General features: G+C 48.1%; 2 protein-coding genes across 4 annotated transcripts in view; one reads left to right on the top strand and one right to left on the bottom strand.

Moving 5' to 3' along the window:
- The window catches only part of fam78ab (family with sequence similarity 78 member Ab), a 37,652-nt gene extending 21,661 nt beyond the window's left edge, over positions 1-15,991 (bottom strand). The window contains exon 1 of one of the 3 annotated variants that reach the window (XM_067969928.1): positions 15,924-15,991. Coding sequence is in view for 2 of the 3 variants with exons in the window: in XM_067969926.1 (XP_067826027.1) it covers positions 14,718-15,043 (326 nt within the window). In the remaining variant the exon portion in view is untranslated. The other 2 variants (XM_067969926.1, XM_067969927.1) reach the window with 2 other exon arrangements.
- A 14,079-nt stretch (positions 15,992-30,070) lies between these two features.
- Positions 30,071-66,148, top strand: plpp7 (phospholipid phosphatase 7 (inactive)). Its single transcript, XM_067969925.1, has 2 exons — positions 30,071-30,704; positions 64,467-66,148. Exons 1-2 carry the CDS (start codon positions 30,242-30,244, stop codon positions 64,835-64,837), a joined length of 834 nt encoding a protein of 277 aa, XP_067826026.1. The 5' UTR covers positions 30,071-30,241; the 3' UTR covers positions 64,838-66,148.
- The last annotated feature ends 5,941 nt before the right edge of the window (positions 66,149-72,089 follow it).

The raw sequence follows: 72,089 nt of genomic DNA, 5'->3' as shown, positions 1-72,089 counted from the left end.
ATTGGGATCTGCAGTACACCAGCCTCTTCTTCAACCCGCCTTCTGCATAGGAATCACTCATTTTTAAAATTTTGTTAGTTTCTCATTTGGTATCTTGTCCAACTAGACTGCATCACAAGGAGTTCGACTATCTACTTAATTAGTAACGTCCCTATCACCTACTGTTCCACTGTACTCTTTTAGGGCAGTGCAGATACTGGAGCACCCTATTTAAATTACTACCATTCAGGATTCCTTTACTCTCTACCGAATAGTGACATCACTGTCAGTCCACCACACCTACGTTCAAACATTTGGCAGGATAATCATTGTAGAGAATATAGTATATTTCCCATAAACATCTCCGACAGGGACCCAGGCAATACCACACTGTGATGTGGGAGTTGATTATCTATGGCCCCATACACTACGTTGCTGGCCCCTTTACCATTCCTCCATTTACATCAGGCTGCTCCAGCCATAACACTGGTTTATCATAGAATCTTACAGCACAGAAGGAGGCCATTTGGCCCATTGTGCCTGTGCCGGCTCTTTGAAAGAGCTATCCAATTAGTCCCACTCCCCTGCTTTTTTCCCATAGCCCTGAAAATTTTTCCTTTTCAAGTATTTATCCAATTCCCTTTTGTACATGTTGGCCAGGGGCTGCTGAAAGTAACCTGAGGCAAAAGTAACTTTTGAACTGAAGTAACCTGAGTTCAGTCGCTGGCCTGAGCTGGCTGGAACCGGTTTGAATTAGCTAAGTTTTGTGAAAGACAAAGGAGACGTGAGGGGGTGACTAGGTGTGTGGATGAGGGTAACGCAGTGGATGTGGTATACATGGATTTCAGTAAGGCCTTCGATAAAGTCCCCCACAGGAGACTGGTCAAGAAGGTACGAGCGCATGGAATCCAGGGTGCCTTGGCACTTTGGATACAAAACTGGCTTAGTGGCAGAAGGCAGAGGGTGATGGTCGAAGGTTGTTTTTGTGACTGGAAGCCTGTGGCCAGTGGGGTACCACAGGGATCGGTGCTGGGTCCCTTGCTGTTTGTGGTCTACATTAATGACTTGGATATGAATGTAAAAGGTATGATCAGTAAGTTCGCTGATGATACAAAGATTGGTAGGGTGGTAAATAGCGAGGAGGATAGCCTCAGTCTGCAGGACGATATAGATGGGTTGGTCAGATGGGCGGAACAGTGGCAAATGGAATTTAACCCGGAAAAGTGCGAGGTGATGCACTTTGGAGGGACTAACAAGGCAAGGGAATACACAATGAATGGGAGGACCCTAGGCAAGACAGAGGGTCAGAGGGATCTTGGTGTGCAAGTTCACAGATCCCTGAAGGCGGCGGAACAGGTAGATAAGGTGGTAAAGAAGGCATATGGGATACTTGCCTTTATTAGCCGAGGCATAGAATATAAGAGCAAGGAGGTTATGATGGAGCTGTATAAAACACTGGTTAGGCCACAGCTGGAGTACTGTGTGCAGTTCTGGTCGCCACACTACAGGAAGGATGTGATCGCTTTGGAGAGGGTGCAGAGGAGATTCACCAGGATGTTACCAGGGCTGGAGCGCTTCAGCTATGAAGAGAGACTGGGAAGATTGGGTTTGTTTTCCTTGGAGCAGAGGAGGCTGAGGGGGGACATGATTGAGGTGTACAAAATTATGAGGGGCACAGATAGGATGGATACTAAGGAGCTTTTTCCCTTCGTTAAGGGTTCTATAACAAGGGGACATAGATTCAAGGTAAAAGGCGGGAGGTTTAGAGGGGATTTGAGAAAGAACTTTTTCACCCAGAGGGTGGTTGGAGTCTGGAACTCACTGTCTGAAAGGGTTGTGGAGGCAGGAACCCTCACAACATTCAAGAAGCATTTGGATGAGCACTTGAAATGCCATAGCATACAAGGCTACGGACCAAATGCTGGAATATGGGATTAGAGTAGACAGGGCTGATGGCCGGCGCGGACACGATGGGCCGAAGGGCCTCTATCCGTGCTGTATAACTCTATGACTCTATGACTCTATGTGATAAGACACAAGTCCTTATTTAGAAAAGGAGTAATGAGGTAATGCTACCTAAGTCCTTGGGACAGAGCCAATGAGGAGAAGATACAGACTAGGCGAGCAAGCCTAAACCAACGGGAGAGAGAGACAGCACAGCTTGAAGAGACAAGATTCGGAATAAGAATGAAGAATCTGGGGTGTGGAGCCAGAGCGAAGACTCCGGAGACCAACCATCGCGGAATGGAAGAACCTACGTCAGAGACGTAGAGACGACGTCGAGAGAGAGAGAGAGAACGGAACGCCTGGCCAGCGTCAGCTCTCCTTTTCGGGTATTATCCTTTATATTCTGTGACCACTCAGGGAGTGTCAGAGAAACCTGGTGGGTGTGCATTTAGATCCTAGTTTGGGTATAAAACTGTATAACCTGGTGCAAACTGCATGTCTATATCTAACCAGACGTATAAGCTATATGTATATGATCTAACAGCGTGAATAAAGTGAATTGAGAGTTAAGAGAGAATTGACTCTTCTCCTCCTTGTATTAAGCCAGTAACCGTAACCGGTGACCTCCGGTCAACATACAGCACAGAAACTGGCCATTCGGCCCAACTGGTCTATGCTGGTGTTTATGCTCCACACGAGCCTCCTCCCACCCCTCTTTATCTCACCCTATCAGCATAACCTTCTATTCATTTCTCCCTCATGTTTATCAAGTTTCTGCTTAAATGCATCTACACTATTTGTCTCAACTACTCCTTGTGGTAACGAGTTCCACATTCTCACCACTCTCTGGGTAAAGAAGTTTTTCCTTAATTCCCTATTGGATTTATTCGTGACTCTCTTATATTTATGGCCCCTACTATTGAATCTGCTTCCACCGCCCTTTCAGGCAGCACATTCCAGATCATAATAGCTTGCTGCGTTTAAAAAAAAATTCTTATCTGCCCTCTGGTTCTTTTGCCAATTATCTTAAATCTGTGTCCTCTGGTATACTGACCCTCCCATCACTGGAAACAGTTTCTCCTTTACTCTATCAAAACCCTTCGTAATTTAAAAAAATATGAGGATGAAATCTTTACAGGTGATAATGAGATACAACCTTGCAATTGTGATATTAATAAATTAGCGAGGATTACTCATCATTTATATCATTGCAATTATTTGACTGAATAACGGCCAGTCGTTGGATATGCGGTCATGTTATTTAATCTCCTGGTGTTTTCGAGGAGCTTGCTTTCTAACATTGTATGCGTTGTGCTCGTGACATTGCATGGTCCATGCTGGAGAATATTAACACTCTCCAGTAACCGTGACACATGTTCTCAGGCCAGGGTCAGGTACAGCGTAAAGCTCTTGTTCCACTCCCCAATCTCACCATTGCGTCCCACACCAGCTCTCATTCCCTGAATTAAGTTAATTTTCTCCCGCGGCCTTGAAACAGCTCATGCTTTCTTTGTTTAAGACTTTTACAGACACCTGAGTGGCAGTGGCCTACAGTCCCGTCACTTGGCGATGATTTGAATTTTATATTAGGTGTCAGCTGTGGCTCAGTCGGCAGCATTCTCGCCTCTGAGTCAGAAGGTTGTGGGTTCAAACCCCACTCCAGACACCTGAGTATATAATCTAGGCTGGTACTTCAATGCAGTACTGAGGGAGTGCTACACTGTCAGAGGTGCCGACTCTCAGATGAGATGTTAAACCAAGGCCCTGTCTGCCCTCTCAGGTGGATGCAAAAGATCCCATGGTGCTTTCTGAAGAAGAGCAGGGAGTTCTACCTGGTGTCCTGGTCAATATTTATCCCTCAACCAACATCACTAAAAAACAAATTATCTGGTCATTATCATATTGCTGTTCGTGGGATCTTGCTGTGCGCAAATTGGCTGCCGCGTTTCCCTTCATTACAATAGTGACTACACTTCATTGGCTGTAAAGTGCTTTGGGACGTCCAGAGGTTGTGAAAGGCGCCATATAAATGCAAGTCTTTCTTTACAGTACTGGTACACATTAACGATTTGGACTTAAACGTGTGGGGAAATGATTAAGAAATGTGCAGATGACACAAAGATAGGCCGTGCAGTTGATAGTGAGGAGGAAAGCTGTAGACCACAGGAAGCTATCAATGGACTGGTCAGGTGGGCAGAAAAGTGGCAAATGGAGTTCAATCCGGAGAAGTGTGAGGTGATGCATTTGGGGAGAGCAAACAAGGCAAGGGAACACACAATAAATGGGAGGATACTGAGAGGTGTAGAGGAAGTGAGGGACCTTGGAGTGCATGTCCACAGATCCCTGAAGGTAGCAGAACAGGTAAATAAGGTGGTTAAGAAGGCATATGGAATGCTTTCCTTTATAAGCCGAAGCAGAGAATATAAAAGCAGGGATGTTACGCTGGAACTGTATAAAACACTAGTTAGGCCGCAGCTTGAGTACTGTGTACAGTTCTGGTCACCACGTTACAGGAAGGATGTAATTGCACTAGAGAGGGTGCAGAGGAGGTTTACAAGGATGTTGCCAGGACTGGAGAATTTTAGCTATGATGACAGATTGGATAGGCTGGGGTTGTTTTCCTATGAACAGAGGAAGCCGAGGGTGATTTGATTGAGGTGTACAAAATTATGAGGGGCCCAGATAGAGTGGATAGGAAGGACCTATTTCCCTTAGCGGAGGGGTCAATAACCAGGGGGCATAGATTTAAAGTGATTGGTAGAAAGATCAGAGCGGAAATGATGAAAATTTTTTTTCACCCAGAGGGTGGTGGGGGTCTGGAACTCACAGCCCAAGAGGGTGGTAGAGGCAGAAACCCTCAACTCATTTAAAAAGTACTTGGATGTGCACCTGAAGAGCCATGACCTGCAGGGCAACGGACCAAATGCGGGTAAGTGGGATTAGGCTGGGTGGCTCGTTCCTCAGCCGGCGCGGACACGATGGGCTGAATGGCCTCCTTCTGTGCCGTAAATTCTCTATGATTCTACTAGGAGCGCTGCACTGTCGGAGGGTCAGTACTGAGGGAGCGCTGCACTGTCGGAGGGTCAGTACTGAGGGAGTGCTGCACTGTCGGAGGGTCAGGACTGAGGGAGTGCTGCACTGTCGGAGGGTCAGTACTGAGGGAGTGCTGCACTGTCGGAGGGTCAGTACTGAGGGAGCGCTGCACTGTCGGAGGGGCAGTACTGAGGGAGCGCTGCACTGTCGGAGGGTCAGTACTGAGGGAGCGCTGCACTGTCGGAGGGTCAGGACTGAGGGAGCGCTGCACTGTCGGAGGGTCAGGACTGAGGGAGCGTTGCACTGTCGGAGGGTCAGGACTGAGGGAGCGCTGCACTGTCGGAGGGTCAGGACTGAGGGAGCGTTGCACTGTCGGAGGGTCAGGACTGAGGGAGCGCTGCACTGTCGGAGGGTCAGTACTGAGGGAGCGCTGCACTGTCGGAGGGTCAGGACTGAGGGAGCGCTGCACTGTCGGAGGGGCAGGACTGAGGGAGCGCTGCACTGTCGGAGGGTCAGGACAGAGGGAGCGCTGCACTGTCGGAGGGTCAGTACTGAGGGAGCGCTGCACTGTCGGAGGGTCAGTACTGAGGGAGCGCTGCACTGTCGGAGGGTCAGGACTGAGGGAGCGCTGCACTGTCGGAGGGTCAGTACTGAGGGAGCGCCGCACTGTCGGAGGGTCAGGACTGAGGGAGCGCTGCACTGTCGGAGGGTCAGGACTGAGGGAGCGTTGCACTGTCGGAGGGTCGGGACTGAGGGAGCGCTGCATTGTCGGAGGGTCAGGACTGAGGGAGTGCTGCACTGTCGGAGGGTCAGGACTGAGGGAGCGCTGCACTGTCGGAGGGTCAGGACTGAGGGAGCGCTGCACTGTCGGAGGGTCAGGACTGAGGGAGCGCTGCACTGTCGGAGGGTCAGGACTGAGGGAGCGCTGCACTGTCGGAGGGTCAGGACTGAGGGAGCGCTGCACTGTCGGAGGGTCAGGACTGAGGGAGCGCTGCACTGTCGGAGGGGCAGGACTGAGGGAGCGTTGCACTGTCGGAGGGTCAGTACTGAGGGAGCGTTGCACTGTCGGAGGGTCAGTACTGAGGGAGCGCTGCACTGTCGGAGGGTCAGTACTGAGGGAGCGCTGCACTGTCGGAGGGTCAGGACTGAGGGAGCGCTGCACTGTCGGAGGGTCAGTACTGAGGGAGCTTTGCACTGTCGGAGGGTCAGTACTGAGGGAGCGCTGCACTGTCGGAGGGTCAGTACTGAGGGAGCGCTGCACTGTCGGAGGGTCAGGACTGAGGGAGCGCTGCACTGTCGGAGGGTCAGGACTGAGGGAGCGCTGCACTGTCGGAGGGGCAGGACAGAGGGAGCGCTGCACTGTCGGAGGGTCAGTACTGAGGGAGCGCCGCACTGTCGGAGGGTCAGGACTGAGGGAGCGCTGCACTGTCGGAGGGGCAGGACTGAGGGAGCGCTGCACTGTCGGAGGGTCAGGACTGAGGGAGCGCTGCACTGTCGGAGGGGCAGGACTGAGGGAGCGCTGCACTGTCGGAGGGGCAGGACTGAGGGAGCGCTGCACTGTCGGAGGGGCAGGACTGAGGGAGCGCTGCACTGTCTTTCAAATGAGACTTTACCCTGATGCTCTGTCTACCTGTTCAGTGGATGTAAAAGATCACCTGGAACTAGTCAAAAAACGGGGACCCTCCCGTTGTCCTGGCCAAAATTTATTCTTCAAACAACACCACTAAAAACAGATTAATTGGACATTCTTTCCTTTGCTGTTTGTGGGACCTTGCTATGTGCAAATTGGCTGTCGCATCTCCCTACAAAACAACTGCACTTCAAAAGTACTTTGTTTGCTTCAAAGCACTTTGGGACATCCCGAGGACATGAAAGGTGCTGTATAAATAAAAGTTTGTTCATTCTTCTGGGTCTCAGGGAATTTAAAATTCAGGACAATGCTGTCCCGTTCACCCATCACCCCCTGTGCTCGCTGACCCACACTGGCTCCCGGTCCAGGAACGCCTCGATTTTAAAATTCTCATCCTTGTATTCAATCTCTCCATGGCCTTGCCCCTCCCTATCTCTGTAACCTCCTCCAGCCCTTCAACCCTCCGAGATCTCTGCGCTCCTCCAATTCTGGCCTCTTGCCCATCCCCCGATTTTAATCGCTCCACCATTGGCGGCCGTGCCTTCAGCTGCCCGGGCCCTGAGCTCTGGAATTCCCTCCCTAAACCTCTCCGCCTCTCTCTCCTCCTTTAAGACGCTCCTTAAAACCTCCCTCTTGTGGTCACCTGAACTAATATCTCCTTATGTGGCTCGGTGTCAATTTGTTGTCTGATTACCTGCCTGGGGATGTTTTAACTAGTTAAAGGCGCTATATAAATGCAAGTTGTTGTTGCAACGGATTTATAGCATGGGGCTGTTCAGCCATGGGTGGGGGAGGTGAGGGGATTAGGGGGTTAGGACACTCAGATCTCCAAGTCTGTCTCACTTTTTTTTAAATCCAAGTTTCCCATTGAAAATTCCAAATATATCAACACACCTGCTGCCCCCCCTCACCCCACACTTGTCCCTTTTGTTCGGGTTACACCATTTCAATGTTACTGCAGTGAGGGAGTGGGGACGGTCACACACATACTTTTGCTGCCCTGTTTCAGACCAGTTTGGCTGGATTGGGTGATGGAGTTGGGTTCTCAGCCGTGCAGGGAGCCGCACTGGGCTGTGTGTTTACTGGACCGGAATCTCCCTGCCTCTTGTATAGACCACACTGGCTCGATCAGAAAGTGAGGCCAGGGACTCACAGAGTCAGGGACTTGCTATCTGATCAGGCTCCAGCGGATGTGGCTGCAGGAAGCCTGCGTCTTTACTGCTCGAGAACAATTCCGCTGAGTCGAGTTTCTGACCAAGTAGAGATATCACATTGCGTTGTACAGCCTTGCAGCAATGCCTGTCCATGATAGCGGTAAAAAAACATGTATATCAGGGGTGGGGGGCGTGAAGATATACACGATCGGGGGTGGGGGGGGAGCTGGGCATTAATGATCTACATCAAGTCAATTACATATACAGGGATCGTATATGTGTCACACTGGTTATACAGGGACTGTACTGTAACTGTATATACCACACTGGTTATACAGGGACTGTACTGTAACTGTATATATCACGCTGGTTATAGAGGGACTGTACTGTAACTGTATATACCACACTGGTTATACAGGGACTGTACTGTAACTGTATATACCACACTGGTTATACAGGGACTGTACTGTAACTGTATATACCACGCTGGTTATAGAGGGACTGTACTGTAACTGTATATACTACACCGATTATAGAGGGACTGTACTGTAACTGTATATACCACACTGATTATACAGGGACTGTACTGTAACTGTATATACCACACTGATTATAGAGGGACTGTACTGTAACTGTATATACCACACTGGTTATAGAGGGACTGTACTGTAACTGTATATATCACACTGATTATAGAGGGACTGTACTGTAACTGTATATATCACACTGGTTATACAGGGACTGTACAGTAACTGTATATACCACACTGATTATACAGGGACTGTACTGTAACTGTATATACCACACTGGTTATACAGGGACTGTACAGTAACTGTATATACCACACTGGTTATACAGGGACTGTACTGTAACTGTATATACCACACTGATTATAGAGGGACTGTACTGTAACTGTATATACCACACTGATTATAGAGCGACTGTACTGTAACTGTATATATCACACTGGTTATAGAGGGACTGTACTGTAACTGTATATACCACACTGATTATAGAGGGACTGTACTGTAACTGTATATACCACACTGATTATAGAGGGACTGTACTGTAACTGTATATACCACCCTGATTATACAGGGACTGTACTGTAACTGTATATACCACACTGATTATACAGGGACTACTGTAACTGTATATACCACCCTGATTATACAGGGACTGTACTGTAACTGTATATACCACACTGGTTATAGAGGGACTGTACTGTAACTGTATATACCACACTGGTTATAGAGGGACTGTACTGTAACTGTATATATCACGCTGGTTATACAGGGACTGTACTGTAACTGTATATATCACACTGATTATAGAGGGACTGTACTGTAACTGTATATACCACCCTGATTATACAGGGACTGTACTGTAACTGTATATACCACACTGATTATAGAGGGACTGTACTGTAACTGTATATACCACCCTGATTATACAGGGACTGTACTGTAACTGTATATACCACACTGGTTATAGAGGGACTGTACTGTAACTGTATATACCACACTGGTTATAGAGGGACTGTACTGTAACTGTATATATCACACTGGTTATACAGGGACTGTACTGTAACTGTATATACCACCCTGATTATACAGGGACTGTACTGTAACTGTATATACCACACTGGTTATAGAGGGACTGTACTGTAACTGTATATATCACACTGGTTATACAGGGACTGTACTGTAACTGTATATACCACCCTGATTATACAGGGACTGTACTGTAACTGTATATATCACACTGGTTATACAGGGACTGTACTGTAACTGTATATACCACCCTGATTATACAGGGACTGTACTGTAACTGTATATATCACACTGGTTATACAGGGACTGTACTGTAACTGTATATACCACCCTGATTATACAGGGACTGTACTGTAACTGTATATACCACACTGGTTATAGAGGGACTGTACTGTAACTGTATATACCACACTGATTATAGAGGGACTGTACTGTAACTGTATATACCACACTGGTTATAGAGGGACTGTACTGTAACTGTATATACCACCCTGATTATACAGGGACTGTACTGTAACTGTATATACCACACTGGTTATAGAGGGACTGTACTGTAACTGTATATATCACACTGATTATAGAGGGACTGTACTGTAACTGTATATACCACACTGATTATAGAGGGACTGTACTGTAACTGTATATACCACACTGGTTATAGAGGGACTGTACTGTAACTGTATATACCACCCTGATTATACAGGGACTGTACTGTAACTGTACATATCACACTGGTTATAGAGGGACTGTACTGTAACTGTATATACCACACTGGTTATAGGGGGACTGTACTGTAACTGTATATACCACACTGGTTATAGAGGGACTGTACTGTAACTGTATATACCACACTGGTTATAGAGGGACTGTACTGTAACTGTATATACCACACTGGTTATAGAGGGACTGTACTGTAACTGTATATATCACACTGGTTATAGAGGGACTGTACTGTAACTGTATATACCACACTGATTATAGAGGGACTGTACTGTAACTATATACCACACTGGTTATACAGGGACTGTACTGTAACTGTATATACCACACTGGTTATAGAGGGACTGTACTGTAACTGTATATACCACCCTGATTATACAGGGACTGTACTGTAACTGTATATACCACACTGGTTATAGAGGGACTGTACTGTAACTGTATATACCACACTGGTTATAGAGGGACTGTACTGTAACTGTATATATCACACTGGTTATAGAGGGACTGTACTGTAACTGTATATACCACCCTGATCATACAGGGACTGTACTGAAACTGTATATACCACACTGGTTATAGAGGGACTGTACTGTAACTGTATATATCACACTGGTTATAGAGGGACTGTACTGTAACTGTATATACTACACTGATTATAGAGGGACTGTACTGTAACTGTATATACCACACTGGTTATACAAGGACTGTACTGTAACTGTATATACCACACTGGTTATACAAGGACTGTACTGTAACTGTATATACCACACTGGTTAAAGAGGGACTGTACTGTAACTGTATATACCACACTGGTTATAGAGGGACTGTACTGTAACTGTATATACCACACTGGTTATACAAGGACTGTACTGTAACTGTATATATCACACTGGTTATACAAGGACTGTACTGTAACTGTATATACCACCCTGGTTATAGAGGGACTGTACTGTAACTGTATATACCACACTGGTTATAGAGGGACTGTACTGTAACTGTATATACCACATTGGTTATGGAGGGACTGTACTGTAACTCTATATACCACACTGGTTATAGAGGGACTGTACTGTAACTGTATATACCACACTGGTTATAGAGGGACTGTACTGTAACTGTATATATCACACTGGTTATACAGGGACTGTACTGTAACTGTATATATCACACTGATTATAGAGGGACTGTACTGTAACTGTATATATCACGCTGGTTATACAGGGACTGTACTGTAACTGTATATACCACACTGATTATAGAGGGACTGTACTGTAACTGTATATACCACACTGATTATAGAGGGACTGTACTGTAACTGTATATACCACACTGGTTATAGAGGGACTGTACTGTAACTGTATATATCACACTGGTTATAGAGGGACTGTACTGTAACTGTATATACCACACTGATTATAGAGGGACTGTACTGTAACTATATACCACACTGGTTATACAGGGACTGTACTGTAACTGTATATACCACACTGGTTATAGAGGGACTGTACTGTAACTGTATATACCACACTGGTTATAGAGGGACTGTACTGTAACTGTATATACCACCCTGATTATACAGGGACTGTACTGTAACTGTATATACCACACTGGTTATAGAGGGACTGTACTGTAACTGTATATACCACACTGGTTATAGAGGGACTGTACTGTAACTGTATATACCACCCTGATCATACAGGGACTGTACTGTAACTGTATATACCACACTGGTTATAGAGGGACTGTACTGTAACTGTATATACCACGCTGATTAAAGAGAGACTGTACTGTAACTGTATATATCACACTGGTTATACAAGGACTGTACTGTAACTGTATATACCACACTGGTTATAGAGGGACTGTACTGTAACTGTATATATCACACTGGTTATAGAGGGACTGTACTGTAACTGTATATATCACACTGGTTATACAAGGACTGTACTGTAACTGTATATACCACACTGGTTATAGAGGGACTGTACTGTAACTGTATATATCACACTGGTTATAGAGGGACTGTACTGTAACTGTATATACCACACTGATTATAGAGGGACTGTACTGTAACTGTATATATCACACTGGTTATACAAGGACTGTACTGTAACTGTATATACCACACTGGTTATAGAGGGACTGTACTGTAACTGTATATATCACGCTGGTTATACAAGGACTGTACTGTAACTGTATATACCACACTGATTATAGAGGGACTGTACTGTAACTGTATATACCACACTGGTTAAAGAGGGACTGTACTGTAACTGTATATACCACACTGGTTATACAAGGACTGTACTGTAACTGTATATACCACACTGGTTATAGAGGGACTGTACTGTAACTGTATATACCACACTGGTTATACAAGGACTGTACTGTAACTGTATATATCACACTGGTTATACAAGGACTGTACTGTAACTGTATATACCACCCTGGTTATAGAGGGACTGTACTGTAACTGTATATACCACACTGGTTATAGAGGGACTGTACTGTAACTGTATATACCACATTGGTTATGGAGGGACTGTACTGTAACTGTATATACCACACTGATTATAGAGGGACTGTACTGTAACTGTATATACCACACTGGTTATAGAGGGACTGTACTGTAACTGTATATATCACACTGGTTATACAGGGACTGTACTGTGACTGTGTATATCACACTGATTATACAGGGACAGTGGTGTGACTGTATACATCAAACTGGATTTGCAGGGCCTGTATTGTGACTGTACATAATATTCTGGTTACACAGAATGTGTTGTGACTGTAACACATTGGTTATACAGGGAGTGTGTTGTGACTGAGATTCAGATCGATTACTCAGGGTTTGTAGTGTAACTGTCACCTGTATAATCGATAAGTAAAACCTAGCAGTAAAAACCTGCTTCAATATATATTCTGACACTTAGCACTCTCTGTACGGGAAGATGTAATATAATCTCGCCTCTGATCACTCTACATGATCATTAAGCAGGGATAGATTTTGAGAGGCACTATCTGCCTGAATTCTTTCTTTAATTATACCTTTATGTACTCATAAATCATTCAGAGTAACAGGACGCACGTCCATGGATGGTAAGGTGGGTCGATATAAGTTTGAGAATAGCAATGAAATTAGACACATTCCAACCAACTATCCTTTCCACCCTCACACGAGGACTGGAGTGATCAAATAATGTGATGTCAGCCCAGCACCAGAGTGTGTTTAAACAGCCAGGGCTGAGGAAATAGTCCCAGGCAGCAGATCCAAATCCAGCTCCTGTGAGAGGGGTGTGGGGAGTCTCACTCTGAGTCTGGGCACCGAGATACATTTCATTTCAGTTAAATTAAATCCCACCCTTTGATGCCCAGTTAATGGTGCAGGGTGGCAGCTGCTGGCTTTTTTTTTAAAAGCACAGCCTGGTCTTCCGTGCCAGTCCCTGACATGGGCTCAGCTTCCTGCCAATTACCACCCCTCTCCCCCCATACACAGATACATTGACACACTCACACAGGTGCTCAGAGACACATTCTCTCCTCTCCCGTGTCAGTCCCTGACATTGGCTGAGCTCCCTGCCAATTGCCCCCAAATATACAGACTCACTCACACGCACTCACACACACACACACACACACATGCACACTCACACACACACGCTCACACACGCACTCACACACACACACACACACGCTCACACACGCATACGCTCACACACACATACTCACACACACATACTCACACACACACACACTCACACACACACATACTCACACACACACATACTCACACACATACACATACACACACACATACACACACACACGCATACTCACACACATACACACGCATACTCACACGCACACACACACGCATACACACACACATACTCACACATACACACGCATACTCACACGCACACATACACACACACGCATACTCACACACATACACACGCATACTCACACGCACACACACACGCATACACACACACATACTCACACACATACTCACACACATACTCACACACATACTCACACATACACACGCATACTCACACGCACACATACACACACACACGCATACTCACACACATACACACACATACTCACACGCATACTCACACACGCACACACACTCACACACATACACACATACTCACACACACACACACGCATACACACACACGCATACACACACACGCATACACACACGCATACACACACACACATACACACACACGCATACACACACACGCATACTCACACGCATACTCACACACGCACGCACACACACGCACACGCACACACACGCACACTCACACACACGCATACTCACACACACGCATACTCACACACACGCATACTCACACACACGCATACTCACACACACGCATACTCACACACGCACTCACACACACACACACACGCATACTCACACACACGCATACTCACACACGCACTCACACACACACACACACACACGCATACTCACACACACATGCATACTCGCTCACATTCATGCTCACTCACTCACACTCACTCACTCACACGCACACATGCCCAGGTCTCCTGTGCCAGTCTCTAGCATGGGTTGAGCTTCCTGCCAATTGCCCTCCCCCCACCCCCCCTGTACACACTCACACACACACACACGTACACACTCACATGTACACACTCACACACACATATACTCACATGCCCAGGTCCCCGTACGTGTTGTAAAACTCCATGTGGTTGCAGGCTTGGATCCAGCCGACCACCCAGGTGTCCGCCTTGAGGATGGGGGGCACGCAGACCTGGGCTGAGGCTCGGAAGTAGGGGGTCCGGTAGCGCAGCACGATGTCCGACGTCTCGTCGATGCTGGTGGGGCTGCTGTCGATGCTGGCGGAGACCTCCTGCAGGGAGATGGCATCTCGGCAGAGCCTGGGCTTGCAGACGAGGCTGTTGATACAACCCATTGCACTTTGTAGGAAGACGAGGAGAGCGAGAGAGAGGAGCCCCCAGGTCACCAGGCGAACCATTGAAATCAGCACCGAGGAAAGGACTCCCACAACTTGGTGCTCACTGAGGCTCCTCCTGAGACCCGATTGCAGACATTCATCCAACACTGTCCCAGCCCAGGAACCTCCAGTCTCCTGACAGCCCTGTAAGCTTTTGGGGTTTTTTTTTAAACACACACACACACACTGTAAATAAATAAATTTTAAAAAAAATCTTCAATCTTGGTTGTTTTTTTTTGTTTTAAAAGTTAAAGTTTTCTGTTCTGATTCCTTGGTCTGGAGGAGATTGATCCCAGTCTCTCTCCTGTTGAATCCCAAATGAGGAGCAAACTTTCTCCTTCTTCAAGTAACAGGGTTCAAACCCCTTTTCCTACTGCACGATTGCTGGGCTGGATCGCCCTCTGCTCCGGGCTGCTTTCTCCGGGGCATGTCCCAGATAGAGAGAGGGAGAGGGAGGGAGGGGGGAGAGGGAGGGTGGGCGAGGAGTCTCCCAGTCCTGGTGGTCCTTTGAAGCTGCGAGGTGGGGATGAAAGGCGTAAGAAACTCCTCTCTCTCTCTCTCTGTGTGGTGTGTGTGTGTGTCTTGGGGCTGTCGGTGACAGTCTGGAGGATGTTGCTGGCTTCCTATCTCTCTCTCTCTCTCTCTCTGCTCCCCACCCTCTCTGCGGCTGCTGACTGCACTCATCAGCCAGCTCCACACTGTCGCTACCGCTCACAATACTTCACATTATTAGCCCAGCACTGGGTCACTGCACCCAAAAAAAAAATAAAATCCCGAGCTCCACCCCGCCCCTTTTTCCTATTTAAAAAAATAAATAAATTATTATTAAATCATATTTTTCTTCCCTCCCCCACTTCTCCCTCCAGCCCTGTTGTCCCTCTCTGACATGGAGTGAACTGACCTCCGGCGCCTTTAGTGTCCTGGGTTGAAGGTGCTTTGAAGTGGGATCTCCCTCTGTGTCTGTGTCTCATCCTCTCACTGGGATGGAACCCTTTTATCCTCATTCAGGGCCATTTCCGGGGTTTACCATCTTCAAGCATTGTGGGAGTTGTAGTTTCAATCCTTATCTCACCCTGCCCTCCTCCCTTTTTCTCTGTCTTCTTGTTTATTCCTCCTCCTGCTCCTGCCAAGTGTGGAAGGTGACCCATGTCCTGCTCCCGGGCTGGCTCAGGAGATGTCACTCTGGGCAAGTCAGAGCTGGTAGTGGGTTTCTTTACATATAAATCCCAATCCGGTGCTTTTCAAACTTGTTATTTCCCTGTCTGGGAACCTTGTAAATATCGACTCAGTCTCCCGGGACCCCCTGTAAATATCGACTCAGTCTCCCGGGACCCCCTGTAAATATCGACCCCCTGTAAATATCGACCCCCTGTAAATATCGACCCCCTGTAAATATCGACCCCCTGTAAATATCGACTCAGTCTCCCGGGACCCCCTGTAAATATCGACTCACTCTCCCGGGACCCCCTGTAAATATCGACCCCCTGTAAATATCGACCCCCTGTAAATATCGACTCAGTCTCCCGGGACCCCCTGTAAATATCGACTCAGTCTCCCGGGACCCCCTGTAAATATCGACTCACTCTCCCGGGACCCCCTGTAAATATCGACCCCCTGTAAATATCGACCCCCTGTAAATATCGACCCCCTGTAAATATCGACCCCCTGTAAATATCGACTCAGTCTCCCGGGACCCCCTGTAAATATCGACTCACTCCCCCGGGACCCCTTGTAAATATCGACTCACTCTCCCGGGACCCCCTGTAAATATCGACCCCCTGTAAATATCGACCCCCTGTAAATATCGACTCAGTCTCCCGGGACCCCCTGTAAATATCGACTCACTCTCCCGGGACCCCCTGTAAATATCGACCCCCTGTAAATATCGACTCAGTCTCCCGGGACCCCCTGTAAATATCGACCCCCTGTAAATATCGACCCCCTGTAAATATCGACCCCCTGTAAATATCGACCCCCTGTAAATATCGACCCCCTGTAAATATCGACTCAGTCTCCCGGGACCCCCTGTAAATATCGACCCCCTGTAAATATCGACTCAGTCTCCCAGGACCCCCTGTAAATATCGACCCCCTGTAAATATCGTCTCAGTCTCCCGGGACCCCCTGTAAATATCGACCCCCTGTAAATATCGACTCAGTCTCCCAGGACCCCCTGTAAATATCGACCCCCTGTAAATATCGACTCACTCTCCCGGGACCCCCTGTAAATATCGACTCAGTCTCCCGGGACCCCCTGTAAATATTGACTCACTCTCCCGGGACCCCCTGTAAATATCGACTCAGTCTCCCGGGACCCCCTGTAAATATCGACTCACTCTCCCCGGGACCCCTTGTAAATATCGATTCACTCCCCCGGGACCCCCTGTAAATATCGACTCACTCTCCCGGGACCCCCTGTAAATATCGACTCACTCTCCCGGGACCCCCTGTAAATATCGACTCAGTCTCCCGGGACCCCCTGTAAATATCGACTCACTCTCCTGGGACCCCCTGTAAATATCGATTCACTCCCCCGGGACCCCCTGTAAATATCGACTCACTCTCCCGGGACCCCCTGTAAATATCGACTCACTCTCCCGGGACCCCCTGTAAATATCGACTCACTCTCCCGGGACCCCCTGTAAATATCGACTCACTCTCCCGGGACCCCCTGTAAATATCGACTCACTCTCCCAGGACCCCCTGTAAATATCGACTCACTCTCCCCGGGACCCCCTGTAAATATCGACTCACTCTCCCAGGACCCCCTGTAAGTATCAGCTTAATCTTCCGGGAACCCCTGTTAATATCGACTCAGTCTCCCGGGACCCCCTGTAAATATCGACTCAGTCTCCCGGGACCCCCTGTAAATATCGACTCAGTCTCCCGGGACCCCCTGTAAATATCGACTCACTCTCCCAGGACCCCCTGTGAATATTGACACACTCCCGGGGATCACCTTGCAAATATTGAAACAATCAGCTGGCCAAAGTAAAACAGTGCTGTCATGGAAGCAGATGTTTGAGTGTGCTGCTACAAAACTAACCTGCTAATAAATGCAGAAAAATGTAGAGTACAGAGCCTTGAAAATGTTGCAATCACTGCACGGTACCACAGCCCTCAGACAGACAGAAATCATAAGATCGTGTTCCCTAAGGTCCATGGACTCCATCTATGTTCCAATCTATTTGTCAGTGTAGTTTGCGGCTGAACAGATCCTACAGCTGCCATCGTGATTGCGAAGCAGTTTAGTTTCCTGTCACCGTGAACTGTCGTAGTGTCAGTGCAGGATCACTGCCCAACATAATTCAGGAATTGTGCCTTTGGATTGGAAAATTGCAAATGTCACTGTGTTGCATAAGAAGGGAGGGAGAGAGAAACCAGTTAACTGCAGACTAACATCAATTGTAGGGGAGATACACAGGGACAGGGTGACTGAGCACCTGGACAGGTATCACCTGATCATTGAGTCAGCATGGATTTGTGACGGTCTGACCAATCTAGTTGGTTTTTTTTGAGGAGGTCACTAGCATGGCGGAAAGGGGAGTGTCTATGGATGTTGTCTTTATGGACTTCCAGAAGGCATCGGATTAAGTTCCACACAGTAGATTATTAGCAAAAATGAGAACGCACGGAATTGGAGGTGACCTTATTTTGTGGGTTGGTAATTGGTTGGGAGGCAGGAGATAGAGAGTAGGGATAAAGGGAATGTTCTCTGATTGGTGGGATGTGACGAGTGGTGTTCCCCCGGGGATCTGTACTGGGGCCTCAGCTTTTCACCATATACATTAGTGACCTGGTGATGGAATAGAGAGTTATATATCCAAGTTTGCTGATGATACTAAGTTAGGAGACACAGTGAGTTGTGTAGATGGGAGCAGGAAGTTACAAAGGGACAGAGAGACTAAGTGAATGGGCAAAACTATGGCAGATGGAGTTTAATCTGGGTCATCCACTTTGGATCTGAGAAAGACAAATTGGAATATTTTCTGAATGATGAGACTAGGAACTGTGGAGGAGTAAAGGGATTTAGGTATCCATATAGACAAATCACTAAAAGCTAGTGCACAGGTACAAAAAGTAATCAAAAAGGCAAATGGAATGTTGGCCTTTCTCTCCAAGGAATTGGAATTCAAAAGTGAGGAAGTGATGTCCCAGTTATACAGAGCATTGGTCAGACGCCATCTGGAGAACTGGGTTCAGTTTGGGCACTGAATCTCTGGAAGGGATATATCGGCCTTGGAGGGGGTACAGCGCAGATTCACCAGAATAATACTGGGGCCTAAAGAGTTAAATTCCGAGGACAGGTTGCATAAACTTAGCTTGTATTCCCTTGAGTTTAGAAGGTCGCGGGATGATCCAATCGAGGTATTTAAAACAAAATTATTTTGAGTCACTGAAGATTGATACGTCTTTTTCAACAATTAACCCAAATTCACTCCGTTTTACCTTAAAATTTCTAAATAAGATTCTTGTTTTTTTTAATATATTGCCTTTTAAATTGGGTTTCAGTGAAAACAGATGTTATCCACCAGGATCTATTCATTGGCTCTGCCCAGTTAGCCCAGTTATTTAGACCCTTTGGAATCTACAGACATTCAGCCATGGACTCCCAAAGCCAAAAGTCCCAATTACTCATGAACGCAACCATCAGCAGAAACTGCTGGCATGATCCTTCTGTTAATTACGCTGTAAATTTAATACAAGGCCCCTCTCTATCCAAATACCCAGGTTAAGATTTGTAAGTTGTCAGTGATAACCCCATCGCTGCTGAGATATGGAAACTGAGATTGATAGATTTTTGTTAGGCCGGGTTACGGAGCCAGGGCGGGCAAATGGAGCTAGAGATACAGATCAGCCATGATCTAATTGAATGGCGGAACAGGCTCGAGGGGCTGAATGGCCTACTCCTGTTCTAATATTCCTATGAAAGAGCAGGAGAATTAAGGAGTGAAAATATATAAATGTATTTGAACATAAAACCGAGGTTAATGAGGCATCCAAAATATATTTTAGATGAGACCTATCTATCTTATGAACAAGATTATCATTGCTCAAAAGTCCATCAGAATGATCATTTCTGCTCTGATTAATTGTCCCACTTGACATTGGAAATCTCCATCACTCTCCAGGGGCTCCAATGATTTGCCCCAAGCTGCTGCTGCCTTCGATTAACAAGCCATTAATTCCTCCAGAACATTGTTTTCTCTCTTCCAAAGGCTGCCAGCTCCACAAAAGTTGGCAACTGGCTGACCCTGCCTCCCCTATGTAGGGTTGCCAACTCCTCCAGGCTTGCCCTGGAGTCTCCAGGAATTAAAGACTAATTTCCAGGACACTACAGCGAGCAAAGACCCAAGAGATAAATCATAGGGGCGTTAAAAAAATTGTGTTTTTAAAATATTTTCTTTGAACATTTTTGTTTATTTGTTATAAAAATATCACACACGGGAATAAAGGCTGTTGACTGACAGTGAAGAATCATCCAACCAGGCAATGAAGAGTCTTACTCACTTTCCGATTGGTGTAGGAAGGTCGTGCACCGCGAAGATGGACATGTCGGGTGACCAATGGCAGGAGTGTGGGGGCAGGGCGGCTGGAGACAGTAAGTCATGTGATGAAACCTCCAGGAATACGTCCAACCAGAGTTGGCAACCCTACGCCTGAGCCATGTTTAGCAAACAGGAACAATCTTTAATATGCAGATCATCCAATAAAACGAGAGCAATGATTGCCGACATTGAACACAATTATTCTTGTCAAACAAAAAGGAGAAACTACACTCCCCAAAATGTTGAAAAAGGAAGAATGAACTTGCATTTATATAGCACCTTTCACGGCCTTGGGACGATCCAAAGCGCTTTACAACCAACAAAGTACTTTTGAAGTGTAGTCACTGTTGTTATGTAGGAAAACGCGGCAGCCAATTTGCGCACAGCAAGATCCCACAAACAGCAATGTGATAATGGCCAGATAATTTTTTTTTGGTGATGTTGGTTGAGGGATCAATATTGGCCCAGGACACCGGGGAGAACTCCCCTGCTCTTCTTCGAAATAGTGCCGTGTGATCTTTTACGTCCACCTGAGAGGGCAGACGGGGCCTCAGTTCTCCGAGCTGGTTTCCCACAATTACACAGCTAAATCCATCTCCCTTATCAGACTCGAAAGACCCAGTTTCTCATGGATCTATGATTCTGCTGCTGGGATAAAGGAGACGGATTTAGCACTGTAACTCCTAAGAGTCGGCTAATTGACACCATTCATCCAAACTGAAGCAACACCGGTATAAAAGCAACTGAAGACTTTCCAAACTCATTTAGCAGAAGAGGGAGGCCCCTGCCCAATTCAAAACCAAATCCCCAGAGGTGAAGGAAGAGTCTTTTAGACTTACTGTGACACCCAGTTCCCCTCCCAATTATATTTGAACCAAATGGAACATTCTTAAATTAATTTGAATTCCCTGGGACATGAAATATATATAAAGTAAGTACATCTGGGCTCTGGAGATACTTCTCATCAGGACCAGCCAAGTTACTGCACATTGAAGGACAGCACAGGGCATCAACTTGGCTCGCTGAATTTATTTTTACTTTTAGTGCTTATTTTTGGAGAAACGTAAACTCAATAAAATGACGAAACCAAACCTTTGAGTAATATTCATGTGCCCAAGTATTAAAATTGAAATACATGATGTCACTACTTTCTCGCTGTTAGAGCAGAGAAGGTTAACGGGAGATTTAATCGAGGTGTTCAAATTTATGAAGGGGTTTTGATAGAGTAAATAAGGAGAAACTGTTTCCAGTGGTGGGAGGGTCGGTGACCAGAGGACACAGATTTAAGGTAATTGGTAAAAGAACCAGAGGGGGAGATGAGGAGAATTTTTCTAACATAGTGAGTTGTTACGATCTGGAATGCGCTGCCTGAAAGGGCGGTGGAAGCAGATTCAATAATAACTTTCAAAAGGGAATTGGATAAATACTTGAAAAAGAAAAATTTGCAGAATCATAGCGCACAGAAGGAGGCCATTCTGCCCATTGTGCCTGTGCCGACTCTTTGAAAGTGCTATCCAATTAGTCCCACTCCCCCCTGCTCTTTCCCCAGAGCCACAGAAATTCATGGTGAAGATTGGAAAGGGAGAAGGCAGAATCTCGCACTGGAAGGATTTACAGTGCTCATCAGCTCTTCATCTGCACAAGATCCAGGGCTGACAGGGATAAACGAAACCAATTTATTCTGCTAAGTGCTCTTTCTATACACCCCATAATTACAAAAAGGGCTGTTGGAATGAAATAGGAGAACAGCTGCTATTTTAGTAATATCTAGAGTTAAATATGTTTGGTCTAATTGCATAAGTTGTTTTTAATCTCCAGTCGTGTCCTATTTATAGAAGAGATCATTGCAGAGTGCAGTCTCCAGACCCTGTACCTGACTGTGACTCTGTAATTTAAATGTAATTCTTTTTTTTTTGTTTTCGAGCCAAAGGCAGACAGAACCTGGCATCAGTGCTGCCGAGGAATTACCGTCTTGCTTGTGCTTGCAGTAGTTACACAGTTTTGTTACAAGTTTAGAATAGGGCTGAGGGGGAGTGGGACTAATTGGATAGCTCTTTCAAAGAGCTGGCACAGGCAGGAATGGCCTCCTTCTGTGCTGAATGATTCTATGATTCTAGGTGTCAGCCGAGGCTCAGTGGGTAACACTCTCTCCTGGAGATTATGGGTTCGAGCCCCACTCCACGAGACTTGAGCCCATAACCTTGGCTGACACTTCAGTGCAGTGCTGAGGGAATCTTTCGGTTGAGATGTAAAACCAAGGCCCCGCCTTCCCTCTGAGGGTTCCAGAGATAGGGAGGGGCGAAGCCAGGGAGGGATACGAACACAAAGATGAGAATTTTAAATGATCAACCCACCATGAACATGTAAGGAATCTGACAACACCAGGTTATAGTCCAACAGTTTTATTTGAAAATCACAAGCTTTTGGAGGCTTTCTCCTTCGTCAGGTGACGAAGGAGAAAGCCTCCGAAAGCTTGTGATTTTCAAATAAAACTGTTGGACTATAACCTGGTGTTGTAAGATTCCTTACATTTGTCCACCCCAGTCCACCACCGGCATCTCCACATCATGGCCACCATGAACATGACACATACTCTCTCCTCCCCACCTCAAGCCCCCCAGCACAGATTCTTGTATATCAACTCTCAGATGGGTCTACTGTGAGCAATTACAGTTTGGAATTGTTGGCTTTGTTTTTCCTCCAGTATAAACTAGTAGAACCTCCTCCCCCAACTGCAGAGAGAGATCTGAGTGAAAGCCAGAATGGCCCTTAGGGTTTGAATCCTTACCTTACACATTGGGAAACCAATGCTGTAATCACCTGATGTTCTCGCCTTGTGATCTTCGATTTCTAATGTTAAATAGTTAGGAATGCAGCAAGCTGTGACACATTCCAACATTTCTCAGTGTCGTTATCTTGTGTGCTAATCCTGGATGGAAGAAACGTCAGTGTTCATCCGTTACGTTGGGAGCACAGTGAGAGTTCCCTGAATGCGAACCTGTTTCTAGTGGATTTGGGTATGTAAACTCCCAACGTGACCTCTCTCATTCCATTACTGCAGCCCGAACGCACTGGGAACGGTGTGATCCAATTACATGTACATTTACATGAAACCAACCAAGATGGTCTTCACGCAAAGATTTGTAGTTTCCGTAATGTGGGCTGAGAATTTCCTCACAGCTGTCCCCGCTCCGCCAGCGTTATCTTGCTGGAAGTGTGGCAGGAACCTCGTTCACACTATCGCTGAGATTGGAAACCCGCTGAATAGAGAATTGTGGGTTTGAACACTTTGTTGCTCAGAGTCTCACCCATCAATCCTGTCCTTGCTGACTTACGTTGGTTCCCCCAATGCCTCAAGTTTAAAATTCTAATCCTTGTTTTCAAATCCCCCCATAGCCTCGCCCCTCCCTATCGCTGTAACCTCCTCCAGCCCTACAGCCCCCTCCCCTGAGCTCTGCTTTCCTCCGACTCTGGTCACTTATGCAGCCCTCCCTCCCTTCGCCCCACCATTGGCGGCCGTGTCTTCAGCTGCCTAGACCCCCACACTCTGGAATTATCTCCCTGAATCCCTCCTCCTCTCCATCTCCCTCTCCTTCTTTAAGGCCAACCTTAAAACCCATTGCCTGAATTTTCAGTACTTACTCTTCACTGGTGGAATAGCAGATACCTGGTGTGAGAGTTCATCCCTCCTGTCAGCCTTTGGTAAACCTCTCTCCAACTCACCTGGAATCACTGAGATCCATTGACACATTTCTAAAAAACAGAACCACAGCACAGAAAGGGACTTGAGTAGGGCTGAGCCCAAAGCTTATACTTGGCTCAATTTGGGATTGATTTTTCTTTTGTGGCAAACTGAAGGGTTGGAATGAGATCAGTCATTATTCGCTTGAGACAGTCCATATATCATCAATGGGTAAGCACTGCAACACGAGGAAACATTTTTTTATGCAGCGAGTTGTGATGATCTGGAATGCGCTGCGGGAAAGGGCGGTGGAAGCAGATTCAATAATAATTTTCAAAAGGGAATTGGATAAATACTTGAAAGGGGAAAATTTACAGGGCTATGGGGAAAGAGCAGGGGAGTGGGACTAATTGGATAGCTCTTTGAAAGAGCCAGCACAGGCGCGATGGGCCGAATGGCCTCTTTCTGAGCTGTACCTACCATGAAACAGCCAGTGAGTTCCTGGGATTTTGTTCGATTGCTCTGCAGATTGGCTGATCACGTTCAGTATCGTTCGAATCGGATCAACAAATGTTACAGATAGCCTTTAAAACTGAAGTATTCCCAGGGGACAGGTAAAAAGAATTTACTGAACTCTTTTAAGAAAAACTAGCAGAGCATGCATCTTACACCGGCGATGGTGATGAACACTAAGATCCCCCGGTTAAGAACACCTCTCACTCAGCCGACAGAGTACAGCGAATCCTAACCTTTTCTGGCACACCTTAAATCTGTCTCCTTCTGTCAGTGGAAAGTTTCTCCTTATTTAATCTATCAAAACCCTTCATGATTTTGAACACCTCTATTAATTCTCCCCTCCTAAGGAGAACAATCCCAGCTTCTCCAGTCTCTCCACACAACTGAAGTCCAGCATCCCTGGTACCATTCTAGTCAATCTCCTCTGCACCCTTTCTAAGGCCTTGACATCCTTCCTAAAGTGCGGTGCCCAGAATTGGTCACAATACTCCAGCTGAGGCCCAATTACTGTTTTATAAAGGTTTAACATAACTTCCTTGCTTTTGTACTCTATGCCTCTGTTTATAAAGCCAAGGATCCCATATGTTTTTTTTAACATCCTTCTCAGCTTGCCCTGCCACTTTCAAAGATTTGTGTACATACGCCCCCAGGTCTCTCTGTTCCTGCACTCCCTTTAATATTGTACCATTTAGTTTATATTGCCTCTCCTCATTCTTCCTACCAAAATGTATCACTTCACACTTCTCTGCGTTAAATTTCATCTGCCATGTGTCCGCCCGTTCCACCAGTCTGTCTTTGTCCCCCTACTATATTCCTCGCTGTTGACTACATTTCCGAGTTTTGTGTCATCTGCAAACTTTGAAATTATACCCTCTATACCCAAGTCCAGGTCATTAATATATATCAAAGAGAGCAGTGGTCCTAATACTGACCCCTGGGGATCACCACTGTATTCTTCCCTCCAGCCTGAAAAACAACCGTTCACCACTGCTCTCTGCTTTCTGTCTCATAGTCAATTTTGTATCTACGCTGTCACTGTCCCTTTAATCGAATGGGCTTCAATTTTGCTAACAAGCCTATTGTGTGGTACTTTATCAAACGTCTTAATGTAGGAAAGGCGGCAGCCAATTTGTGCACAGCAAGGTCCCACAAACAGCAATGTGATAATGAGCAGATCAGATGTTTTTTTAGTGATGTTGATTGAGGGATAAATATTGGCCCCAGGACACCGGGGAGAACTCCCCTGCTCTTTTTCGAAATAGTGCCATGGGATCTTTTATGCCCACCTGAGAGGGCAGATGGGGCCTCGGTTTAAAGTCTCATCTGAAAGACGGCGCCTCTGACAGTGCTGCACACCCTCAGTATTGGCACTGGGAGTGTCAGCCTAGATTATGTTGCTCAAGTCTCTGGAGCGGGGGCCTTATGGACATAGATGCATCTCGGTGACTTTAGTTTAAGATCATGCCATGTTCTACTGGTGGCCAGATGGCTACAGAAATGCCTGGTATTAAAGGAGTAGGTTTTCGACTTGCCGCCTCTGTGGTGGATCAGCTGCCCTTTAAAATGAAAGGAAAGGAAAGTCGAGCGGTTTCTAGAACGGGCCGATCCACAACGCCAGTTCCACGCAACAGGAGGCAAATCGAAAATCTACCTCGTGACCTCAGTGAGGCAGCCGATGGTGATAAATCACAACCACAGCCCCATGGTGTAAATTCACACTTTTGTTATTAGGTGTCATTAAACAAACGTCAAACAATTCAATCATTCAGCCGAGTATATCCCAGGATTAGTATTCATCTTGCTTATTTCATAATATCATAGTAGGATACAGCACCGAAGGAGGCCATTCAGCCCATCGTGCCTGTGCCAGCTCTTTGGTAGAGCTATCCAATTAGTCCCACTCGTCTGCTCTTTCTCCATAACCCGTTTGCAAAAGGCGTTAACAAGAAACCTCAACAATTACTGTGAAACCCACATCTTTATTCATGTGCTTCATTCAACTGCAGGGGTGGGACTTACAAAGCAATATGATCGATAGGACTTTCTTAAGTGGTAAACACAACCGTAAAATTGGGGTGTGACTAATACACCAGATATTATGGTATTGTATTTTGATCTGATGGTCACCTGCCAGACCTGGTCATTTTTAGGCTATTTCCCCCTGTCCTAGATTCCCCAACCAGCGGAAATAGTTTCTCTCTATCTACCCTATCAGTTCCCCTTAATATCTTGAAAACTTCAATCAAATCACCCCTTAAACTTCTAAATTCCAGGGTCTACAGCCCTAGTTTGTGTAATCTCTCCTTGTAATTTAGCCCTTGGAGTCCAGGTATCATTCTAGTAAATCTACACTGCACTCCCTCCAAGGCCAGGTGCAGTGCCCAGAACTGAACACAATACTCCAGGTGTGGTCGAACCAGGGCTTTGTATAGCTGTAGCTTAACTTCTAGCCCCTTGTACTCTAGTCCTCTAGATATAAAGGCCAGCATTCCATTAGCCTTTTTGATTATTTTCTGTACCTGTCCATGACATTTTAATGATCTATGTACATGGACCCCTAAGTCTCTCTGGACCTCCACTGTTTCGAGCGTTTCACCATTTAGAAAGTACTCTGATCTATCCTTTTTAGGTCCAAAGTGGATGACCTCACACTTGCCTACATTGAAATCCATTTGCCACAGTTTTGCCCATTCACTTAATCTATTAATATCACTCTGTAATTTCATGCTTCCATCCACACTGCTTACAATGCTGCCTATCTTTGTGTCATCGGCAAACTTGGATATGTGGCCAGTGAGAATCGTTAAAACTACGGGGTAGAAATTCCACTTCTGTGCTCACACGCTGGCGATTTTCCATCCGTTCACTTTAACAGAGGGGAAATTATGGGCTGGCGGAGCACAGAAGTGGAAGTTCCATTTGATAACGTAATAACATTTCCTGCAGTTAAATCAGAAAGTTGAAGCAAATCTGATTTTTTTGTCTGTGTGCACAGAAACTGAAAGATCTATTTAACACAGGAACATGAGGAGGCCATTCAGCTCCTCGAGACTGTTCCACCATTTAATTAGATCATGGCTGATCTGTACCTTAACTCCATCTACCCACCTTGGTTCTGTAACCCTTAATACCCTCACCCAACAAAAATCTATCAATCTCAGTTTTGAAATTTCCAATTGACTCCCAGCCTCAACAGCTTTAGGGGGGAAGAGTTCCAGATTGTTTAGGGGAGAGAGTTCTAGAAGGAGTGGTGTTGTTTGATGGAGTGCCTCTCACATCCTCAGGACATCCCAAATTGAATTACTTTTGAAGTGCAGTCACTGTTATGTTGGTGAATGCGGCAGCCATATTGCGCACAGCGAGGTCCCACAAACAGCAAATGAGATGACTGGTCAGTTAATCTGTTTGTGATGGTGCTGTTGAGAGAGGAATGTTGGCCCAGGACACTGGGAGAACTTCCCCGCTCTTCTTTGAATGATGTGATGGGACCCTTTACTTCCAGCTGCTCACGAGGCAGGCGATAAGACCTTGTTTTAATGTCTTGGGTAGCTTAGTGGTTAACTCTCCCGGGATCTTTCACATCCACCTGAGAGGGCGGACGGGGCCTCAGTTTAAAGTCTCATCCAAAAGTTGGCCCCTCCAACAGTGCAGCACTCCCTCAGTACTGCACTGGGCGTGTCAGCCTGGATTATGGGCTCAAGTCTCTGGAATGGGGCTCGAACCCACGACCTTCCGGCTCAGAGGTGAGAGTGCAAAGAAATGTCCTGTGATAATTCAGTAAAAGGACCATAAAGATAGAAATCCATTAGCAGGTGATCAAGAAGGCCAACAGAATGTTGGCGTTTATCGCTAGGGGGATAGAATATAAAAACAGGGAGGTATTGCTGCAGTTATATAAGGTATTGGTGAGACCGCACCTGGAATACTGCATACAGTTTTGGTCTCCATACTTAAGAAAAGACATACTTGCTCTCGAGGCAGTACAAAGAAGGTTCACTCGGTTAACCCCGGGGATGAGGGGGTGGACATATGAGGGGAGGTTGAGTAGATTGGGACTCTACTCATTGGAGTTCAGAAGAATGAGAGGCGATCTTATTGAAACATATAAGATTGTGAAGGGGCTTGATCGGGTGGATGCGGTGAGGATGTTCCCAAGGATGGGTGAAACTAGAACTAGGGGGCATAATCTTAGAATAAGGGGCTGCTCTTTCAAAACTGAGATGAGGAGAAACTTCTTCACTCAGAGGGTAGTAGGTCTGTGGAATTTGCTGCCCCAGGAAGCTGTGGAAGCTACATCATTAAATAAATTTAAAACAGAAATAGACAGTTTCCTAGAAGTAAAGGGAATTAGGGGTTACGGGGAGCGGGCAGGAAATTGGACATGAATTTAGATTTGAGGTTAGGATCAGATCAGCCATGATCTTATTGACTGGCGGAGCAGGCTCGAGGGGTCGATTGGCCTACTCCTGCTCCTATTTCTTATGTTCTTATGTAACACCAATGACATAGAGCATATTCAGTGCAAGTGAGGAGATCTCTTTGCCCAGTATCCAACTGCATCCTCTCCATTAAGAGTATGAATGCAGTGTTCTATTGATGGACGTGCCTTCAGCAATCTGGGCCCCAAACTCTGGAATTCCCTCCCTGAACCTCTCTACCCCTCTCTCCTCCTTTAAGACGCTCCTTAAAACCTATTCTTTGACCAATCTCCTTATGTAGCTTGGTGTCAAATTTTATTTGATAATCGCACCCGTGAAGCGCCTTGGGACGTTTCGCTATGTTAAAGGCGCTATATAAATGCAAGTTGTTGTTGTTATTGCTCCACTACAGCCCTGTGAAGATTATTGGACAAACCAACAAAGGGAATGAAAAATAAATTGTGTGGACTTTATATCAGGGTGAGCACATGCCATTCTTCATATTTCGATATGAATGTCACTCTCCATTGATCTTGCACCATGCTTTATCTAAATCTACGTTCGCGTGACCGTACGTGTTTACATTGAGCCAAGAATAACCAACTGGCAATTTTTTTTTTGCAGGAATTACCGGTGTGTTTCCCAATCTTTTGGAGGAACATTTGATTGGCTCCTCTCAATGGCAGTGGGGACTACGCTGCCCACAGTGCATTGCGAGCTCTGCAAAAGCTGGGCAACCCAGCAGATTTTCAGCTGGCTGTTGAGGTACCAGCCCCTTGCTTTTGTAAGATTGGTTCTTCCCGAGGCAGATCGAATTGTTGATTGGTTGGACCGAGTGTCAATCAGTGATAACATGTGCCGCTGTCAAGCTAGGATGTGCTGCACAGTAAACAGCCTCTGAATTCCTCCAGTCTAAATTTAACCGGTGTTGCAACCTGCAAAAACAGTGGGGGCTGACAAATCTCAGTTGCCCTGGAATAAAGGCTCAAAGTGTCGTTGTTTTTTTTTTGTGTTTGAAATAAAATATAAAAGTGAATGAAAACAAGAGGGCTGCGATGCCAGCTCAGCAGAACAGACCCAGGGCCAAGGAGAGGAATAATGCTTTCAACCGACCCGAGTTCTTGTCTCTCAACCAGCCCATGAGGAGCGTTTACGAGGGGCGAAGTTCGGTCAGGAAATACCCGAGCGGACAAGCTGGCCAGCAGCAGCAGCAGCAGCAGCTGTCCCCGTCTCCGAGCGACAGCAAGGAATCCACCCAGCTACCAGAGGAGGACTGTATGCAGCTGAACCCTTCGTTCAAAGGGATTGCCATTAACTCCTTGCTGGCCATCGACATCTCCTTGTCCAAGAGGATGGGGGTCTGTGCTAGCAGCTCCTCGGCCTGGAGCAGCGCCCGCCCCATGGTCAAACTCATTGGGATTACGGGTCAGGGCGTGCCCTGGATTGGGGGCACCGTCTTCTGCCTGACAAAAAGCAACTCACCGGCTGGGCAGGAGGTGCTTCTAAATCTTCTCTTTGGTGAGTTTTTCTCGTGGTAACGTAATAAACGGAGAGAATTTCTGGACCATCTACCGACGAGCGTTGATTTATTTTGGCAAGAATTATATTATATATGGCATGTCAGATCAGCCAAGGTCTGCTGCCACTAAAAGGGCAAAGGGCACACCTCGATTTTAAAATGCTCATCCTTGTGTTCAAATCCCTCCAAGGCCTCGCCCCCTCCCTATCTCGGTAACCTCCTCCAGCCCTACAACTCTGAGATCTCTGCGCTCCAATTCTGGCCTCTTGCGAGTCCCTGATTCTAATCGCTCCACCATTGGCGGCCGTGCCTTCAGCTGCCTAGGCCCTAAGCTCTGGAATTCCCTCCCCAAACCTCTCCACCTCTCTCTCCTCCTTTAAGACGCTCCTTAAAACCTACCTCAACTGTCCTAATATCTCCTTATGTGGCTCGGTGTCAAATTCTGTTTGATAATCGCTCCTTTGAAACGCCCTGGGATGTTTGACTACGTTAAAGGCGCTATATAAATGCAAGTTGTTGTTATTAATGTTGATCCTCGTGCATTGTGTCAGTGTTCACACTGTAAGACTATTAGAAGTGCAGTCTACGATTGGTTGCTTTTGCTTCTCTGTACTGTTGGGGGTATCCCAGCAATAGCTCACAGGTCCTTTGTAACTCCTCCCTCGCCCGTTCCTAATCTGACTTACGAAGCCCAGCTTAACTCAGTAGGATTGTCCTGGAGTCTCCAGGAATTCTAGACTAATCTCCTGGACACTCCTGTGGGCAACTCCCAGGTAGAAAAATCATAGGGGCATTTAAAAAGAAGTTGTGTGGTTTTTTTTTCATTTTCTTTGAACATTTTTGTTTCGTAGTGATGAAAACCATTGGAGATGAGGAGAAAATAGTCTGTTTTGACCGAGCTGGGAGTCGGGAGGTCATGTGATGAAACCTCCAGGAACACGTCCAACCAGAGTTGGTGACCCCTGTTACTCAGTCCCGTCTGTAGCTCTGTTCCTTGCTCACTGGTCTGTCCTGTTTGAATATTATGGGCACTGGAAGTTTGGAAAGAGGCTGTTCTTAGAGCTGCTGCCCTCATTGGTGGATTAACCCCTAAATCAAAACACTGAGGTCTGTTAGTATCAGCAACTTGGGATATAAGCAAATTAATGGGGACACTTTTATTCGTGGATCCCCTGAAACTCCCTGGTACACCAGTAAATAGCTCATGAAGCTCGGACACTCCTGCTGGAATTAATTTTGTTCGTTAGTCAACAACAACAACAGCAACTTGTCGTGAAACGTCCCAGGGTGCTTCACAGGAGCGATCATCAGACAGAATTTGGCACCGAACCACTAAAAGAGATATTAGGACAGGTGACCAAAAGCTTGGCCAAAGAGGTAGGTTTTAAGGAGTCCATTAAAGGAGGAGAGCGAGTTGGAGAGGCGGAGAGTTTAAGGGAGGGAATTCCAGAGCTTAGGGCCTAGGCAGCTGAAGGCACGGCCGCCAATGGGTGTGATGAATTTTTGTCATCTCTGAACCAGTCTGCTGTCCTTTGGAATGGGTTAACTCAACCGTATTGCAAATAAACTTTGAATAACTCACTGGCTACGTCAAACTAAGCAGCTGGAATTTTGTTCCGACACAGCCTGATTAACCTGTTGCAGTCTAAAGGTGAGCACTTCAGAACCACAGCTGTAATGATGTTGTGTCCGTGGTGCTCTCCCGGCCTCCCACCTTCCACCCTCCCTAAACTTGAGCTCATCCAAAACTCTGCTGCCCGTATCCTAACTCGCACCGAGTCCCGTTCACCCATCACCCTCTGTGTGCTCGGTGACCTACACTGGATCCCGGTCCGGGAACACCTCGATTTTAAAATTCTGATCCTCGTGTTCAAATCCCTCCATGGCCTCGCCCCCTCCCTATCTCTGTAACCTCCTCCAGCCCTCCGAGATCTCTGCGCTCCTCCAATTCTGGCCTCTTGCGCATCCCCGATTTTAATCGCTCCACCATTGGCGGCCGTGCCTTCAGCTGCCTAGGCCCTAAGCTCTGGAATTCCCTCCCTAAAGCTTTCGGCCTCTCTACTTCTCTCTTGTCCTTTAAGACGCTCCTTAAAACCGACTCTTTGACCGCCACCTGTCCTTATGTCTAGTTATGTGGCTCACCACCAAATTTTGTTTGTTTATCTGTGAAGCGCCTTGGAGCAGTTTTACTACTGCACTATATAAATGCAAGTTGTTGTTGTGTCACTTCTTGAGTGTCCAGCTCCTGTCACTTGATCCATTGATGTTGGAAGCTGGTTGCCCAATTAGGGGAGGATTGCCAGACCACAGAGACTGGGTGGGAATCAGCCATGATACCATGGCTTGTATTGTCCAGCCACATGAGAACCCCCGAATGTGACTTTAATAGGATTTTTTTTCTCTCCTTATTTGGGTGTAATTTGTCCAGTGAACTTCAACATCAAACCAATTGAAGTCGGTTTTGCAGGATGTGAAACAGCATTGAATGACTAATATCATTAGCAACCCACCGTTACCCATTACTGACCGGACTTGCATCAAGCCTGTTATACTGCACAATTACCTCACTCTACATATTACTGTGCTGCTGAGAGGCACTGAATGGCATGTGGGTTAGCAGGCCGGGCGCAGTGACAGACACCGCGGGCGGTGACAGACACCGGGGGCGGTGACAGACACCGGGGGGCGGTGACAGACACCGGGAGCGGTGACAGACACCGGGGGCAGTGACAGACACCGGGAGCAGTGACAGACACCGGGAGCAGTGACAGACACCGGGAATAGTGACAGACACCGGGAGCAGTGACAGACACCTGGAGGAGTGACAGACACCGGGAGCAGTGACAGACACCAGGAATAGTGACAGACACCGGGTGCAGTGACAGACACCAGGAATAGTGACAGACACCGGGGGCAGTGACAGACACCGTGAGCAGTGACAGACACCAGGAATAGTGACAGACACCGGGAGCAGTGACAGACACCGGGAATAGTGACAGACACCGGGTGCAGTGACAGACACCAGGAATAGTGACAGACACCGGGGGCAGTGACAGACACCGGGAGCAGTGACAGACACCAGGAATAGTGACAGACACCGGGAGCAGTGACAGACATCAGGAATAGTGACAGACACCGGGTGCAGTGACAGACACCAGGAATAGTGACAGACACCGGGTGCAGTGACAGACACCAGGAATAGTGACAGACACCGGGGGCAGTGACAGACACCGGGAGCAGTGACAGACAGCAGGAATAGTGACAGACACCGGGAGCAGTGACAGACACCAGGAATAGTGACAGACACCGGGAGCAGTGACAGACACCAGGAATAGTGACAGACACCGGGTGCAGTGACAGACACCAGGAATAGTGACAGACACCGGGGGCAGTGACAGACACCGGGAGCAGTGACAGACACCAGGAATAGTGACAGACACCGGGAGCAGTGACAGACACCAGGAATAGTGACAGACACCGGGTGCAGTGACAGACACCAGGAATAGTGACAGACACCGGGGGCAGTGACAGACACCAGGAATAGTGACAGACACCGGGGGCAGTGACAGACACCAGGAATAGTGACAGACACCGGGAGCAGTGACAGACACCAGGAATAGTGACAGACACTCGATGCAGTGACAGACACCGGGAGCAGTGACAGACACCGGGAGCAGTGACAGACACCGGGAGCAGTGACAGACACCGGGAGCAGTGACAGACACCGGGGGCAGTGACAGACACCGGGAGCAGTGACAGACACCAGGAATAGTGACAGACACCGGGAGCAGTGACAGACACCGGGAGAAGTGACAGACACCGGGGGCAGTGACAGACACCGGGGGCAGTGACAGACACCGGGGGCAGTGACAGACACCGGGGGCAGTGACAGACACCGGGGGCAGTGACAGACACCGGGAGCAGTGACAGACACCGGGGGCAGTGACAGACACCGGGAGCAGTGACAGACACCAGGAATAGTGACAGACACCGGGAGCAGTGACAGACACCAGGAATAGTGACAGACACCGGGAGCAGTGACAGACACCGGGAGCAGTGACAGACACCAGGAATAGTGACAGACACCAGGTGCAGTGACAGACACCAGGAATAGTGACAGACACCGGGGGCAGTGACAGACACCGGGAGCAGTGACAGACACCAGGAATAGTGACAGACACCGGGAGCAGTGACAGACACCAGGAATAGTGACAGACACCGGGTGCAGTGACAGACACCAGGAATAGTGACAGACACCGGGGGCAGTGACAGACACCAGGAATAGTGACAAACACCGGGGGCAGTGACAGACACCAGGAATAGTGACAGACTCCGGGAGCAGTGACAGACACCAGGAATAGTGACAGACACTCGATGCAGTGACAGACACCGGGGGCAGTGACAGACACCGGGGACAGTGACAGACACCGGGAGCAGTGACAGACACCGGGAGCAGTGACAGACACCGGGGACAGTGACAGACACCGGGAGCAGTGACAGACACCGGGAGCAGTGACAGACACCGGGGGCAGTGACAGACACCGGGAGCAGTGACAGACACCGGGAGCAGTGACAGACACCGGGGGCAGTGACAGACACCGGGAGCAGTGACAGACACGGGGAGCAGTGACAGACACCAGGAATAGTGACAGACACCGGGAGCAGTGACAGACACCGGGGGCAGTGACAGACACCGGGAGCAGTGACAGACACCAGGAATAGTGACAGACACCGGGGGCAGTGACAGACACCGGGAGCAGTGACAGACACCGGGAGCAGTGACAGACACCGGGGGCAGTGACAGACACCGGGAGCAGTGACAGACACCGGGGGCAGTGACAGACACCGGGAGCAGTGACAGACACCGGGGGCAGTGACAGACACCGGGAGCAGTGACAGACACCGGGAGCAGTGACAGACACCGGGGGCAGTGACAGACACTGGGAGCAGTGACAGACGCCGGGAGCAGTGACAGACACCGGGGGCAGTGACAGACACCAGGAATAGTAACAGACACCGGGAGCAGTGACAGACACCGGGAGCAGTGACAGACACCGGGAGCAGTGACAGACATCGGGGGCAGTGACAGACACCGGGAGCAGTGACAGACACCGGGAGCAGTGACAGACACCGAGAGCAGTGACAGACACCAGGAATAGTGACAGACACCAGGAATAGTGACAGACACCGGGGGCAGTGACAGACACCAGGAATAGTGACAGACACTCGGTGCAGTGACAGACACCAGGAATAGTGACAGACACCGGGGGCAGTGACAGACACCGGGGGCAGTGACAGACACCAGGAATATTGACAGACACCGGGTGCAGTGACAGACACCAGGAATAGTGACAGACACTCGGTGCAGTGACAGACACCAGGAATAGTGACAGACACCGGGAGCAGTGACAGACACCAGGAATAGTGACAGACACCGGGGGCGGTGACAGACACCGGGAGCAGTGACAGACACCGGGAGAAGTGACAGACACCGGGAGCAGTGACAGACATCGGGGGCAGTGACAGACGCCGGGAGCAGTGACAGACACCGGGGGCAGTGACAGACACCGGGGGCAGTGACAGACACCGGGGGCAGTGACAGACACCGGGAGCAGTGACAGACACCGGGGGCAGTGACAGACACCGGGAGCAGTGACAGACACCGGGAGCAGTGACAGACACCAGGAATAGTGACAGACACCAGGAATAGTGACAGACACCGGGAGCAGTGACAGACACCGGGAATAGTGACAGACACCGGGGGCAGTGACAGACACCGGGAGCAGTGACAGACACCAGGAATAGTGACAGACACCGGGGGCAGTGACAGACACCGGGAGCAGTGACAGACACCAGGAATAGTGACAGACACCGGGAGCAGTGACAGACACGGGGAGCAGTGACAGACACCGGGAGCAGTGACAGACACCGGGAGCAGTGACAGACACCGGGAGCAGTGACAGACACCGGGAATAGTGACAGACACCGGGGGCAGTGACAGACACCGGGAGCAGTGACAGACACCGGGAGCAGTGACAGACACCAGAAATAGTGACAGACACCGGGGGCAGTGACAGACACCGGGAGCAGTGACAGACACCGGGAGCAGTGACAGACACCAGGAATAGTGACAGACACCGGGAGCAGTGACAGACACCAGGAATAGTGACAGACACCGGGGGCAGTGACAGACACCGGGAGAAGTGACAGACACCGGGGGCAGTGACAGACACCGGGGGCAGTGACAGACACCGGGAGCAGTGACAGACACTGGGGGCAGTGACAGACACCGGGAGCAGTGACAGACACCGGGGGCAGTGACAGACACCGGGGGCAGTGACAGACACCGGGGGCAGTGACAGACACCGGGAGCAGTGACAGTCACCGGGGGCAGTGACAGACACCAGGAATAGTGACAGACACCGGGGGCAGTGACAGACACCGGGGGCAGTGACAGACACCGGGGGCAGTGACAGACACCAGGAATAGTGACAGACACCGGGGGCAGTGACAGACACCGGGGGCAGTGACAGACACCGGGGGCAGTGACAGACACCGGGAGCAGTGACAGACACCAGGAATAGTGACAGACACCGGGGGCAGTGACAGACACCGGGAGCAGTGACAGACACCGGGAGAAGTGAGAGACACCGGGAGCAGTGACAGACACCGGGAGCAGTGACAGACACTGGGGGCAGTGACAGACACCGGGAGCAGTGACAGACACCGGGGGCAGTGACAGACACCGGGGGCAGTGACAGACACCGGGGGCAGTGACAGACACCAGGAATAGTGACAGACACCGGGGGCAGTGACAGACACTGGGAGCAGTGACAGACACCGGGAGAAGTGACAGACACCGGGAGAAGTGACAGACACCGGGGGCAGTGACAGACAACAGGAGCAGTGACAGACACTGGGGGCAGTGACAGACACCGGGAGCAGTGACAGACACCGGGGGCAGTGACAGACACCGGGGGCAGTGACAGACACCGGGGGCAGTGACAGACACCAGGAATAGTGACAGACACCGGGGGTAGTGACAGACACCGGGGGCAGTGACAGACACCGGGAGCAGTGACAGACACCAGGAATAGTGACAGACACCGGGAGCAGTGACAGACACCGGGAGCAGTGACAGACGCCGGGAGCAGTGACAGACGCCGGGAGCAGTGACAGACGCCGGGAGCAGTGACAGACACCGGGAGCAGTGACAGACACCGGGGGCAGTGACAGACACCGGGGGCAGTGACAGACACCGGGAGCAGTGACAGACACCGGGGGCAGTGACAGACACCGGGAGCAGTGACAGACACCAGGAATAGTGACAGACACCGGGAGCAGTGACAGACACGGGGAGCAGTGACAGACACCGGGAGCAATGACAGACACCGGGAGCAGTGACAGACACCGGGGGCAGTGACAGACACCGGGAGCAGTGACAGACACCAGGAATAGTGACAGACACCAGGAATAGTGACAGACACCGGGGGCAGTGACAGACACCGGGAATAGTGACAGACACCGGGGGCAGTGACAGACACCGGGAGCAATGACAGACACCGGGAGCAGTGACAGACACCAGGAATAGTGACAGACACCGGGGGCAGTGACAGACACCGGGAGCAGTGACAGACACCGGGAGCAGTGACAGACACCAGGAATAGTGACAGACACCGGGAGCAGTGACAGACACCGGTGGCAGTGACAGACACCGGGGTCAGTGACAGACACCGGGAGCAGTGACAGACACCGGGAGCAGTGACAGACACCAGGAATATTGACAGACACCGGGGGCAGTGACAGACACCAGGAATAGTGACAGACACCGGGAGCAGTGACAGACACCAGGAATAGTGACAGACACCGGGGGCAGTGACAGACACCGGGGGCAGTGACAGACACCGGGAGCAGTGACAGACACCGGGGGCAGTGACAGACACCGGGGGCAGTGACAGACACCGGGAGCAGTGACAGACACCGGGGGTAGTGACAGACACCGGGGGCAGTGACAGACACCGGGAGCAGTGACAGACACCGGGGGCAGTGACAGACACCAGGAATAGTGACAGACACCTGGGGCAGTGACAGACACCGGGAGCAGTGACAGACACCGGGAGCAGTGACAGACACCAGGAATAGTGACAGACACCGGGAGCAGTGACAGACACCAGGAATAGTGACAGACACCGGGAGCAGTGACAGACACCAGGAATAGTGACAGACACCGGGGGCAGTGACAGACACCGGGAGCAGTGACAGACACCGGGAGCAGTGACAGACATCGGGGGCAGTGACAGACGCCGGGAGCAGTGACAGACACCGGGAGCAGTGACAGACACCGGGAGAAGTGACAGACACCGGGAGCAGTGACAGACATCGGGGGCAGTGACAGACGCCGGGAGCAGTGACAGACACCGGGAGCAGTGACAGACACCGGGAGCAGTGACAGACACCGGGGGCAGTGACAGACACCGGGGGCAGTGACAGACACCGGGGGCAGTGACAGACACCGGGAGCAGTGACAGACACCGGGTGCAGTGACAGACACCGTGGGCAGTGACAGACACCGGGGGCAGTGACAGACACCGGGGGCAGTGACAGACTCCAGGAATAGTGACAGACACCGGGAGCAGTGACAGACGGTGGGGCAGTGACAGACACCGGGAGCAGTGACAGACACCAGGAATAGTGACAGACACCGGGAGCAGTGACAGACGGTGGGGCAGTGACAGACACCGGGAGCAGTGACAGACACCGGGGGCAGTGACAGACACCGGGAGCAGTGACAGACACTGGGGGCAGTGACAGACACCGGGAGCAGTGACAGACACCGGGAGCAGTGACAGACACCGGGGGCAGTGACAGACACCGGGAGCAGTGACAGACACCGGGAGCAGTGACAGACACCGGGGGCAGTGACAGACACCGGGAGCAGTGACAGACACTGGGGGCAGTGACAGACACCGGGAGCAGTGACAGACACCGGGAGCAGTGACAGACACCGGGAGCAGTGACAGACACCGGGGGCAGTGACAGACACCGGGAGCAGTGACAGACACCGGGAGCAGTGACAGACACCGGGAGCAGTGACAGACCCTCGATGCCCAACGCTGACTCCCCGTTGGTTGATGGGCACATGGCTTCCCGTAACACATAAAAATAAATTCTGCGAATGTTATTACTTTCTGGACAGATGCCATCTTATATCCACGGGCACTGATAGAAAGCAAACCAGGACAGCTAGATGCAGTATCTTCTGGTAATTAGATCCAACGTATAAAATCGTTTGTTATTTTTTCATTTGCTTATTATTCCGTTCTTTTGTCCAATGAATAGAAAGACATAAAATCGCCAACTTTAATGCATTTCAAATGTGGTAACATTTCTTTAATGTTGTTCAAAATCCTGAGGGGATTTGATGGAGTAAATAAGGAGAAACTGTTTCCAGTGGCAGGAGGGTCGGTGACCAGAGGACACAGATTGAAGGTATTTGGGAAAGAACCAGAGGGGAGATGAGAAGAATTTTTTTTTACGCAGCGAGTTGTTACGAACTTTAATGCACAGAATCAATAGTAACTTTCGAAAGGGAATTGGATAAATACTTGAAGGGGGGAAATTTGCAGGGCTGTGGGGAAAGAGCAGGGAGTGGGACTAATTAGATAGCTCGTTCAAAGAGCCGGCACAGGCATGATGGGCTGAATGGCCTCCTTCTGTGCTGTAAGATTCTATGAATGTATAAGTCCCCGCTTGTTTCTGCTTTTCTGAAGTGCTGATTAGTTAGGTGCACGATGACCTATATTTAATCCGTCCTCCTGATGCTGAGAGCAGAGTGCCCTGTGGACAGGCTGCTCTCAACTCTCGCTGGTGTATAATTGGTCGGGCTATAATTTGTGGAGCCATGTCTCCCACAGAGGAGCACCTGATTTAAATCTCGACTGATTGAATTTAACTGGTCACATTTCCTTTCATTAAGCTCCCACAACATGACGCGACAAGGGCGAATAACATTTAATGCTGAGACCTGTTACCAGCTGGGCTGCACTGTAAACAGGTTGAGGCAACCTGATATGAACCAGAGTGGAAGTGGCTTTTAATAGACCTGCTGTCACAGCAATAGACGGAGGTGCAAAATGAAAGAATTCAACGTACGGTGGTATCTTGATACATAACACTGGACAAAATTTCAGCCTATAACCAGACTTATGCATCACTGATCTAGCTACATTATCCCAATGTTTCTGTTCATTAATAAAAGAAGGTGCTTTTTTTTTCATTCATGGGATGTGGCGAGGCCAGCATTTATTGCCCATCCCTAATTGCCCTTGAGAAGGTGGTTGTGAGCCGCCTTCTTATGGGATGTGGGCATCGCTGGCGAGGCCGGCATTTATTGCCCGTCCCTAATTGCCCTTGAGAAGGTGGTTGTGAGCCGCCTTCTTATGGGATGTGGGCATCGCTGGCGAGGCCGGCATTTATTGCCCGTCCCTAATTGCCCTTGAGAAGGTGGTTGTGAGCCGCCTTCTTATGGGATGTGGGCATCGCTGGCGAGGCCGGCATTTATTGCCCGTCCCTAATTGCCCTTGAGAAGGTGGTTGTGAGCCGCCTTCTTATGGGATGTGGGCATCGCTGGCGAGGCCGGCATTTATTGCCCATCCCTAATTGCCCTTGAGAAGGTGGAGGTGAGCCGCCTTCAAGAAGTCGGCTCACCACCACCTTCTCAAGGGCAATTAGGGATGGGCAATAAATGCCGGCCTCGCCAGCAACGCCCACATCTCATGAACGAATAAAAGAAAACTTGCATTTCTACAGCGTCTTTCTCAATCTCAGGATATCTCCAAAGCATTTTACAACTAATGAAATACTCTTTTTGAAGTGTAGTCACAGCTGTAATGTAGGAAACATAGCGGCCGATCTGCGCACAGCAAGATCCCACAAACAGCGGTGTGATAATGACCAGATAATCTGTTTTTTAAGTGATGTTATTTGAGGGATAAATATTGGCCCCAGGACACCGGGGAGAACGCCCCTGCTCTTCTTCAAAATAATGGCCACGGGATCATTTACGTCCACCTGAGAGGGCCTCGGTTTAACGTCTCATCCGAAAGACGGCACGTCCAACAGTGTAGCACTCCCTCAGTACTGCACTGGATGTGTCAGCCTAGGTTTTAAGCTCAAGGTTCTGGAGTGGGACTATAAACCCACAACTATCTCGCTCAGAGGTGAGACTGCTACCCCACTGAGCCACTGTTTGCCTTTATGAGGAACGTAGGAGCAGGAATAGGCCATTCAGCCCCCCAATCCTGTTCCGTCATTCAATGAGATCATGGCTGACCTGTACACTAACTCCATTTACCCGTCTCGGCGCAATATCCCTTAATACCCTTGGCTAGAAAAAAATCCATCGCTCTCCAATTTAAGATTATTAATTGAGCGAGCATCTACTGCTTTTTATGGAAGACAGTTCCACACTTCCACCATCCTTTGCCTGAAGAAGTATTTTCCTAACTTCTCTACAGAATGGCCTGGCTCTGATTTTAAGCTTGTGTTCCCTTGTCCTAGACTCCACAGCCAGAGGAAAAAAATTCTCTCTATCTACCCTACCAATTCCTTTCAAAATCTTAAAAATCTCTCCTCATAATATACACCGTTGGAGCCCTGGTAACATTTTGGTGAATTTGCGTTGAATTCCTTCCAAGGCCAATATGTCCTTTCAATGGGTCATTTTCAGTCTTTCTCTTCCTTTCGGATGTTTCTCTCCCTCTCTCTCTCTGTTTTGTGTTCTGGCCGTTTGTATATTCGGTGGCCCTGTAGGTAACACCTCTCTGTCTGAACACTTTGATTGCCTTGACAACGGGCAGCTGGAATGATTATCTGTAATCACCAGGTATTGTTCTCTGAATATAAATGCGAGAGATTCGAGGATTTCCTGACACTCACCTGACGAAGGAGGAAGCCTCCGAAAGCTTGTGATTTTCAAATAAAATTGTTGGACTATAACTTGGTGTTGTAAGATTGTTTACATTTGTCAACCCCAGTCCATCACCGGCATCTCCACATCCTTTCTAAGGTGCAGTGACCAGAACTGTACACAGTGCTCCAGATGTGGTCTAACCAGGACTTTGTGTAGCTGCAGGGTGGGAAGATATCATGTTTTCAAAAAAATGTTGTTAATCGTGGAAATCCTTTGAAAGATTTTCTGGGTTAGGTTTGCCAGACAATGAACAATTGATATGACACAAGAACAGACGTAGGGGCCATTATATAAATAGTCCTCTGGTGGCCTTCTGACTGTCTGAAAACCCCTTGGAAATGCAGTTTTCAACAGCATCGGAAACATCACTGTGCTTGATGAAGACACAAAACAGGAAATGATTAATAACTGGAAGGATACAACCACAAGCAAACTGAGGTCTGATGGGAATGGAAAACAATGTGTTTGTCGTTTGCTGTGGGTTTTAGTACATCACCATCTGCTGCTGCCCCCTCAGCTCTCCCTCTACAACCCACGCTCTATTAGATGTTTCAGTGTCACTTTGTTCCAGAGTTAGCCATTAGACCATAGGTGCCCTCATTTTTTCATCACAGGCTGGATAACTCTTTAATATAAATATAATTTATGCTGTGCAGCAACTTAGTGTATACGTGTCTGTATAGTGCTGCTGGTCTGTCCAGTGTTTCTGCTGGTCTGTCCATTCAAATCTGGTCAGAACCACATGCACACATTGCTTTCTATTTCTGTCACCTTGCCAGTGTTATAAAGTTACTAAGTGTGGATTATCTCCGCCAGCTAGAGGTGGACGTCGTGCCCCTCTCAGTTTCACCCTCAAAGGTCTTATTTGCAAAGACAATTTGATCCTCAGTAACACACTAGAGAGAGAGAGAGAAACAAGGCAAGTCACGTCCCAAAAATAGACACTCTGTTCGGACAGTTTTCGAAATGGGAGCCCCTTCCCCCTTCCCCCTTTCCAGTTCCCCCTTTCCCCCTTTCCACTTTCCCCTTCCCTGTTTCCCGTTTCTCCTTTCCCTTTCTCCTTTCCCCTTTCCTACTTCCTTTCCCCTTTCCCCTTTCCTCCTTCCCCCTTCCCATTCCCCCTTTCCCCTTTCTTCTTCCCCTTCCTCATTCCCCTTTCTCCTTTTCCCTTTCCTCCTTCCCCTTTCCTCCTTCCCCTTTCCTCTTTCCCCCCTTTTCCCTTTCTTCCTTCCCCTTTCCTCCTTCCCCCTTCCCTGTTTCCCCTTTCCCCCTCCCCCCTTCCACCTCAAACGCACACAAAGGCCCCCGATTTTAACAGGGAGCCGGGGAGAGTACAAGGGAGGCCGAAGGCTTTGTTGAGGGGGACTGGGGTCGCGCTCCTGCTCCTCCTGGCCCACGAGGTGTGCTAAAAGAGCCACTCACCTTGGGGGTGTCGGCAGCTTCCGCCGCTGATCAGTTGCCGGGAATCCCACAGTTCAGGCCTCACTTTTACTATTAAATTTAAGTCACGGCGCCAATAATGTCATCAGGCCACGATACCTTGCTCCCCCATGCATGACCTATTTTTCTGTTCCCCAAACATTTTGGTTATATGAGGCTTGCACTGTAACTTCTCCATTTCCCCCCAGTCATCGTGCAACTTGGTTTTAGCAGGAGGAAGTTGGTTTCAATAGAGCAGTAACATGATGAGATCGAGATACTTTGCTTCTGTCCTGGGCTGATGAGCTGCAGAGCAATCTTGGAAAATGAAAGATTGCCCAGTGCGCCTTACAATGGTCACTCAAATCGCTGTGCACGGAGGGATTTTGGATCCAGAGCAGTGAAACTGAGGAAGAGCCGTCTGCATGAGCGGAGAATTTGGAAGGATTGTATTTCTAGAAACCGTGAGCTGTTTGTCTTTCGAATGAGACGTTAAATTGAGGCCCCGTCTGCCCTCTCAGTGGACGTAAAAGATCCCATGGCACTATTTCGAAGAAGAGCGAGGGAGTTCTCCCCGGTGTCCTGGGGCCAATATTTATCCCTCAATCAACAGCACTAAAAAACAGATAATCTGGTCATTTTCACCTTGCTGTTTGTGGGAGCTTGCTGTGCGCAAGTTGGCTGCTGCATATCCCTACATTACAACAGCAACTATACTTTAACAAAAAGTACTTCATTGGCTGTAAAGCACTTTGGGACATCCTGAGGTTGTTAAAGGCGCTATATAAATGCAAGACTTTCTATCTTTTCCCTCAGTACTGCACTGAAGTGTGAGACGCGGTTATGTGCTGAAAAGTAGGGCTTGTAGCCGTGATTCATGACCCAAAGCTGAAAGTGTTATCAATTAACCAAAGCCGATACTTTACAATATAACATATATGTATAGCCCTGGATAGAGTGGACTTGATGGGCTGAATGGCCTTTTCATGCTCCAGACCTTAATCCTTAAGGAGGATAGCTGGTTAACAACGCAATCAATGGTAAACGTGTCGCTGGGTGATGACCTCACAGGAACAGAGTTATCAGAAATAAAGAGAAGGAGCATAACATCACTGAGTGGTGAATTTATCAATGATAAATCCTGATAATCATCATTCGCTGGCTGCTCCACGATTATGCAGAGTTCTCAAAATCATTGTGATGTGAACTTTTAATATTTAAATGCTGCATTGATATTCGATAAAAAGTGTTTATTAACATGATGGAGGAGGCCTTTGAAGCCTGTTCCATTTTGACACTATTGAAAGCTAACTCTAGGCTGGAACGTTCCATTTCTCTCCACATCCTGTGTGTGTGGAGGTGTGCGCCCTGTGTGTGTTCTTTGATCTTATTATCATCTTTAATAGTCAGCACTGTCTTTTGAGACAGCACGAGGGAAACGAGTAGGTGCTGAGCAGAAATGCAGATTTGCAATTAATGTCGGTCTATCAAAGAGATTATTAACATCAGGTTAATGTCGAGTGATTCTGGGGCCCATGAGTATATTCACACCACCCTTCACTAAAAGTTTCCATCCTTCAGGACATAAATTCCTGCTACTCCTCACCTTTATTTATGACCACACTGTTCATGTGAACTCACCGTCCAGTAACATGTTTATCATTGGTTACATTCTTAACCAGCTATCCTGTTCTTAAACGATTAATTCTTTGGATGGCTGACCTACATCGGCTTCCGGTCCTCCAATGCCTCCATTTTAAAATTCTCATCCTCATGTTTAAATCCCTTCCTGGCCTTGCCCCCTCCCTACCTCTGTCTGTAACCTCCTCCAGAACCTTCAACCCTCCCCCCCTCAGAACGCCCATTCCCTCCGACTCTGGCCTCGTGCCTCCCTCCCACCCTTCGCCCCATCATTGCCGGCCGTGCCTTCAGCTGCCTGGGCCCCACGCTCTGGAATTCCCTCCCTAAACCTCCCGACCTCTCTCTCTCCTCCTTTAAGACCCTCCTTAAAACCCACCTCTTTCCCCCTCCTATCATCTCCTTCTGTGTCTCGGTGTTAAGTTTTGTTTGATTATGCCTCTGTGAAGCACCTTGGGACATTTTTCTGCATCAAAACTTTTCAGTCCTGAAGATTATGGAATTCATGGTGATATTTGGAAATTGATACTTTCGTCTGCACGATGTCAATAAATCATGGAACTAGTCGCTAAAATCCATGAACTTTTCTGTCTTCATTTGCACAAACTGGCTGGAAATGTAGGAATTTTGCGATATTCCGAGATTTGTTGATTCGTTTCAAATGATCTCTTGGCGCTAAACACAGACAGCGTAGAAATGAGCTCTAACTCAGAAATGTAATAAGCAATGAGGAAGATAGTAACAGACTTCAGGAGGACACAGACAGACTGGTGAAATGGGCAGACACAAGGCAGAAATCAAAATACTGCAGGTGCTGGAAATCTGAAATAAAAACAGTAAATGCTGGGAACACTCAGCAGGTCAGGCAGCGTCTGCGGAGAGAGTAACAGAGTTAACAGGCTCGATATTAGCACCCGCTATCGGGTGCGTTCCTGGCAGGGGAGGGCTCCGAAAATCGGCAATTAAAGCCAGCGGGGTGCCACTTAAAGTATTTATTTAGGTATTTCAGGTCGTTTAGAGATCTGATTAACGAGATATTTTAGGAGGGATGGGATTTTACAAACAACTCGGACTGTTTCCCGTACTGGGGGAAACACTCCCAGTTCAAATGGACGTGTTGCAGCCATCAGCCTGTGGCAGCTGCAAAGGTCCATTTAACAGGTGGGGGGAGGAGACCCTCACTCATTGCAGGAGGCCACTCTGTCACTTTGGACAAAGTTTGGCCTCCACCACCCTCCTCCTAACAATAAAATTCACCAACTTGCACACTTACCCGGGGGTCCAGACACATTTACCTACCTTGCGGACCCCCTCAGATGTACATCTTCCGGATGGGAGCCGCCGTAGCTGCAGTCATGACCTCCTCGGAGGGCGAACAGCATCACCAGCCTCGCCATCCACGCCGTCCACCTCTGACACGTGGAGCTCCACAACACAGTGCTGTGACACATCCACCTGCACAGCAGGAGGGAGGGCAACTGCAGAGAGAGATGCATCGCAGAGGGCACTACCCTCGCCACAGGGTCCACAGACCGAGGCTCAGCTTCCTGGACCTCTCTGAGCAGCAGTGCACACGGAGGCTCAGAGACACTCGACATGTAGTCGTGGACATCTGCAGCCTCCTTCATGCCGAGCTGCTCCTGGCTGGCCCGAGCACCATCTTCTTACCTGTCGCTGTCAAAGTCACCACTGCCCTCAACGACTTCTCCTCCGCATCCTTCCAGGGTGCCACCGGGGACATCGCCGACGTCTCTCAGTCGTCTGCACAAAAGAGCTCTGCAAATACACCTACACCCACTCTGCAGTGACACAATGGGTGGCATCAGGTGTGGGTCTTCATAGTGATCCTCAGGAAAGGGCATTATTGCACAAACCAGACAAGATTCGCAAAGACGTGGCAGTAGTGGTGCCAATATAATATGTGATGAGTTGGTCAGAAATTAAATAGCAGTAAAAACCATGACAAACCCTCAAACACCCTTGTGCATCCCCTTCATGCTCACAACACGTTTGCCTTACGCTGCCTACTGCACATATGTGATACATGCCCTGTGGCTGCAGCACAGGTAGTGGCAGGTTGAGTGAGGCTGACCGTGAAAGAGATGCATCAGAGGGTGAGTATGAGATAGAGCCATGAGATTGTATGAGGATTGGGTTGAGTGGTAGTGGTGGGATGAGTACTGGCGAGGTGAGGAAGTGCAGGTAAGATGAGGATGAGTTTTGAGTGGGTGTGAGGGGTGATGTGATAGAGTAGTGTTGGCAGTGCAGAAGGAGATGTGGGGTGGGGGCAGTGATGTGGCAGATGGAGTGTAGGGGAATGAGTAAGTGTACTCACTTTGGCTGACCTGGTTAGGTCATTGCAGCGCCTCCTGCACTGTATGCAGGTGGGCGATATGTTGGTGGTGCAGGTGACCTCCTCTGCCACCTCGAGCCGGGCCTTCTTGGTGGCAGAGGCAGGCCACTTCCTCCCGTCCGCCAGGGGGACGATCTCTGTCCTCCCCCTCCTCCTCACCCCATCTAATGATACCTGGAGTGAGGCATCATTAAACCTGGGAGCAGCCTTCCCCCTGGGCTGCTCCATGCTGTAATTTTTCCTATTTCTTGCAGCATCATTCAGTGGAGGACTGCCCCTTTAAATAGAGCTCCTCCAGCTGACAGAGCTTCCTGCGCATGCGCAGCCCGCCCGACGCGCAGATCAGCAGCGGGGAATCGGGAAGACCAGGTAAGTGGATCCAATTAGGCTGCGATTGCGCGCGGGGCAGACTGATTTCACCGGGCGCGTTACCCACGCGCCCAAACGCCCCCCCCGCCCTGCCGCGAACCTGCCGCCCTGGTAATATCAGGCGCAACGTTTCAGGCCGATGCCCTTTTTGTCAGAACTGGAAGACTAAATGGTACAATTTTAAAGGGGGTGCAGGAACAGAGAGACCTGGGGGTGTACGTACACAAATCTTTGAAGGTGGCAGGACAGGTTGCTAAAGCTGTTAAAAAAGCATATGGGATCCGTGGCTTTATAAATAGAGGCATGGGGTCAATTTTAGGATGGCTGAGCGGGTGCGTTCGTGGCGGGGGGTTCCTAAAATTGGGGAATCCCGGAGCGGGTCCGGAGCCCGGCTCCAACCCGCCCAATTCTGGGTTCCCCAATGACGCGAATCGGTGCGTGCACAGCCCCCGCATGCGGGACTCCCACCAACAATTAAAGATGGCGGGATGACAGTTTAGATAGTTAGGGAGGTACTTGAGGTTGTTGACAGACCTCATTGGGAAGAGATTTTAGTAGGGATGTGATTTTGGACTCTCCACACCATGTTTGCCATGCTGTGAGAAACACTCCCTGTTGTTGCAGACGTGTTTCAGTCAGCAGCCATTGGGAGATGCAGAGGATTCCTTGACAGTTGGGGGGAATACCTCAATCATTGCAGCAGGGCACTCTGTCACCTCAGTCAAAGTTTGGCCTGCCACACCGTTGTCTCCACACTCAAAATTATTACATCATACCCTAAGCTCTGCTATCCAAACATATTTACCTACTTTGCAGACCCCCTCACACTCACACTGTCAGGATGGGGGGTGGGTGTTCCATAGCTGCATTCATCACTCCATTGGAGGAAGAGCAACATCACCAGCCTCGCCAGGCACACCGTCCACCTCCGCCACGTGGAGCTACACAACACAGTGCTGCGCAACAGGCACCTGCACAAAGTAGTCGTGCAACTACACATACACCCACTGTAGGGTGACCCAATGGGTGGCATCAAGGGTGTTCATGGAGAACCTCATGAAAGGGCATTATTGCACAAGCCAGTCAAGAATGGCCAAGACGTGGCAGTAGTGGTGACAATATAATATGTGATGTGAGTTGATCAGAAATCAAATATAAGTAAAAACCATGGCAAACCCTCAAACACCCTTGTGCATCCCCTTCATGCTCACGACACGTTTGCCTTACGCTTCCTACTTCACATACGTGATGCATGCCCTGTGGCTGCAGCACAGGTAGTGGCAGGTGGGGTGAGGCTGACCATGAAAGAGATGCATGAGAGGGTGAGTATGAGACAGAGCCATGAGATTGAATGAGGATTGGGTTGAGTGGTAGTGGTGGGATGAGTACTGGCGAGGTGAGTAAGTGCAGGTAAGATGAGGATGAGGGTTCAGTGGGTGTGAGGAGTGATGTGAGAGAGTAGTGTTGGCAGTGCAGAAGGAGATGTGGGGTGGGGGCAGTGATGTGGCAGATGGAGTGTAGGAGAATGAGTAAGTGTACTCACTTCGGCTGACCTGGTTAGGTCATTGAAGCTCCTCCTGCATTGTATGCAGGTGCGTGATATGTTGGTGGTGCAGGTGACCTCCTCTGCCACCTCGAGCCAGGCCTCCGTGGTGGCAGAGGCAGGCCGCTTCCTCCCGTCCGCCGGGTGGAAGATCTCCCTCCTCCTCCTCCTCCTCCTCACCCCATCCAGTAAGACCTGGAGTGAGGCATCATTAAACCTGGGAGCAGCCATCCCCCTGGGCTGCTCCATGCTGTAATTTTGCCTATTTTCTGCAGCATCAGTCAGTGGAGGACTGCCCCTTTAAATAGAGCTCCTCCAGCTGACAGCCTACGATGCGGGTGCGCAGTCCGCCCGCTGCGCAGCTTTCCAGCGCGAAACCCGGAAGCCAAGGTAAGTGGCTTCAATTTACTTACAATCGCGTGCCAAACCCACCGATTTCACTGGACGCGTTACCCACATGCCCAGTCGATCCCCCGCTGCCAACCCGCCTCCCTCCTAATATCGGGCCCATAGAGTACAAAAGCAAGGAAGTTATGCTAAACCTTTATAAATCACCGGTTAGGCCTCAGCTGGAGTCTTGTGTCCAATTCTGGGCACCGCACTTTAGGAAGGATGTCAAGTCCTTGGAGAGGGTGCAGAGAAGATTTACTAGAATGGTCCCAGGGATGAGGGACTTCAGTTATGTGGAGAGACTGGAGAGGCTGGGGTTGTTCTCCTTAGAGCAGAGAAGGTTAAGGGGAGATTTAATCGAGGTGTTCAAAATTATGAGGGTTTTTTTATAAAGTAGACAGTGAGAAACTGTGTCCAGTGGCAGGAGGGTCGGTAACCAGGGGACACAGGTTTAAGATAAGTTGCAAAAGAACCAGAGAGGGAGATGAGGAGAATTTTTTTACGCAGCGAGTTGTTCTGATCTGGAATGCGCTGCCTGAAAGGGCGGTGGAAGCAGATTCAATAATAACTTTCAAAAGGGAATTGGATAAATACTTGAAAAGGAAAAATTTGCAGGGCTCTGGGGAAAGAGCAGGGGGAGTGGGGGACTAATTGGAAAGCTCTTTCATAGAAACGGCACTGGCACAATGGGCCGAATGTCCTCCTTCTGTGCTGTATGATTCTATGATTCTAACATCAAATATTGATTAGGTTGAATATTAATCGAGTTACATCGAAACTACAGCACAGAAACAGGCCATTCGGCCCCACTGGTCTATGGTGTTTATTCTCCACGCGAGCCTCCTCCCTCCCTACTTCATCTAACCCTATCAGGATATCCTTCTATTCCTTTCTCCCTCATGTTTTCATCTAACTTCCCCCTTAAATGCATCTGTGCTATTTGCTTCAACTACTCCATGTGGGAGCGAGTTCCACATTCTCACCACTCTCTGGGTAAAGAAGTTTCTCTTGAATTCCCCATTGGATTTATGAGTGACTATCTTATATTTATGACCTCTAGTTTTGGACTCCCCCTCACGTGGAAACATCTTCTCGACGTCTACCCTATCAAAACCTTTCATTATCTTAAAAATCTCAATCAGGTCACCCCTCAGTCTTCTCTTTTCTAGAGAAAAGAGCCCCAGCCTGTTCAGCCTTTCCTGATAAGGATATCCTCTCAGTTCTGGTATCATCCATGTGAATCTTTTTTGCACCCTCTCCAAAGCCTCTATATCCTTTCTATGATATGGAGACCAGAACTGTGCACAGCGCTCCGAGTGTGGTCTAACCAAGGTTCTATACAAACCCCCATAGTGACATTGAGAAATTCTGTAGAATTTCGTTTTGACCTGATATCGACCAGTTCTGTTGAAAAGAACTCCACATCTGTGCCTGATGTGAGGTTAATGTTTGAACTTCACTTGACTCCTTTCCCCCCTCTCCTCCCCTCCTCTCCCTATCCCAGAGAGAGATCCCTGAGCCACCAGTTACTGATATGTAGGCCAGCTGAAGAGATTCAGCATGAGTGACAAGCACTGCTTGATTGACAGCAGTATCAGCAGCTATTTCTGATTCTCAGGCCAGTCACCCCGTTCCGAAAAAGATTTCAGCGAGTGAGCCGATGCATTCTCAGCACTTTCACTAAAGGCTCCAGGCTCGCACTACTGAATTTCACTTCCAGGACCCGGGAGGAGGCAGCTTGGACTGTGAAGAGGTTTCACCAGAGTTCACACAAAAAAAACTGTTAATGTGGTCAGTGGAAAGTTTGATTCAGAGTGCACATTGTAATTGGATGTAGACCATATCTCACTTTCTCTCTCTCACACACACAAACCTCTCTCTCTCGCACACCTCTCCCTCTCTCTCCCTCTCATAGGAACATAGGAACATAGGAACAGGAGTAGGCCATTCAGCCCCTCGTGCCTGCTCCGCCATTTGATAAGATCATGGCTGATCTGTGATCTAACTCCATATACCTGCCTTTGGCCCATATCCCTTAATACCTTTGGTTGCCAAAAAGCTAACTATCTCAGATTTAAATTTAGCAATTGAGCTAGTATCAATTGCCGTTTGCGGAAGAGAGTTCCAAACTTCTACCACCCTTTGTGTGTAGAAATGTTTTCTAATCTCTCTCCTGAAAGGTCTGGCTCTAATTTTTAGACTGTGCCCCCTACTCCTGGAATCCCCAACCAGTGGAAATAGTTTCTCTCTATCCACCCTATCCGTTCCCCTTAATATCTTATAAACTTCGATCAGATCACCCCTTAACCTTCGAAACTCGAGAGAATACAACCCCAATTTGCGTAATCTCTCCTCGTAACTTATCCCTTGAAGTCCGGGTATCATTCTAGTAAACCTACGCTGCGCTCCCTCCAAGGCCATTATGTCCTTCCGAAGGTGCGGTGCCCAGAACTGCTCACAGTACTCCAGGTATGGTCTAACCAGGGTTTTGTATAGCTGCAGCATAACTTCTGCCCCCTTGTACTCCAGTCCTCTAGATATAAAGGCCAGCATTCCATTAGCCTTATTGATTATTTTCTGCACCTGTTCATGACACTTCAATGATCTACGTACCTGAACCCCTAAATCACTTTGGACATCCACAGTTTTTAACTTTTTACCATTTAGAAAGTACCCTGTTCTATCCTTTTTTGATTCAAAGTGGATGACCTCACATTTGTCTACATTGAATTCCATTTGCCACAGTTTTGCCCTTTCACCTAATCTATCAATATCGCTTTGTAATTTTATGTTTTCATCTACACTGCTTACAATGCCACCAATCTTTGTGTCATCGGCAAACTTAGATATGAGACTTTCTATGCCTTCATCTAAGTTGTTAATAAATATTGTGAATAATTGAGGCCCCAAGACAGATCCCTGCGGGACTCGACTAGTCACATCCTGCCAATGTGAGTACCTACCCATTATCCCTACTCTCTGTCGCCTTTCGCTCAGCCAACTTCCTAACCAAGTCCGTACTTTTCCCTCGATTCCATGGGCTTCTATCTTAGCTAACAGTCTCTTATGTGGGACCTTATCAAATACCTTCTGGAAGTCCATATAAATAACATCCATTGACATTTCCCTGACCACTATTTTAGTCACCTCTTCAAACAATTCAATCAGGTTTGTCAGGCACGACCTACCTTTCACAAATCCATGCTGGCTCTCCCTGATTAACTGAAAATTCTCGAGGTGTTCAGTCACCCTATCCTTAATTATAGACTCCAGCATTTTCCCCACAACAGATGTTGAGCTAACTGGTCTTTAATTCCTCAGTTTCCCTCTCTCTCCTTTCTTAAAAAGCGGAGTGACATGTGGAATTTTCCAATCTAGAGGGACAGTTCCTGAATCTAGAGAACTTTGAAAGATTATAGTTAGGGCATCTGCAATGTGCTCACCTACTTCCTTTAAAACCCTGGGATGGAAACCATCTGGTCCTGGGGATTTGTCACTCTTTAGTGCTATTATTTTCTTCATTACTGTTGCTTTACTTATGTTAATTTTATCGAGTCCCTGTCCCCGATTCAATATTAATTTTCTTGGGATTTCCGGCATGCTATCCTCTTTTTCTACTGTAAATATTGACGCAAAGTAATTATTCAACATGTCCGCCATTTCCCCATTGTCAATGACAATATCCCCACTTTCAGTTTTTAAGGGGCCAACACTGCTCCTGACCACCCTCTTTTTCCTAATATAACTATAAAAGTTCTTTGTATTGGTTTTGATATCCCTTGCAAGTTTCGTTTTGTAGCTCTTACTATCTGTTTTGTGACCCTTTGTTGATCTTTGTATCTTTCCCATTCGCCAGGATCTGTGCCATTTTTTGCCTTTTTGTATGCCCTTTCCTTACGTCTTATACTGTCCCTTACCTCTTTAGTTGTCCATGGCTGTTTTTTTTGGCAAGTAGAGTTCTTGCCCCTCAGGGGTATAAACCGATTCTGTATCACGTTAAATGTTTCTTTAAACATTTCCCACTGATCATCAGTCGTTTTACCCATTAACAGATTTGCCCAATTTACTGTGGACAGTCTCTGTCTCATCCCATTGAAGTCGGCCTTACCCAAGTCTAGAATCTTAGCAGCTGATTCACTTTTTTCCCTTTCAAACACTACATTGAACTCGATCATGTTATGATCGCTATTGGATAGATGTTCACGCACAGTTAAGGTGTTAACTAAATCTGGTTCATTACTCATTACTAAATCTAGCATGGCTTGCCCCCTTGTTGCCTCTAGGACACACTGCTGTAGAAAACTATCCCGGACACACTCAAGAAATTCACTATCTTTCTGACAGTTGCTAGTCTGCTTTCCCCAATCTATGTGAAGGTTAAAGTCCCCCATTAAGACCGCTATGCCTTTCTTACACGCTTGTCTAATCTCTGCATTTATACAATCTAGCACTTCAGAGCTGCTGCCAGGGCTCCTATACACAACTCCCACTATAGTCTTAGATCCTTTCCTATTTCTCAATTCAACCCATAAGGTCTCTGTTGGCTGCTTACCTCTCGTTATATCCTCCTTTATCATTGAAAATTGATTTCATCTCTAATCACTAAGGCTACTCCTCCCCCTCTTCCATTTTCCCTATCTCTCCTGTAGACCTTATAACCTGTTATATTTAGTTCCCAATCCTGACCATCCTGTCTCAGTAATAGCTATCATGTCACACCCTCCAATTTGAATTTGAACCTGTAGTTCATTTAATTTATTCCTTATACTCCGTGCATTTGTATATAGAACTCTTAGTTGAGCCACACACCCTAGCCTGACCTTCAGCTTTGATGCTGGGATATCTCCCTCTCACACTCATCTCTCTCCATCTCCCTCACTCACACACACCTCTCTCTCTCACACTCACCTTTCTCTATCTCCCTCTCACACATACACCTCTCTCTCTCTCACACACACACACTCTCTCTCTCTCTCTCACACCCACCTCTCTCTCTCTCTACACACCTCTCTCTCTCTCACACACACACACACACTCTCTCTCTCTCTCTCACACCCACCTCTCTCTCTCTCTCACACACACACACCTCTCTCTCTCTCACACACACACACTCTCTCTCTCACACACACCTCTCTCTCTCTCACACACACCCACCTCTCTCTCTCTCTCACACACACACACACTCTCTCTCTCTCTCTCACACCCACCTCTCTCTCTCTCTCACACACACCCACCTCTCTCTCTCTCACACACACACACTCTCTCTCTCACACACACACACACACACTCTCTCTCTCTCACACCCACCTCTCTCTCTCTCTCACACACACCCACCTCTCTCTCTCTCACATACACACCCACCTCTCTCTCTCTCACACACACACACTCTCTCTCTCACACACACACACTCTCTCTCTCACACACACCTCTCTCTCTCTCACACACACTCACCTCTCTCTCTCTCTCTCACACACACACACACACCTCTCTCTCTCTCACACACACTCACCTCTCTCTCTCTCTCTCACACACACACACCTCTCTCTCTCTCACACACACTCACCTCTCTCTCTCACACACACCTCTCTATCTCTCACTCACACACACCTCTCTCTCTCTCACTCACACACACCTCTCTCACACACACCTCTCTCTCTCACACACACACTCACCTCTCTCTCTCACACTCACCTCTCTCTCTCACACACACACTCACCTCTCTCTCTCTCTCACACACACTCACCTCTCTCTCTCACACACACCTCTCCCTCTCTCACACACACTCACCTCTCTCTCTCTCTCACACACACCTCTCTCTCTCTCTCTCACTCACACACCTCTCTCTCTCTCACACACACTCACCTCTCTCTCTCTCACACACACCTCTCTCTCTCTCTCTCACACTCACCTCTCTCTCTCTCACACACACTCACCTCTCTCTCTCTCACACACACTCACCTCTCTCTCTCTCACACTCACCTCTCTCTCTCACTCACACACACCTCTCTCTCACACACCTCTCTCTCTCTCTCACTCACACACACCTCTCTCTCACACCTCTCTCTCTCTCTCACACACACCTCTCTCTCACACACACACACCTCTCTCTCTCACACACACACACCTCTCTCTCTCTCACACACACTCACCTCTCTCTCTCTCACACACACACACCTCTCTCTCTCTCTCACACACACTCTCTCTCTCTCTCTCACACACACCTCTCTCTCACACACACACACTCACCTCTCTCTCTCTCTCACTCACACACCTCTCTCTCTCACACACACACACCTCTCTCTCTCACACACACACACCTCTCTCTCTCTCACACACACTCACCTCTCTCTCTCTCTCACTCACACACCTCTCTCTCTCTCTCACACACACCTCTCTCTCTCACACACACACACACCTCTCTCTCTCTCACACACACACACCTCTCTCTCTCACACACACCTCTCTCTCACACACACACACACCTCTCTCTCTCACACACACACTCACCTCTCTCTCTCTCACACACACACCTCTCTCTCACACACACACACACCTCTCTCTCTCTCACACACACACACCTCTCTCACTCACACACACACAGCTCTCTCTCTCTCTCACTCACACACCTCTCTCTCTCTCTCTCTCTCACACACCTCTCTCTCTCTCTCACACACACACCTCTCTCTCTCTCTCACACACACCTCTCTCTCTCTCTCACTCACACACCTCTCTCTCTCTCACACACACACCTCTCTCTCTCTCTCTCTCACACACACCTCTCTCTCTCTCTCTCACACACACCTCTCTCTCTCTCACTCACACACCTCTCTCTCTCACACACACACACCTCTCTCTCTCTCTCTCACACACACACCTCTCTCTCTCTCTCACTCACACACCTCTCTCTCTCTCTCACACACACACCTCTCTCTCTCTCTCACACACACCTCTCTCTCTCACACACACACACCTCTCTCTCTCTCACTCACACACCTCTCTCTCTCTCTCACTCACACACCTCTCTCTCTCACTCACACACCTCTCTCTCTCTCTCACTCACTCACCTCTCTCTCTCACACACACACACCTCTCTCTCTCTCACTCACACACCTCTCTCTCTCTCACTCACTCACCTCTCTCTCTCACACACACACACTCACCTCTCTCTCTCACTCACTCACCTCTCTCTCTCACACACACACTCACCTCTCTCTCTCTCACACACACAGCTCTCTCTCTCTCACTCACACACCTCTCTCTCTCACTCACACACCTCTCTCTCTCACTCACACTCACCTCTCTCTCTCACACACACACACACACCTCTCTCTCTCTCTCACTCACACACACCTCTCTCTCTCTCTCACTCACACTCACCTCTCTCTCTCTCACACACACACAGCTCTCTCTCTCTCTCACACACACACGTCTCTCTCTCTCTCTCACACTCATACAATAGATAGAATCATAGAAGTTTACAACATGGAAACAGGCCCTTCGGCCCAACATGTCCATGTCGCCCAGTTTATACCACTAAGCTAGTCCCAATTGCCTGCACTTGGCCCATATCCCTCTATACCCATCTTACCCATGTAACTGTCCAAATGCTTTTTAAAAGACAAAATTGTACCCGCCATTCCAGACACTCACCACCCTTTGAGTGAAAAAATTGCCCCTCTGGATCCTTTTGTATCTCTCCCCTCTCACCTTAAATCTATGTCCCCTTGTTATAAACTCCCCTACCTTTGGGAAAAGATTTTGACTATCTACCTTATCTATGCCCCTCATTATTTTATAGACTTCTATAAGATCACCCCTAAACCTCCTACTCTCCAGGGAAAAAAGTCCCAGTCTATCCAACCTCTCCCTATAAGTCAAACCATCAAGTCCCGGTAGCATCCTAGTAAATCTTTTCTGCACTCTTTCTAGTTTAATAATATCCTTTCTATAATAGGGTGACCAGAACTGTACACAGTACTCCAAGTGTGGCCTTACTAATGTCTTGTACAACTTCAACAAGACATCCCAACTCCTGTATTCAATGTTCTGACCAATGAAACCAAGCATGCTGAATGCCTTCTTCACCACCCTATCCACCTGTGACTCCACTTTCAAGGAGCTATGAACCTGTACTCCTAGATCTCTTTGTTCTATAACTCTCCCCAACGCCCTACCATTAACGGAGTAGGTCCTGGCCCGATTCGATCTATCAAAATGCATCACCTCACATTTATCTAAATTAAACTCCATCTGCCATTCATCGGCCCACTGGCCCAATTTATCAAGATCCCGTTGCAATCCTAGATAACCTTCTTCACTGTCCACAATGCCACCAATCTTGGTGTCATCTGCAAACTTACTAACCATGCCTCCTAAATTCTCATCCAAATCATTAATATAAATAACAAATAACAGCGGACCCAGCACCGATCCCTGAGGCACACCGCTGGTCACAGGCCTCCAGTTTGAAAAACAACCCTCTACAACCACCTTCTGTCTTCTGTCGTCAATCCAATTTTGTATCCAATTGGCTACCTCACCTTGGATCCCGTGAGATTTAACCTTATGTAAAAACCTACCATGCGGTACCTTGTCAAAGGCTTTGCTAAAGTCCATGTAGACCACGTCTACTGCACAGCCCTCATCTATCTTCTTGGTTACCCCTTCAAAAAACTCAATCAAATTCGTGAGACATGATTTTCCTCTCACAAAACCATGCTGACTGTTCCTAATCAGTCCCTGCCTCTCCAAATGCCTGTAGATCCTGTCTCTCAGAATACCCTCTAACAACTTACCCACTACAGATGTCAGGCTCACCGGTCTGTAGTTCCCAGGCTTTTCCCTGCCACCCTTCTTAAACAAAGGCACAACATTTGCTACCCTCCAATCTTCAGGCACCTCACCTGTAGCTGTCGATGATTCAAATATCTCTGCTAGGGGACCCGCAATTTCCTCCCTAACCTCCCATAACGTCCTGGGATACATTTCATCAGGTCCTGGAGATTTATCTACCTTGATGCGCGTTAAGACTTCCAGCACCTCCCTCTCTGTAATATGTACACTCCTCAAGACATCACTATTTATTTCCCCAAGTTCCCTAACATCCATGCCTTTCTCAACCGTGAATACCGATGTGAAATATTCATTCAGGATCTCACCCATCTCTTGTGGTTCCGCACATAGATGATCTTGTTGATCCTTAAGAGGCCCTACTCTCTCCCTAGTTACCCTTTTGCCCTTTATGTATTTGTAGAAGCTCTTTGGATTCTCCTTTGCCTTATCTGCCAAAGCAATCTCATGTCCCCTTTTTGCCCTCCTGATTTCTCTCTTAACTCTACTCCGGCAATCTCTATACTCTTCAAGGGATCCACTTGATCCCAGCTGTCTATGCATGTCATATGCCTCCTTCTTCTTTTTGACTAGGGCCTCAATCTCCCGAGTCATCCAAGGTTCCCTACATCTACCAGCCTTGCCCTTCACTTTATATGGAATGTGCTTACCCTGAACCCTGGTTAACACACTTTTGAAAGCCTCATACTTTCCAGACGTCCCTTTGCCTGCCAACAGACTCTCCCAATCAACTTCTGAAAGTTCCTGTCTAATACCATCAAAATTGGCCTTTCCCCAATTTAGAATTTTAACTTTTGTGCCAGACCTATCATTTTCCATAGCTATCTTAAAACTAATGGAATTATGATCACTGGTCCCAAAGTGATCCCTCACTAACACTTCTGTCACCTGCCCTTCCTTATTTCCCAAGAGGAGGTCAAGTTTTGCCCCCTCTCTAGTCGGGCCATCCACATACTGAATGAGAAATTCCTCCTGAATACACTCAACAAATTTCTCTCCATCGAAGCCCCTAATGCTATGGCTGTCTCAGTCAATGTTGGGAAAGTTAAAGTCCCCTATTTTTCTTGCAGCTGTCTGTAATCTCCTTACATATTTGCTCCTCAATTTCCCGTTGACTATTTGGGGGTCTGTAGTACAATCCTATCAAAGTGATCTCTCCCTTCCTATTTTTCAGTTCTACCCATATAGACTCAGTGGGCGAACCCTCGGATATATCCCCTCTCACTACTGCCGTGATGTTCTCCCTAATCAAGAACGCTCCTCACTTCTCTCTATCTCTCTCACACACACACCTCTCTTGCATACACACCTCTCTCACTCTCTCACACACCTCTCTCTCCCTCACCCACTCATGCACACCTCTCACTTACTCTCTCACAGACACAGCTCTCTCTCACTCTCACACACATACACTTCTCTCTCACTCACACTCTCTCTCTCACACACCTCTCTCTCTCATACACCCTCTCTCACTCTCTCACAGACATACCTATCTCTCACTCTCACACACACCTCTTTCTCTCTCACACATTTTCACTCTCTCTCACCACACATACACACCTCTTTCTCTCACACTCACACCTCTTGCACACACTTTCTCACACACCTCTTTTTATCATTCTCACACACTACTCGCTCTCTCTCATCTCTCTCTCCTTCTGTCTCACACATGCACACCTTTTTCTTTCACATTAACACCTCTCTCTCACACTCACACCTCTCTCTCTTACACACACCTCTCTCCCTCTCACACACCTCTCTCTCACGCTCACTCACTTTCTTCACACATCCTGCTCTGCTATCTATTTGTGTTTTTCATCTACGGACTTCAAAATATAATTAAATAAAGCCATGAATTCAATTGGAGCTGCAGTGTGTACCATCCACAGGATGCACTGCAGCAACTCACCAAGGCTTCTTCGACAGCACCTCCCAAACCTGTGACCTCTACCACCTAGAAGGACAAGGGCAGCAGGTATGGGAACACCATCACCACCAAGTTCCCCTCCAAGTCACACACCATCCTGACCTGGACATATATCAGCCGTTCCTTCATCGTTGCTGGGTCAAAATCCTGGAACTCCCGACCTGACATCACTGGAGCACCTTCACCTCAGGGAACTGCGGCAGTTCATGAGGAAGGCCCACCTCCACCTTCTCAAGGGGCAACTAGGGATCGGCAATAAATGCCGGCCTTTATTTTATTATTTTTCTTCAGCAAGTAGGAACATAGAAATTGCGAGACGATAAAAGATTAAGGTCCATCTATTTTCCCTTCTATCATCCTGGTAGTCGCTTGATACATTGATAATGGATTTGTTGGCTAATCATAGCAATAATTGCACCAATTAGTCTTCAACAGACCCAGACATGAAGCGAGAAAAATCCCCAGTGACTAAAAAAACAAATTCCAATCATCTACTGTTGAAAATGAATCCAAAGGCAAACATCGCTCCCCAAACCCCAAACTAATAAATACGCCAAATCTGGATAGAAAATAACCCTAATGAGGTGACTCTCTCCTAACAATGACTTGCAAGAACTCTCTTTTCATTGTAGATTGAGAGGCTGAGTGCATAGTGGGGAAAAAGTTAATGAGGTTTTGTTCAAGCAAGGTTATCCATTGAATAGGAATTAACGGTATATTACAGGATCAGCACGTTACACAGGGGAGAACTGATGATTAGTGGCTCTGAGAACAATGCCCTCTGTCACCAACTCTATTATTGGTATAATTACTCCACATGTTGGCAGCACATCCTTTAGATTTGCTGCGTCTGTACTGGCACAAGAAATGGGACAGTTTGTGAGAGGAAAGTGAGATAGATGGTACTCGGACACAGAGTCAATCGCCCCAAAATGACAATGCCGGGACACTGGACTCTCAACCGTGAGCCTTCAGTTCGGTTCCTAGTTTTGATCTGGTCTTTGGTCTTGTGTTTTCCCTTCAGATTATGTCAGCCTTGCCACAAACGTGCAGTGGGGGGGCCCCAAGCAGGCGTTAGGCCCCTTATTTGCATATCTTTCAGGCGTGGGCACTGCACGCTGATTTTCTGGCCTTTACCAATATGGCGGGCGGTGCATGCCCGGCTCATAATGAGCGTGTGCTTCCTGCCCGCCATATTGGAGACGGTTTAGCGCCCGAACATGCGGCCGAGTTTCTAGGCCATACATCCCACGTTGTTACAAAGAGTCAGTTCGTGAGAGAGGCCAAGGAAAGCAGAGGTGATGCTCAACAATGAGAGAGAAACAAAGAGGAAAAGCAGACCGAATCAGTCTCCTGCTGAGCAGCCCCAATGGTTTCCATGGTAAAAGATTGTGGCCTAGATATTGTAAAGCAGAAGAAGGAGTGGGAGTTGGAGGCGGGAGTAGGGAACTTTAAAGGGTCAGTAACTTATTAATTTTCATATTAAACCTTGGTTTGCTGTACAGAGTCGTAGAGACCAGATATCCATGCTGAGTAAGGGGTCCTCAGTTGGGGAAGTGTTTGGGAAGCTGCAGTTATCCTCAGTGCCATTGGACTAGGAAAGGTAATTAGCAAATGATCACAATCATTGGTGGAAGGTGCATGTATATAGACTTAGCACCACAGAAGTTTACAGCACAGAAGGAGGCCATTTAGCCCACTGTGCTGGCTCCTTGTTCGAGAAAGAAAGAAAGAAAGAATTTATATAGCGACTTTCACGACCTCAGGATGTCCCAAAGCACTTTACAGCCAATGAAGAACTTTTAAAGTGTAGTCACTGTTATAATGTAGGAAACGTGGCAGCCAATTTGCTGTATCTTCTTCTGATTTAGTGAAGGACTAGATTGTTCTTGGTTGTGAGCCCTTCCACAGTTGAATAGCCAGCCAACTTTGATTGTCTCTGCTCAAACATGGCTGCTTTGGGTGAGGTAATGGGGAGTTGCCAGAACCCACAGAACCGTGTGCCAGGAAGTGCCTTCAAGAGAGAAGGGCAGGAGACTGGAAAAGAAAGAAAATTGGAATATATATATCTTAATTTCCATCGATCCCATGCTTGGTGTGTTATCACTTGTGTTTATACTGGGAACTGTAGAGGTGACTCATCAAGAGAACGTACAGGGAATACACACGTGGTACACAAGAACAGTCCGAACACCACATGACGATGACTTATTGTCCCCAAGTCCTCCTCTCTGAGGATTCACAGTGATAATTATCTGAGAATAGCTTATGTGGTGACTGCAACAATGGTAAGATCCACAAAAGCAGCAGAAATTGTGAGTTAACCAGGATTTAACCTGATAAAAGCTGGAGGAGGGGTGAGGGATGGTAGGGGGGATTTTCGGACTGACATCACATCACTCCTTTTCAAAACCTCAACTTTCCGAAGTCACTCAGCATTTTGGGAACAGCATCTTTTTGAAGTCGGGGCATTCAGATTCTGCTGGAGTCTCCGCCGTCTGCTTTGAGTTAAACTCTGGGCCGTGCGCGAGTCAGGCTGCCAGAACCAAGCTGATCCGCTCTGGTGGGGGGGGGGAGAGCCTGTTTCACTGAGACTGGAGAAGCCTGATTCTTTTTTCCATCTTCTGTCTCGATATAAGCTGAGGTGACATTAAGATCGTAGAACTACGTCGAATTTACAGCACAGAAACAGGCCATTTGGTGCTAATGTCCCACATGAGCCTTCCTCCCAAACCATTCAGTTCACCTCACCCCATTGACATTCCCTTCTATTCCTTTCTCCCTCATGACCTTATTTAGCTTCCCCTTAAATGCATCTAAATCACTTTTTCTGAAAACTTGCATTTCCACTGAAACAGTTCATGGCGATACTGAAAAGCTTTCATGAGTAGGGGGGGTTGCCAACCCTCCAGGGTTGCCCTGGAGTCTCCAACAATTAAAGATTAATCTCCAGGACACTGCTGCGGGCTAAAAAAACCCGGGAGAAAAAAAATCATAGATAGGGGCTTTATTGGCCAATATAATCGACTGCCTGTTTCAAACATGGACGTGTTAAGCAGTGGGGACTGTACTTATCCTGCACTCATTGAAATGGGAGATTATTGTTTGGCTTGTAAACCAGAAATTCCTCCTACGTATCTCCTCCATTTTCAGGCTGTCAAATTTCGTAGTGCTACCGTGTTTTCAGAGTGAATGTATTTGAAACGTCATTAGACCGTTCTCCGTGCAGTGCGGGGTGTCTTTCCCAAAGTGTCTGATTGATTAGACCGTTGTTGACTTTTTTGATCTTTCACCTTTCCAGCCTTGATCCTTGACCTGCTGGTGGTGGCAGTAGTGCAGAAGCTCGTGAAGAGGAAAGGGCCTTCTGAGGTGCCCCCGGGCGTCCTGGATTACCTCGCCATGGATGTATTTGCCTTTCCAGCCGGCCAAGCCAGCCGGGCAGCGATGGTGACCAGATTCTTCCTCAACCACCTGGTCTTAGCTGTGCCTTTACGGATCCTCCTGGTGATCTGGGCTGGCGTCATAGGCAGCTCCCGCGTTATGATTGGTCGGCATCACCTGACTGACGTCTTCTTTGGCTTTTTCATGGGCTACTTACATTTCAATTTGGTGAAGTTGCTATGGCTACCTTCTGGCATCTGCCAGTTGTTCATATCATTCATCCCAATGTGACAAACGCATGCAGAGACTGAGAGGATGAAGGAAAAGGGGGAAGGGGAGGGGGCAGACCCAGAACCCCCCTGGTGAAATGGAGGGAGAGAAGATCTCAACATCTCAGACTGCCCTTTGTGAAAGAATCTGATTGGGAAAAGTGAAAGACATTTCTGCCCTCACAGATTGTTTAGAAAATTGAGCTTTTGGAAATTGTGTCTTGAAAATTCAATCAGTTTGCTTATTGTGTCTTGTAAACGAAGGTGAGCTGGGGGTGGGGGGTGGTGAGGTGGGGTTTGCTTTGGCTGCCAATATTACATAAAGTGCAACTTCTCAGTTGACTGTGAATAAGGCTTTTAACATTAATACATGGAGGACGCAATAGTCTTTTTAATAGGAAACCCAATCTCTTCAAGGAAGTAAACAGTAGCTTCCACTTGTAGAAATTTGAAAGGGATGCTATCGTTTAAGAGTGACGCCAAAAAGTAGCAGCTCGTTTCCGTCTCCCCCTCTCCCTGTTTTGCGGTGATATATTATTATTTACAAAGGTTTGTTATCACCCTGTAACTTGCAATGAAATAAATGCCCATACATGGAATTCAAAGCATATGGAGCGCCAATGAGGAGGAGCTGGCTTGCCACCAGAACCACTGGTACAAGCCCATTGGCCAACCCATGACACCTGGTACCAGCCCGTTGGCCATCCCAAGACACCTGGTGCCAGCCTGTTGGCCATCCCAAGACACCTGGTGCCAGCCCGTTGGCCATCCCAAGACATCTGGTGCCAGCCTGTTGGCCATCCCAAGACACCTGGTGCCAGCCCGTTGGCCATCCCAAGACACCTGGTACCAGCCCGTTGGCCATCCCAAGACACCTGGTGCCAGCCCGTTGGCCATCCCAAGACACCTAGTGCCAGCCTGTTGGCCATCCCAAGACACCTGGTGCCAGCCTGTTGGCCATCCTAAGACACTTGGTGCCAGCCCATTGGCCATCCCAAGACACCTGGTGCCAGCCTGTTGGCCAACCCAAGGCATCTGGTGCCAGCCTGTTGGCCAATCTAAGACACCTAGTGCCAGCCCATTGGCCATCCCAAGACACCTGGTGCCAGCCCATTGGCCATCCCAAGACACCTGGTGCCAGCCTGTTGGCCATCCCAAGACACCTGGTGCCAGCCCATTGGCCATCCCAAGACACCTGTGATCTAAAAACCATTAACTGATAGGGAAGAGATGTATTAATGCAGCTCGATACCCCGCCACCCTTACTGAAGGATACAGTGGCCAAATGGGGAGAGGGGATGGAGAGAGCCAGTGGAAGGGGGGTGGAGAGTGCAGTGAGGGGGGGGGATGGAGAGAGCCGGTGGTGGGGGGGGGGGTGGAGACTGTGGGGGGGGGGGGTGCAGAGAGCGGGAGGGGGGATGGGGAGAGCTGGGGGTGGGGCGGGGACACTTAAGTGCCACAAACTCAATACTGTTACATGAGTGGCATTCGTGGAAAGACTGGAATTTTGTCGAGTGGTTGCTAAGCATGGTTTTCTTTTGTTTACAACATTTTAATTTAATAAATCCTTTCATATTCTAAAATGATACTGGACCGATTATTTCCATTTACTTCTGCTGTTGCCTTTTAATGAATGCAGCTGATCCAGGCAAGGATTTTGAAAGCAGGCTTACATTTATAGGGTGCCTTATCGCGTGTCTCAGTGTTCCAAGGCGCTCGGCAAGTGATTACCTTGAAGATCAGTCACCGTCGTTATTGGAGCAAAAGTGGCAGCCAATCGAACCGAGCAAAGTCCACAAACGGCAAATGAGGTGAAGGACCAGATGATATGCTTTTGGTGGGGTAGGGTGAGGGAGGAAGTGTTGGCCCAGGACACCAGGAGAACGCCTTGCTCTTACAGAAAGAAAGCACCTTTCACGACCTCAAGACGTCCCAAAGCGCCTTACAGCCAGTGAAGTACTTTTTTGAAGTGCAGTCACTCTACTAATGTAGGAGACGCGGCATCCAATTTGTGCACAGCAAGATCCCACATGGCCCCATCGAAACCAGTCCGGGAGATGACGTGAACTCGATCGTCCCACCCATCCCGATTCTCGAGTGTTTCACACAACTTAGAAAGGGTGAAAGTAACGATATAAAAGGATGGAAAGGGGGAGAAAAAGATTCATAATGAGTTCTTTCGTTAGACAATAAGGGAGGCAAACAGAAAGAAAACTAAGGAAAACAGTGTGGGGTCAACCAGTAAAGCAGCGCTGATGAGATCAATTGAGCTGAGTATGGAGCGTTGTGTAGGGACCACAGGCCAATGGTGTGACATTGGTCAGATCCACTCGGAAAAGATTACTCCATCCTACAGAATCCAGTCAGGATTGTCAGATCAGAGATCAGATAACAAACATTAATTCATTTAATTAATATATATATATATATATATATATATATGCTCCTTATAATAAAAGACTTGCATTTAAATAGCGCCTTTCACGACCTCAGGATGTCCCAAAGCGCTTTACAGCCAATGAAGTGCTTTTGAAGTTTAGCCAATGTTGTAATGTGGGAAACGTGGCAGTAAAGTGTGCACAGCAAGATCCCACAAACAGAAATTAGATAAATGACAAGATAATCTGTCTTTTTAATGTAGGCTGAGGGATAAATATTAGCCAGGACATCGGAGATAACTCTCCTACTCTTCTTCAAATAGTGCCATGGGATCCTTTACATCCGCCTGAGAGGGCAGATGGGGCCTCAATTTAATGTCTGATCTGAACAGTTAAGTAAGCCCTCCCAACCGTTGACCTCCACCATTTAGAAGGACAAGGGCAGCAGGTGCATGGGAACAACATCACCTGCACGTTCCCCTCCAAGTCACACACCATCTCCACTTGGAAATATATCGGTTGTTCCTTCATCATCGCTGGGTCAAAATCCTGGAACTCCCTCCCTAACAGCACTGTGGGAGAACCTTCACCACACGGACTGCAGCGGTTCAAGAAGAAGGCCCATCACCACCTTCTCAAGGGGCAACTAGGGATAGGCAATAAATGCCGGCCTTGCCAGTGATGCCCATATCCTCAGAATGAATATAAAGAAAAGTTTTTGAGGATTCTAATTAAATGAGTAATGATTAACCTGCAGAACCATTGGCATTAACCATGGTCATTTGCTATGGAGCTTTTTTTAAGGATCTGAAACCATCCCCCTCATAGAGTTTGTCTTCATTTACTGGCAAAGTGTGAGTGAAAGTGAAAGTGAAAAGTGACGGTTTGTACTGAGTTGGGGGGTTTGAGAGAGGAGAGGCATCGGAAGGAATGCCGGAGTTTAGAATTTCAATCACCAAATTCAAGGCTAGGAATAAATTGTCCACAAGACTAGGTTGAATTTTAGGGATCCCACATGTTTATGCAAAAGTTGTGATTGCTACTAAAAGCTCTGGGTCACGCCCAATGTCTCCTTGGCACTGCAACCTCGTTAAACGTGGACCCACAAAAGATAAATATCACAGGTCTTCCAGCATCTTTTGACATGCGCCAGGAATAAGGTTCCATTTTATGGGAGGCATGGCAAGTTCACAACCTTCTGTCTGTCAAACTAGTGTGTCCTTTTGAATAAACAGCTCAAAACTACAGGATGCTCTGCAGCACCTTGCCAAGGCTCGTTCGGCAGCACCTGCCAAACTGCCGACCTCCACCACCTAGAAGGACAAGGGCAGCAGGTGCATGGGAACACCACCATCTCCAAGTTCCCCTCCAAGTCACACACACCATCCCGACTTGGACATACATCGGCCGTTCCTTCGTCGTCCGGCACAGGCACGATGGGCTGAATGGCCTCCTTCTGTGCCGTAAATTTCTATGATGTCGCTGGGTCAGAATCCTGGAACTCTCTACCGAACAGCATCGTGGGAGCCCCTTCACCGCACGGACTGCGGCGGTTCAAGGAGAAGGCCCCCCACCACCTTCTCAAGGGGCATGTAGGGAGGGGCAGTAAATGCTGGTTTTGCCAGCGGTGCCCACATCCCCAGAATAATTAAAAATAAACAACCGGTCACTGAGACCATCAAATATTTTTCTGAAGGTTGGAAATTGTGACTCGGTTAACTTATAAGAAAAGCTTTGGCCCTTGCCCATTCAGATACTGTGTTTGCTAATCAAGGCTGAAAGGGTCTACAGGAGTGTTTGTGGTACAGGGCCTTGAAAAGTCTAAGGCACCTAACCTAAGTTACCACAGAGGTTACAATTTAAAAAAAACCACAAACTATTTTCAGAACAGTTTATTATGGAATGTAATTGCATGCCTTGCCCTACACTAAATTAAAGCTTACAGTGAATGTCAATATGGCTGTAGGTCAGCAATCAAAACAAGACAGGGGATAAGAAATAAAAGCAGCCAAATTGAGACACTGATGTGCGTAATGTAATGCTCCACAACACACTTCTAAATTACCTTCAAACGCTCTCCGCCATCTGTAAACTTGAACTCACCCAAAGCTCTGCTGCCCCTATCCTATCTAGTACCAAGTCCTGATCACCCATCTCCCCCTGTGCTCGCTGACCTACATTGGCTCCCAGACTGGCAACGCCTCGACTTTAAAATTCTCATCCTTGTTTTCAAATCCCTCCATGGCCTCACCCCCTCCCTATCTCTGTAACCCCCTCCAGCCCCTACATCCCCCCCGAGATCTCTGCGCTCCTCCAATGCCGGCCTCTTGCCCATCCCCGATTTCCATCGCTCCACCATTGGCGGCCGTGCCTTCAGCTGCCTAGGCCCTGAACTCCGGAATTCCCTCCCTAAACCTCTCTATCTCTCTCTCTCCTCCTTTAAAACCCTTTAAAACAGGAAGGAGCTGAAGAGAGATTTAGCTGACTGTGCTCTCCACAGACAGCTGTGGTATGTTTAGGAAGGGGTTTCTGAGATCAGCTGATATCCTCCTCCAGTAATGTGCTAATCACAAGGTCTTCTAGTGAATGGAGCACTGGGAAGGCCTTTGAAAGATGTTAAGAAGGGATGAGGAGGTCTCGGGCTGATTGTGAGCATGGCTTTATTTCCACTAAATCCAACGATTTGAGAATTATAAGATGAAAATCCACATTTACTATTCAATCCAGCTAAAGCCACTCCTCTAAGCTGGGTTAGTTTGACACTGTGCCCTGAGCAAGGGAAGGGAGCCAGCCTGGATCTATTACGAAGGGAAATTCGAGCTTGCAACTCTTCGGTTTTGTCCCCTTTTAAACAAAACGTGTCCCGATACCCCTATCACTGCAACTCACAATATCCCATTACAGTAGGGGTTGCCAACTCCAGTTGGACATATTCCTGGAGATTTCATCACATGACCTCCCACCTCGCCCGGTCAGTCAGCACTTTCCCCCAATCGCCACTATTTTTAGAACCAAGAAGCAAAACTGTGCAAAGAAAATGAAGAAAGCACATTTTTTTAATGCCCCGATGATTTTTCTCCCGTGAGTTGCTCGCAGCAGTGCCCTGGAGATGAATCTTTAATTGCTGGAGGCTCCAGGACAATCCTGGAGGGTTGGTAACCCCCTACATTCTAGTGACTCTTGCCTCGGGTCTTGTGATATGGAGAAGATCATCTTGTTTGAAATCTATCTGCTCTAACTACAGTGGATCAACTTCCAGCTTTCCTACTGCAGATTTTCTGGTTTCTAAATGTGAGGTTCTATCTTATTTTGAATTTTTTTTTAATCTACCCACTTTGCCAGCCATTTAATTATCTTCCTTCATGCTCTCGGAGAGACTGGAGAAGCTGGGATTGTTCTCCTTAGAGCAGAGAAGGTGAAGGGGAGATTTGATAGAGGCGTTCAAAATCATGAAGGGTTTTGATAGAGTAAATAAGGAGAAACTGTTTCCAGTGGCGGGAGGGTCGGTAACCAGAGGACACAGATTTAAGGAGATCGGCAACAGAACCAGAGGGGGAGGAGATGAGGAGAAATTTTTTTACGCAACGAGTTGTTGTGATCTGGAATGCGCTGCCTGAAAGGGCGGTGGAAGCAGATTCAATAATAACTTTCAAAAAGGAATTGGATAAATACTTGAAAGGATGAAATTTACAGGGCTATGGGGAAAGAGCAGGGGGAGTGGGACTAATTGGATAGCTCTTTCAAAGAGCTGTCATGGGCAAGATGGGCCGAATGGCCTCCCCCTGTGCGATTCTGTGATTCTTCCTGAGATGCCGGTGTGGGATGATGTGGGTCCTGGTGTGAGGGGTGTTCGCTGTGACTATATTGTAATGATGGGATGTTGTCTCTTCACATTCCTTCCCCTTGGGGTTAAAACATGGCTGCCACATAGTGTCTAACGGAACAGCCAGTGACAAGCAAAGTGCACTCATGAGGTCAGCTGTGCTTGAATGACCAATGAGGCTGGAGATCAAACTCAGGCTCTCTCCCCGAGACTCCAATGTCCTGTTGTCGCAGTTCCCAGGATACCAAGGACTATTTTATTTTCCCTCTATGAGAGTTACAGTGAGACCCTTCACAGACAACAACAACAACTTGCATTTATATAGCGCCTTTAATATAGTACAACTTCCCAAGGCGCTTCACAGGTGTGATTATCAAACAACATTTGACACTGAGCTACATAAGGAGATATTAGGACAAGCAAAGAGGTAGGTTTAAAGGAGTGTCTTAAAGGAGGCGAGGGAGGTAGAGAGGCGGAGAGGTTTAGGGAGGGAATTCCAGAGCTTAGGCAGCTGAAGGCACGGCCGCCAATGGTGGAGCGAGAGGCAAGAGGCAAGAATTAGAGGAGCGCAGAGGGTTGTAGGGCTGGAGGAGGTTACAGAGATAGGGAGGGGGTGAGGCCATGGAGGGATTTAAACACGAGGATGAGAAATTTAAATTCGAGGCGTTCCCGGACCGGGAGCCCATGTAGGTCAGCGAGCACGGGGGGTGATGGGTGAACGGGACTTGTTGCGAGTTAGGTTACGGGCAGCAGAGTTTTGCATGAGCTCAAGTCTATGGAGGGTGGAAATGGGAGGCTGGACAGGAGAGCAGTGGAATAGTCGAATTTAGAGGTGACAAAGGCACGGATGTGGGTTTCAGCAGCAGATGAGCCGAGGCAGAGGCGGAGACAGGCGATATTACAGAGGTGGAAGTAGGCGGTCTTGGTGATGGAGCAGGTACCTTTTGTGAACACCTCGCTGGCACTCGAGAATTAGGCCAGTCCCTGGTTAGTTAGACTTGTTTGCGCTGTATCAAAGCGGCAACCCATAATAACCCGGTTCCCTCACATCCTCCTAGGTGGGGTGTGACTGT

This window comes from Heptranchias perlo, chromosome 31 (assembly GCF_035084215.1).
Source record: "Heptranchias perlo isolate sHepPer1 chromosome 31, sHepPer1.hap1, whole genome shotgun sequence".
NCBI lineage: Eukaryota > Metazoa > Chordata > Chondrichthyes > Hexanchiformes > Hexanchidae > Heptranchias > Heptranchias perlo.
Note: the sequence above shows the minus strand (reverse complement) of the source record. Positions and strands in the feature narration are given on the sequence as shown.

Excerpts from the sequence above, each read along its gene's own strand:
- plpp7 (XM_067969925.1), top strand. The coding sequence starts at position 30,242 with ATGCCAGCTCAGCAGAACAGACCCAGGGCCAAGGAGAGGAATAATGCT. Across the intron at positions 30,705-64,466 it reads GCTTCTAAATCTTCTCTTTG|CCTTGATCCTTGACCTGCTG; the intron begins GTGAGTTTTTCT and ends TCACCTTTCCAG.